The 59,010-nt window shown below is 47.7% G+C and overlaps 2 protein-coding genes across 16 annotated transcripts; both read left to right on the plus strand.

The window, feature by feature from the left end:
• The first annotated feature begins 7,768 nt into the window (after positions 1–7,768).
• DPY19L3 (dpy-19 like C-mannosyltransferase 3) lies at positions 7,769–48,095 on the plus strand. 7 transcript variants are annotated; one of them, XM_019740514.2, is made up of 19 exons: positions 7,769–8,212; positions 9,714–9,853; positions 11,559–11,692; positions 17,871–17,961; positions 20,278–20,399; positions 20,931–21,076; positions 22,482–22,605; positions 23,133–23,267; positions 25,986–26,117; positions 26,916–27,017; positions 28,612–28,685; positions 28,896–29,054; positions 31,701–31,823; positions 32,128–32,239; positions 32,755–32,811; positions 36,518–36,600; positions 44,306–44,438; positions 46,215–46,373; positions 47,519–48,095. In XM_019740514.2, exons 2-19 carry the CDS (start codon positions 9,751–9,753, stop codon positions 47,678–47,680), a joined length of 2,151 nt encoding a protein of 716 aa, XP_019596073.1. In that variant the 5' UTR covers positions 7,769–8,212; positions 9,714–9,750; the 3' UTR covers positions 47,681–48,095. The 7 variants fall into 7 exon arrangements, with proteins under 7 accessions (XP_019596073.1, XP_019596074.1, XP_074171092.1 ...); XM_019740515.2 differs by having other exon boundaries at positions 7,831–7,988; XM_019740513.2 differs by lacking the exon at positions 7,769–8,212 and adding an exon at positions 8,472–8,609.
• Positions 48,096–48,476: 381 nt separating this feature from the next.
• On the plus strand, positions 48,477–58,644 carry CPNE7 (copine 7). Of its 9 annotated transcripts, none has more exons than XR_012490260.1 (5): positions 48,477–52,343; positions 52,734–53,089; positions 53,444–55,057; positions 55,496–55,547; positions 55,651–58,644. XR_012490260.1 is itself a non-coding variant. In XM_074315005.1 (5 exons), exons 2-5 carry the CDS (start codon positions 53,045–53,047, stop codon positions 55,698–55,700), a joined length of 390 nt encoding a protein of 129 aa, XP_074171106.1. In that variant the 5' UTR covers positions 48,482–52,343; positions 52,734–53,044; the 3' UTR covers positions 55,701–58,644. The 9 variants fall into 9 exon arrangements, 2 of the variants coding, with proteins under 2 accessions (XP_074171106.1, XP_074171105.1); XM_074315005.1 differs by having other exon boundaries at positions 48,482–52,343; positions 53,489–53,731; XR_012490259.1 differs by having other exon boundaries at positions 48,483–52,343; positions 53,444–53,731; positions 54,971–55,057; positions 55,496–58,644.
• Positions 58,645–59,010: the final 366 nt, after the last annotated feature.

Raw genomic sequence — 59,010 nt, forward strand, 5'->3', positions numbered from 1 at the left:
ATCACATCCTTATGTTACATGCTTTAAATTCTGGTATAGTCGTGCTAAAGACTAGCTCTGTCAATGACAGCCACGCCAAAGGTGACATAATGTGGTCACGCCTTGGGCATTTTGTGGTCTATAGCAGGTGTTTCTCACATTAGATTTGTTGGTTGGCAGGTGAAGCTAACATCATCTAACTGTAACCTCCATCTGTTTGTCCGCTTGTACCCTTGCACCCTGGGCCACCTCATCTCAAAGCATCCAAGGCCACATGTTCCTTCCCAAACTGTAACCCTGTGTCCTGTTTCTCAAGGGGCAACACAATATGTCCCCTATCTTTTAAGAACCAAACCCCAACACGACACTGAACTTGAGGTCCGTTGTAGAAACCCCAGCATAGAAGGAATACCCAGGATGTGGCCAGAGGCACGTGTGGCTGTTGGGTGCAGAAATAAAACGCATATGCTGGAAGCGCACAGCTCACCGTTTCGAAGACTTGGTATAAAAATGTAAAGTCTCGCTAATAGTTTTTTATATTGATTACATGTTGAAATGATATTTTAGATATTTTGGGTTAAATAAAACATTAAAATTGACTTGTTTCCATTGTGTTAGTGTAGCTACCATAAGATGTTAAGTTCCGCCTGGCTCACGCTGTGTCTTGGACAGCGCTGGCATGGAAGGGGTTACGTGACAGCCCTTCAAGTCTAGCTGCCCTCTGCTTTTGTAATCATTCTGTTGGCACACAGCTATGCCCGTTCAACACGTATGGCCTGTGGCGATTTCTGCGGCACAACAGCAACACTGAGAAGTGGCAGGTCACACGGCCCACGAGGCCCATCTTGTCAGCTACATACTTGATGGGGAAAGTCTGCAGCCCTCTGGACTGCAGCAGGGCTGTGATGTGTCCCGGTTATAGCCCTGTTTTATGACTGAATTATACCATTTCTCCCTCTGTAATTTTATAAAGTCTTCCTGTTCTACAGGCCTCATCCGTAATCTATAACACTGTTTCATCATCTCTGCTACTTAAAGCCAAACACAATTGGTTTAAAATAACAATGCACAATTAAGTAATAAATAACACTGCTGTGAAATGTGTTGTTTTCCTCCTGACAGCCGTACACGCCAATGGCACCCTCGGTGCTCCCCCATTGCAGTGCTAAAGACCTAGTCACACCGCTGGCATGGCCGACTGGTGCGAGTGACCATCGTGGCCACTCCACTCATCTGGGGTGACAGTTGCTTTGAATAATCCAGGATATAAAGAAAAGGGTCCTAGAGGCACCTTTCTATGGTGAATGGCTTGTCGGCTAGAGCCACGTTCCTGGGTCGGGCCCAGGTGGCAGGTGGCTGTGGCAGAACCATTGGCCACACTGGCAGTGCTAGAAAAAGTCACAGCACTGCCTGTCCAGATTTCTTCCAAACCAATCAGCGCAGATAGAAAATGAATATTGTGGCCCCATCGATTCTTACAGAAGTTTCTGTGTTTAATCGTTGTCGTGCGATAGATTTACTTAGCGTGCACTGGTTTGTATGTCAGAACCCACACGGCTGAGATGCCTGACCTGTGAGTGTCCCCTGCTGTGTTTGGGCCTCGCGGTGCTGGGGGCGCCCTAAGGAGCACTGTCTAACCACGAAGCCTGGCGACAGCGACAAATTGGGTGATTTCCTTGCTGATTTTTGTTCAGTCTGGGTACTCACTGTTTAATTTGTTTGCTTACAAAAGTAGATTGCAGTAGGTCTTTCTTTGAATGAAGTTTCATTCTAGGCACCCCATATAAATTCTCACCATTACGGGAGAAAGACCAGCGGTGCTGTCTTCTGACTCCACATTCCTACCAGTGTGTCACTTAATCCAGACAGCAGTAAGGCCGTTAAGTCCCAGTTTGCAGAACGGAATGTCAGATAGGTACTTCATGGTCACGCTGAGGTCCAGGGGCCAGCAGAAAGGACATGTGAACACGGAGCTTTGTTCACACAAACCGAGAATGAGGAGTCCTTGACCGTGAGCTCAGAGCCAACTATTCCATCTCTCTGATTTCTCAGCTTTATCTTTTATTAAGGGAAAAATAATAATACAGCTGTCCATGTCATTGCCACTGGCATCAGTAATAATGGTTGTTTAAGCTGTTAGTACAGTATGTCATCTTAAACGTGTACACATGGAAAGTTGGGACTGGGAGAGACCCTCAGCCAAATGAACAGGTTACTCACCCCTCGGGTGTTCCACGAGGTTTGGGAACCTCCAGTGCACATCTGCACATTTTCCTTGATTCTATTTGTCATTTCACTAATTTCAGCGTCCATATTTCAGGAAGTGTGGCTGCATGTCCTGAAATAGGCACATCAATCCACGTCTTACTCTGTTTGTATCTGCAGTCCTATTTAAATTCAGTATTTGCAACCACAAAAGGTGTTAGAAAATACTATTTCAGGCTTCTGAGAGAATGTACGGCCGGACGTGCTTCAAATCATAAGCCGTGCTTATTTCTGGGCTTCTACAGCTAACGTTCTGCAAAAATAGTCCTGGCTGAATAATGCAGGAGTGGGAGCAATGGTTTCAAGGCCGTCCACACAAAGCCTGGGCACAGCTGGCCAGGCAGCACCTCCCGTGAAAATGGTATCGGGCCATGCGGAGCGTCACCGGCAGGGGACACAGGCTGAAGTCAGGCTCTCACGGTGTGCCCAGTGTTTAAAACGTACTGTGCAATAAGGAAACAGTGAGTTCCTCACGGGAGAGCTGTCACCTGTCCACTATCGGCTTCACCTGCTTTAACCTCTTAGGAGTCCAGATGTCTGTTTTCTGAACCACAGAGTTGGTGGCCTAATACCGACCCCGCAGAGTCCTGTGGATTAAATGAGCTTGTCGAGCTCTGACCAGCTCTGGACACAGCTTGGTTCCAAGCCAGCTGATCTTGGGTACGGCTTTCGGCCTTTTTTGAGCCTCAGCGGCTTCATCACAAAATCAGGTGGTCACACTCAAACGCTGAAAGGTTGTGTGAAGATTCCCAGCCATGTCTGTAAAGGGTCAGCCATCCAGGGGCTCAGACCGTGGCTGCTGTCACACTTGGGCATGAGCCTAGAGGAGGGGGATTAAACTGCCCTTAGAAAGCATGGCGTCAACGCTTCTTAATCACAACCTTAGTAAGGAACCTAAGAACCATGCTGGTTTGTGTTTTGAGGAAGGATACTCGAAACAAACATATAAAAGAAGACAACCCGGGATCAGGACTTACATACTGCATAGCATCCCCATCACATCTGGAAAGCTCAGTCCAGGAGGAAGTGTTGAAACGTTACCTGTTACCATCACGCAAGTGTACATAACCAATCCCTCACACCTGTAAGCGGTAATTCGGGACTGTGACAGTGATGAGCTGGCTGGAACGGGCCAAGGACAGAGGACCACACTGGGCTCGTGGACACAGCCGCCAGCCCCATGGGAGCGAGTGCTGGGCTCTGGGCGGTTAGGGAAAGGCGGGGTCCTTAGGGAGGAAGGGCCTGCGTGTCGCACAGTGTGCGGCGTCACACGCCAGTGCTCTGGCCGTCTCACCAGGACCGCTGCAGGCCAGCCCCTGTGCCAGCCTCCACGTGCGGGTGGTGTCTTGTGGGCTGGGGGTGGCTGCCCTCAGTCCACCAGGTGCACTTCTGAGCAGGCAGGAGGATGGCGGACGCAGTGTGAGTAACACCAAGTTGGCACTCAAGTTTCCCGTTGTCCTCAGGCCACTTCTTCACGAGGGTCCGTGGAACGAGGGAGCTCAGTGGCTGTAGGTCAGCTATATACCAGTCTATAAAGCCTATAAACCCAGAACTGTGTGCTTGGGAGTGAGCTCAAAGGACAAAAGCAAGCACTCGAACAAAACACACTGTGTACATGCACCCCGGAATGTCCCGGCTGCCTGCACCCATACCTCACAGTTGATACCCTCTGGGTTTGCTTTTTTTTTTTAATTCAGGTGTACAATACAATGTAATAGTTAGACATGTACATCCCTCACAAAGGGGTAACTCCTCCAATCTACTACCCCTCTGACATTGAATATAGCTGTTATAATTCCACTGACTGTATTCCCTATGCTGTACTCCACATCCCGTGACTGTGTGTGTGTGTGATTTAATTATAGTTGACATTCGATATTATTCAACTCCATGTGTACAGAGCAGTGGTCAGGCGTCTACACAGTCCATGAAGTGGTCCCCCTAATAAGACAAGTGCCCATCTGACACCCTACATGATCTTTACCACATTATTGATTAGATTCCCCAAACTTCCATATCCCCATGATAATCCTGTGGGTTTGCTCTTGAAATTGAAGAAGACACCAGACCTTACCTCCAGGGAAATTTGCATTTCCAAAGCACCTTTCAGCTGATTTACTCACACTTAAACATTTACTGAGTTTCCAAAGGCCCCCATAAAACCTATCCGTAAAGTTAAAACCTATCTGGTAAAACCTATCCAGTAAAGTTTCCAGATTTTAAAAAAGAAATGTATTTTTCCCATAAAGTAGGGGGAATCTTACAACAGGGAATCTGCACTTAGCAGCTGATCGCCTCTCGGGCTGGATTTGGACCCTTTGCTGCTAATAACCATTGTGACCCCACGAGTGCTGCTGTCACTTGTGACCACTCCCACACACTGGCTGCACAGAAGTTGCCCATGGCTTGTGCTTTCAGAGTCTGTGATCGTCTGAGAAACCAGACTAATGCATGTGAAACAATACACATTCAACCTTGACCCTCCAAAGAAACTGCTCTCACATGACTTGTGTGGCAGCCACGGCCATTTGTTCCCCAAGTCATTGTTCTCTCCCTGCGGCAGAATGTTTGCTGGCGTGCACAGCTACCATTTCCCAGTGTCCCTCACAGCTAGGTGAGGCAGTCCAGCCACGTTACGCTAATGGGATGGAGGGGAAGTGACGTGAAATTTCTGGGGTGCCCTTAACATTAAGGGTCCCCCTTCTGTCTGTGCTGCTGTCTGTCCTGTAAGTGTGGTGATGAGCTGTCACTCACCACAAGGAGTCCTCGGAGGGGCACTGTGCTCCCACATGTCAGAGCATTCAATAAAGAAACAGTAAGTTAAACAGTGGAACTGTTGCATACTCGTTCTTTGTAATATCATTTAACGTAATAGTTTGCAAACAGGTCATATACACACAGGTATCAGTATGTGATACAGGTAATTCAAATCACTAAGGTAAGAATGATGGTGGGACAACTGACTATGCAGTTACAAAGATCACGTCGGATCTCCACCTCAGCCCATTTTAAAAAGATGCAACATTTTTTTAAACTAGAAGAAAGTATTTTAAAATGTTTACAGTGTTGGGATGGCAAAGGTTTTCCTATGCATGGTGGGGAAACCCTGAAACTATAGCAGGAAGAGGACAGATCTAACAACATGAAGATGGGAAACTGCCAAGTGAAAGACACTGAGACACGCGACAAGGAAGAAGTGTCTGCAAGGTATGTGACCAAAGTGCTATCCACAGTCTGAATAAGTTCTTCAGATCACCTCAGGCTGGCCAAAGAGCACTGAAAACTCATAGCAAAAGACACATGAACAGCCAATACACCCCTGATGTCTGTCTGCACCCACTGATACGTTTAAAATCGTACATCATTTATCACCTAAGATTGGCAAAGACTAAAAATACCCACTGTTGGCAAGAATGTGGAGAAATAAGCCCTGTGATGCACACTGGAAGAGGTGTAAAGTCACAGAATTTTTAACCTTTTTGGAATGTAGTTTGCCAGTGTTTAGCATCTTAAAGTATGAGCTCTAGCAATTCTATTCCTAGAAATATATTCTAAAGAATTCCATAAATATCAGGATATTCTCTACATTGCTTCTAACAGGATAAAACTAGAAACGAGCTAAATGTCCCATTAGAGGAGACCAGTTAAATTATGATACACCCACACAGAGGGTTCTTATCACTGTATTGACTACCTATCATTGTACAACAACATTGCCCCCAAACTTAGTGGCTTCAAACAACAACGACATTTATTATCCTCACCGTTTCAGGCTCAAGATTTCTTGAGGCTGCCATCACTGACAGCTGCCCTGGAGCTGGCAGAGCGTCCTCCCAGGTGGGTCACTCCGGTGGTGAGGTGTCTCTGGCTGCTGCCCATATGGCCTCCCCCACAAGCAGTTAGTGTCCTCTGGAACACGGTGGCTGCCATCCCCCTAAGTGAGCAGTTCAAGAGCGGCCAAGGCTGAAGCTGGGACGACTTTTAGGACCTCGCCCCGTAAGTCCCACAATCTCACTTCCACATGTTCTATCAGTCACACAGAACAGCTGTAAACCAGGGAGAGGGGAGTGTATGGGTGTAAACCGGACAGCAGGGATCATTTAAGCTGAAATTCAAAGGCTGAATAGTAGTTACATCAGGTAAACAGCGCAGGGAGACCACGTCTAAAACCTTTGAAGGACATTTATGAACAGGAAGCAGAGATGAGGTTGGAGAGGTAATGGAGCCTGGCTCCTGGCAGCACTTGGCGAGCGGTGTTAAGGAGCTTGGTTTTTATATAAAGCTCGTAAGCCACCAAGAGTGTACTTAGATGTCTAGCTACTACATGGAAGGTGGGTTTAGTGGACAAGAACGCAGGCAGGAATGGAGTAAGGCAATCAGTCAGGAGGCTATTGAAAGGACCAGACAAGAAATGATAACTTGGATTAGGGTGGTGACAATAGAGGTGGGAGAAAGTTGGGCACGTTCTGAGATATCTAGGAATAAACCCAACAGGACTCAATCTTTGACTGGACATACGTGGATCACACAGTAGGAAGGACTCAAGTTTGGCTCCCGGGGCTGGGGGATTTGAAACAGTTCAATTTTTAACAAATTGCATTCAAGGTGCTTGCACACATGGAAATGTCCAATAGGCAGTGGACATCTGGGGATAGGCCTGGACATAAGAAAAACGGTGAGTCATCAGATTATCAGTGAAAATTGGAGCCATGAGCCAGAGAATCATTGATTTCTCAGAGGAAGAGGAACTTGCAAGAGACTGACAAGGAAGGTCAGGCGGACAGGAGGAACACGGCAGAGTCTGCGGTTGCAGAAGACAGGGTTTCAACTCGCACAACTATTTCATGTCCGTCATCTTCGTGTGAAAGGACTGTAACTACCAAGCCACGCACTTAGCACTGGGCATCGCACCTCAGACAGGAAACGCCTCGGGAGAGGAGCTGTGCCCCGCGGCCCCCGGGCAAGAAGCCCTAGGAAGGGCGCGTGCGCAGCGTCAACGGCCTCTCCAGGGGTGACAGGCGTACACATGCCCGGAGGATGCTGGAAAACGCACACTCTGGCTCAGTGGGTGTCGGGGCGAGCGTGACCCTGCGTCTCTTCTACACGGAGGCCCCGGGGACGGGGAACGCCTGGCGGCGGGTCCACTGACCCTGCTCCAGGAAAGCACGGCTTGCCTCGCGCTGGCGGCCACCTGGGCTTCACCACGTTGCACACACGTATTCCTGTGCCCCCCGCCGTCCCGTCCGGGCCCAGGGCTCACTGTGTCGCCCGGGCTGCGGGGTCCCCGCCAAGGCCTCCTCTTCATCGAGCTACTGGTGCCTGAGACTTACGGAGGCTGTTTGAGTCCCCGAGCGTCACCAAAGCCGCTTCCCAGCAGCACAGGCAGGGAGTCCTATTTACGAAGGGACACACGTGCCCCGCCCGCCCCGCAGCGACGCGATCTAAGCACCCTGCACGAGGAGGGCATGTGGGCCGACGGAGGAACCGGGTCGCGTACGTGCGTCGGCGGCACGCACGGTGTTTTACGGGAGGCACCTGCACGTGAAAGACGCAGGCTGTAAAAGTAGGGTCCCGGCTCGCAAACCTCGACACGCAAGACGACGCCGACGGCCAGGCCGAGGCGTGACAGCGCCACCTGGAGGCCCAGCTCCTGTTCAGGAAAGCCGCCCAGCAGACGCCTCCGCGCTTTCGCACAGAACGCGGGCCGCCTATTAACAGCGACAGCCACACAGGACACCCCCGAGGTGACCGGGAGGGGCGTCCTGGGGGAAGGACGTCCGTGCTGGGCGGCACGGAAGCGCAGCGTCCTCAGGGCGAGGACCCGAGCGCCACGCCCGCTCAGCTGGGACCTCGCAGACTTACGCCCTCAGCGTGGGGACGGGGACGGCGGAGACCGACGGAGAAGGAAACGGCCCCAATACTACGGGGTCTGAGGCAGCGAAGGCGGCCGCGGGCTCTGCCACCCGCGGTCAGTGACCTGCAGCACGCACGCGCGGAAACCCGGGCACGGGCCCGGGCGGAGCCGCAAGGGGAAGTCCGTGTGCTCCGACAGCGCGGGGACAGGAAGGCCCGGGGGCGCGGCCGAAGGAGCAGGCACCCTCGCTCCGCCCCGAGCCGCGCAACCTCCCCGAGCCGCGCTCCCGCCCCTGCTGGGGTAGTGAGCGGAAGTGCGCCGCTTCCTTCCGGCCGGGGCAGCACGAGACAGGGCGGGGAATCGGGAGGGGGCGGGGTCCGCGCTGACGGACGGCTCCCCGAACCTATGGGCGCGGCCGCAGCGGCCCGGCCTCCCCGACGCGCCCCTCTCCGGGCCGCTGACGCCCCCAGGCCGCATTTCCCGGACCCGCGCGAAGACGACCGAGGCGCAGGTCTGGGGCGGAGGGGCGGGCGCGGGCGGCTGGCGGGCCGTTGGCTGAGGGCGGGCCTGCTGGAGTTCGGGCGCCGCGGCCACGCGTGTCCGGGGCCGGCCGGACCAGGTCCTGAGCTCGGCGCCGGCCGGGGGCGGAGGGTGGGCTGCGGCCTAGTGCCGCGCCCGCTGCCCGGCCCCTTCGCACACCCTGAACATGCAGGTGGTTTTAATTTGACTGGAAGCTTGTTTCGTGGTTCGCGCGGTTGTCGCAGGGCCGGCACCGTAGGCGTTCAGTGTGTGTCCCCGCTCCCGTGGTGCCTGGGCGGCCGCTGGGGGGCGCCTCCCGCGCGAGGTGACTCGGCTGCTGGGAGACTCGGGTCTCGGCTCGCGCCTCCGCCTATTCGGCGGCTCACGTTTTTTGAGTGAATGAATGAATGACAATGTTGGTTGCTTGGTTCTTTTTCACGGAGCAAGTTGTTTACGTTTAGGAGTTAAGCTGCCCAAACCACCGTGGCCGGCGCCGGTCACATTTAATGAGTAACTGGTGACGCCGTGCCTTGTTCCCAGGAGTGAGGCCGGAGCGGGGGGGCCGTGGCTCGCTCTCTGCCGCCGCCCCGCCTCCCGCGGCTCCTGCTCCGTTACCACCGCTGCTCCGGGGCGCCAGCTGCCGTCACCTCAGGCGCCCCCAAAGCTTTAAACAGCGCTGGCATGAAAGTCCACATACCTGACTCAAAACCGTATTTCAGTGCTTCACAGTCAGGCTAGCAGCACATTTACTACTGAAGACCTTTCCCGTGGCTTGGACCTGTAGAAAATAATGCAAAACCACATAATTACAAATTGCACGGTGACTGATGGCTCAGGAAGGGAGAAGGTCAGCAGGGGCTGCCCGTCCCAAGGAAAGGCTTCGTGGGCCGGGGGCTGCGCTGGTCAGGGCTGCTCGGCCGTGTTGCTGACTCCTGAGCAGGCACTTCGTAAATACGCCGCGTGGTCCTGAGAGCAGCCTTGAAGGCCGGGCGTGCAGAGCGAGGGGCGCGGCCCAAGCAAAGTCACTTCAGCAGAGAGTGTGTGGGGGCGACAGGGGACGCGTACGGATGGTGGCTCACTTCCGTGTTGTCCGCAGGAGTGGTTGGAAGAACAATGCACGCGAGTCTGACATCATGAACACCATCAGGCAAAGAAAAGGAATAAAAAACACAGAAGTTTCTGAGGATTATGCAGCACGAGAAGAAAATGTGAAGTTGGAACATAAATTGCCGTCTGGTAGGTGATTTCACTGAAAGCAGCATTTGCGATTGCTTTTATTTCTGTGTATTAAAATATCACTCCCATAGGATAAAAATTCAGGGACATCTAAGGGTTGAGGAAATTGTTCTCATACCCCAGTGTTTTAGTTTCACATGATTTGATTGCAATTTGATAATATTGGTTTTACCGTTATGATTCGATAAGAGATGACAGCTCTGATTAGAAGCCCTTGCTTCTCAGCTGTTGTTCAGTGGCTGATGGTTGTAAATCTGATCCTTTCCCTTTCTAGAATAGTGCTCTCCCCATTTTCTTTGTGTATGCTGTTCAGACAGACAGCCTTACTTCAGGGAGTTCCTCATTTCATCGAAATATTGAAAGGTGAATCAAACATTTTTTTATTCTTTATTTTCAGTCAAATTCCTGAAATTTTATCCTTTACTTTTTCTTTTTTTTTTTTTTTGGTGGGAAAAGTGGTCAGAATTTGGTTAAGTTTTTAATGTAATGCTGAAGACGCCTGCTAAGCCATACATTCACATGTCATTAATTACCAACTTTTTGCCTCCAGAGGTCTTAACTAAACATGGTTAAGATTTTTAAAAGTGAGCATGAAAAACTACATTTATGTTAGTTGCAGCCATGTCGATTCTTACAGCCAGAGCTAGTAATTCGGGGGAGCAGTTTTATAAAATAAACGTAATCTGTGTTGAGAAGTCAGGCCATGCAACTCAGCCATTAACAATGTCAGACAAGACGGAGTACTTTCTGAAGACCTCATTCAATGCAAATTCAAGTTTGGTTTTTTTAAATTAAAACGTAACTTTGAGGGTTGTTCATTTCACCGAAGCAGGATTTATTTACATCAGGAAAAAAAAAACCCTGAAAACTAAAGAAAAGCAAAAAAGAAGGAAAACGTAGCCATTCTGAGACTGGTACCCAGAACACCTTATCTTGTCCTGTAAATGTTCTCTGCAGTGCGTCCCTTCCAGGCGTTCCTGTGTGGTGCTACAAAGCTGCTGCGCTACGTGCTGTTGGTAACATCTGTGTTCCTCTCGTTATGTGATGAATTTCAAAATATGGTCATTGTGTGGCTATTGCATGATTTATTTTACTAATTCCATGTTAAATAATTAGACATTTTCTTTTAACCTTTTATGTATACAAACAACTGTGGTAAATATTGTTGTGGCCAAATGTTTGTTTAAAACTTTAATTATTTGGGGGGGAGTGTATGCCTAGATTTCAAGTTACTAGTCAAAGGGTAACTGGATCACAAATTGTAAGTATACTGTTTATATCCTAGACACGCAGCCCATTTTTTCTCCATGTAACAAACCTCGTAGTTACACTACAGTTACTTAACTGCAGACACAGGCTTCAGGCATTAGATGAATGAGATGACGAACTTGTCAAGAAACTCACTTTCTATTAGTAATTGCGGTTTTGCCGTTATTTTTAACCTTTTAAACCACAATTACTTTTGCACCAACCTAATAGTTGGCAGGATGGACTTGTGAGAAGTAGGTCCAGTGGGAAAAGCTGTAATAAATGAAAGAAAACGGGTCTGTGTGATCACAGACAATGCCCCTGACTGTCTGCTGGGTCACAGACACTCCCCCAGTGACACGCAGCTGGGATTTAGCTTACCTGAGAGTCTGGAGGAAGACTGTTAAATTCTTTACCGGCTTAGTTATAATATTTATCTGTTTCATTTTCCTAAAAGGTGGTACCAGTAGAAGACTATGGGAGACTCTGTCGTTTACACTTGGTGGAACCATTGCCCTTTGTGTTGGAGTCCTTACGTCTGTTTACCTGGCCACCTTACATGAAAATGACTTATGGTTTTCTAACATTAAGGTATGGGGTTTCCGCGACCATTGATGGTTTACTCATTGGGGTGTCCAGTCGGTAGCCACATAGGTGAATGACCAGCAGGTTTGCTATAAAGCTTCCACTCTTAAAAGATTTGGCTATGAAGTAAAAAGATTTAGTGAGTTTAAAGTAACATCAGAGTTATTATAGTCAAGTGAGTTTCCTCATTTTTCATTACGTAGCCCATTTATGCAGCAGTTACTGTTCAAACTGGATTGTGAGATTGGTGCCAGAGGCCATGAGGAGTGTTTTTCTGAAAGAGTCAGATACAAGAGAGTCCTACCACGTATATTGGGTGGAGAATTACTTGTGAAACTTGATTATGTGTATTGATGTACAAATTTGGTCGCAGTATAAACATTTTTCTTCTGTTGGTCACAGTAAAAACACAAAAAGGAGAGAAACTCGAAAGCCACTGCTCTAAACCGTGGAGTCGTAACCTTGTTCCACAGGTGACTGTTGTGTGTTCGCACCTTTCTAGCTGTAGCTGCAGCGGGTGGGGCGAGCCATAATTTTTGTGGACAAAGGAGCCATAATTTTCATCACATTTTCAAGAGGGTTTGTGACATTTTAAACATCAGTTTCCTGTTGTCTTCTTTTTCTCTCTCTCTTTAAACATTTCTAGATGTCTTTTAATTTGGCATTGTTTTCAGAATGAGTACAGCACGCAAGGAAACTTACACATGGCCAGTGTTTTTCATCTAAATATACCTTGTTTTTGGTCTGAAATGCCATGGTCTTTGACCTTATCTACTACCATGGCTTATGACAGCAAAATTCACCTTGAAGGGTCAAAGATTTATCACCCATGAGAATATTCAAGAGGACCAGCGCAGCACCTAAGGACAATTCCCAGACGGGTTTCCAGAGTTCCTGGACCTTTGGCTCCCTTGTTGGGCGAAGTCTCCAAAGGAGACGACTTCAAATGCCAAACTTAATTTCTACAAATAACTTCTAGTTGCTTATTTTAAAAACCTACCATATTACTTCAGAGGCACAGTATATATCTCTGTATCTTTATACAAATCATCATGATACCAAAGAATAATAATTCTTGTCCGTCAGTGACAGTTGGTAGTTTTTCTTGTCAAGGAAAATTTTACTTACTTATATCTCTTTAAAATGAGTGCTTATAAATAGATTCCCTAGAATTAAGCAATTTAATGCTTACTTATTAACACAAGTATTTTCAACAAAGGCTCAAATATCCCTGTGTGGGCATGTAGCTGAAAATAAATGCTAGTGACTGTATAGCAGGAGACATGCTGAAAGAGATCACGCAATTTGATTTTAAACAATAAGTTTAGTTCTTTAACTTAAAGCTCACAAATGGCCTTGCTGGCATCCTCAGATGGGTAGGTACTCCCATCATCAGGAAACCTGGGCATCCTGGATCTTGACTCGCGCCAGGTGAAGGACGTCATCATGCTTTTGCCTGGTGTTTATCGAGCACCTGTTCTGTGGGTAGCACTGATTTAAACACTGTGGGGACATGGAAGAAATAACAGGCTCTGGCTGTGCCTGCAGACCGTCCAGTATGATAAATTCATACAGTAAATGTATGGAAAGCACCTGCAGTGTGCCCGCAGGACTGTTCTCAGTGGGAGCAGTGCGCCGAATAAGACAAGCCCCTGCTTCCGAGGAGCTCACCCTTGAGGACACAGGCCACTACAGCACTTTTAAAGTCAGCACTGCGATGGGGTGAGAGTATTGTGGGAGCGGGGCCTGACCTGGTGTTAGAGGACTAGGGAAAGTGTTATGGAGGACGTGATGGTCGATAAGACCTGGAGGATGAGAAGGGTGAACAGGGCAAATTGGGGAGGACAGGCGAGTGTCGTAGGGAGGGAACATGTACAGGAAATTCGGGAGGCGAGACAGCCTCCCTGACCTGACCTTACTAGCCACCCCTTCCTCCCTTCCTTCCTCCCCCCACTCACACCGCACTGCCTCCTCACTGCTCTTCAGGGGGTGTGGGCTCTTCTGTCTGCCCAGCGGACTCTTACCCGTGGCTCACTGCCTCCCTCTCAGGTCTCTGTTCACTTGTCAGTGAGGCCCTCCCTGCTCACCTTCCCTCTTCTCCACTTTACCTGTTGTATTTTGCTTCTGGACTTTAGATTATAAATTCCGTGAAGGCAGACACTTGTCTCTTCTTCCCTGCTGAACTTCCCAGCAGACGAGTGGTTGTCCCTTGTTAGTCAGTAGTATTTGTTGAATGAATGAATTTGTGAATGAATGAATGAAGTGGATAGATGGGAGGACAGAGAGACCAATTAGAAGCACAGAATCCAATGGGGAGGCTAGTTGAATAGTTCAGGCAAAAGTTAATCATTGTTTCTAATTGACACCTGTCTTCCCTTGAAGTCATTTTCCTTTTTAACAAACGCATTATTCTTTCTCAGTGAGACAAAAACCTGTTGGGATCTAGGTCTAAACCTTCACACCTTTTTGTCTGCCCAGCAAGTGAATGTTTGGTGATACGGAAAGCTGATTCTCATTTGGCTGAACGCACTCAAGCCGCTTGACTTTAGTGTTTTTTCCTTCTGCTGACATTGTCACTGCTACTCTCTTATTTATTTGACATTACAGAATTTGTACGTCTTTCCATCAAATAGCCTGGCAATGCTAGGAGCTTTTAGAGTAAGTGGGTTAGTCCACGAGTGGTAGCGACGGCAGTAACACGCCCAGTGGAAGACCTGTTACTCCAGCAGGGGTCTAAGCAGTCATCTCAAGCTTGGCCACTCAGCCATGCCGTGTCACGGCTCAGCCAAGTTGAGGACGTGACTCTAGCCGGCCAGGACACCACGTATGTGCCGCGGCCATGGTCCCCAACGCAGCATTATAGGACGGCGTCTCTTTGTGCGCTGCTGTGTCTTTGTGAGCTGATGTGTCGGCCTAGTTCTGAAACAGACATGTTTATAAAGTCAGCCTTTCTGTGACTCCCTCACTACCCACAGCCTAGTTATTTTCGGGGCAGTTTTTACAAACAAGTTACGTACATGAGATTGGAAAAAACTGATGGCGTGTTTCCATTGCGCATTTGGTGTCATTTGTCTGATGGGCTTGTTACCCTTTGCGTTGCCAAGGACGGCAGTCGCTCACATGAGCAGTCTTTTCTTGGTGCTTTTCCTTTTGGCGGCGTGGTTCAGTTACTACAAAACTACTGCTGATGTGGCTTAGCGGCGCAGTCCCTTAAAAGTGCAATTCTTTTGTCTTCCCACCTATTTCTGTCATTGTCTTTAGGGCTATTTTCACGGTTTGCATGGCCTTCGCTGGGGGACAACAGGAAGTGTCTGTTTTGCGTTATTCAGACAGTAACTTCTCCTGGTGTACATTTTCATTGGCACCATCCACCAGGCAAAGTATAAATTTCTGTAAAACTGGAATAGTGTTTGAATGAGTAAAGCAGATGTTTTCTTAGCAGGACGCAGATGTAAAACTCGCAAGTGTCTGTCTGATAAAGTACAGTGTTTGGTTCTGTCCAGCTGGTGCCAAGCTCAGCAGTTCATCGTGTCTGCGCGTATTTCTGCACATATTTTTACTAATTGGGACCCTCGGTCTGCACAGGCTGGGTATTAGGGGAGGGGGCACACAGCTCCTGCTGTGAGTCCTGGGGGCAGCACTCTTCTACTTGCCCATCTATGTGAAGTCGGCCTTTACTGATCAGAACTCCCTCCCTGTGAGTGACGGATGGCTTTCCAGTTTGGTTTGGGGGTGTGGGGTGGGAGTTAGAATGTCCCACTGAAGGCAGCCATGCTTTGAACACTTGCAGGCAGCTGGAGAGAAGAAAAGCAATGTAATTAAATGTAACATTTCTTCTTTATTTGCACCAAAGGAAGGAAGCTAATGTTTGCTTGATGAATGCCAATTCACAGCCTCTGTGCTTACTTGACCAAGTAGGAGTTTGAATATTCTAGAAAGGAGTGATACCAGTTTACTCTGATGTTATCAAAAGCAATAGAACCGTTTTTCTCAGAGGTTAAAGATGAATGGATTAACATGGCTGCTGAGAGTTGCCTTTACTGCTGTGAAAGATGCATCACAAGCCAGAAGGAAGGGTGAAAGCCAAAAGAGCAGCGTGGTTTTGTATTGCTCTTTGTATGAGGCAAATGTGCTGATGACATTAAACTTTAGAACCTGACTGGGCCTTCTTTTAATGTTCAGTTTTTCCAGGATAAAGTTGTTTTCTATGAAAGGAAGCTCATTGTATGTATGAGATTTGCTACCCTACCTTTCCCCCCGTTTGTTTGCTTTTTTTTTTTTAAGATTTTATTGGGGAAGGAGAACAGGACTTTATTGGGGGACAGTGTGTACTTCCAGGACTTTTTTTTTTTTTTTTTCCCCAAGTCAAGTTGTTGTCCTTTCAGTCTTAGTTGTGGAGGGCTCAGCTCAGCTCCAGGTCCAGTTGTCGTTGCTAGTTGCAGGGGGCGCTGCCCATCATCCCTTGCAGGACTCGAGGACTTGAACTGGCAACCTTGTGGTTGAGAGGACGCGCTCCAACCAACTGAGCCATCTGGGAGCTCAGTGGCAGCTCAGCTCAAGGTGCCATGTTCAATCTTTAGTTGCAGGGGGCGCTGCCCACCATCCCTTGCGGGACTCAAGGAATCGAACTGGCAACCTTGTGGTTGAGAGCCCACTGGCCCATGTGGGAATCAAAACGGCAGCCTTCGGAGTTAGGAGCACGGAGCCAACCGCCTGAGCCACCAGGCCGGCCCAACGCTGCTTTTTTTTTTTTTTTTTTTTTTTTTAAGTTAATGATAGAACATAATAGTTTGTTTTTCAAGGTCAAAATCGGATATTTATATTCTTAGATAATTGAATATTTCTTCAATGCCTTATTCATGTACTTATAATAACTTTTTTTTAAGGCTAGGAGAAATATTTAAAAAGTAAAACAAAGAAATAATTTCCAGGTCTGATGATAAATAGCATGAGTGGATCTTTTAAGGAAATATTTATTACTATTTGAAACATATTTGGAGGTGGGGGAAATAAAGGATGGGCTAAAAGAAGTTTATCCGCTGGAAAGTAAGACGGGTGGTTTTATCGTCCACCCCCAGCAGTGTTGTATTTGTGGAAGATGGATCTGCTGTCGTAGGAAAAAAATAGGTGGAAATACCTTTCCGACAGTGTGTTACAGACTCTAGGACCTGGTTTTTTGAACATGGGTGTCAAGGCACCTGTGAGGACATAGGCCATAATTCTTTGTTCACCTGGACTGTTTTATGTGTGTGAGATACTGGGTCTAAGGATATTCACAGCATGAGTCCAGAAGTCTGCCCCACCCCAATACCAGTTGCCTGCATATTTTACGTTAATGTTTTAAATTTTATAAAAGCAACTTACAACCAAATTGACCAATAGCTATTGCTTTAAATTTTCAATTCTTCTGGGGTGGCCTGTTAGCTCACTTGGTTAGAGTGTGGTGCTGATAACACCAAGGTTGCCGATCCCCACATGGGCCATTGTGAGCTGCGCCCTCCTTAAAAAATAATAATAATAGTAATGATAATAAAACTAAAAGGCATCTTTAAAAAATAATTTTTTTTCAGTTCTTCTAAAAGTCAGTATTTGTGTAAAAGCAGTTTAAATTTCTTGTATCCATTTTCCTACCTGAACATCTTTCCACTTATTGAAGTAAAAGCCACATGTAAAAGATGTACCGCACCTCACTAAGAATACCCTACACTCTTACAATAGAAAGAAAATTATTTGTCCCATATAATGTTGTTAGCTTTTAGGCAGGTGTCTGATGCAACTATAGTTCTTTTCATTTGGGAGATTTTTTTATACCATTCCTATTTTCTTTCTCACTAATGTGTAAAAATGGTGGTGTGTTTTTAAGTTTTAATTTATGGGAAATAAGAGAAAAACTTTAACTCTGAAACATCAACTTAAAGGAAATTGTCTCCATGTTTTTAAATGGTTTGTTATGCAAAATTTTACACATCCACAAAAGTGGAGAGAATAGTGTAATAAACCCCTGTAATATACCACCAACCTCTACAATTATCATCCTATTTGTTTTATTTGCCAAGGTTTCTTAGGACTATATTTTCAGAGCTTTTTTCCTCTTAAGTTGTAGTCTGTGCTGTGTTTCTATAGTGACAGCAGAAATGTAAACACAACTAGATCATGTATACCCATAGACCTAATTTCATTTCAGGAAGTGGAGCGAGAGATCTCCTTCCGAACAGAGTGTGGGCTGTATTACTCCTACTATAAGCAGATGCTACAAGCTCCAAGCCTCATGCAAGGTAATTAAACTCATTGTTGTTTTTGGGTCGGCTCGTTCTTTTCAACATTTCAGCCAAAAAATACTTTGCTTAATGCTTTGTAGAACTTGCATAGTTTCTTCTCTGAACTTGTATCATTTTTCCTTCTAACATAGTCAATCCACGAAAATGTTTTACTCTAGAAAAAGTTATATAATACTTTATGTAACTCTCCTTTCCTTGCCTCTCAGCCCTCCTCCATCCCAAAATTAATCTGTACAATTTCCTGGTTTTGCTGCCGATTTTTGTTGTGATCATTTGGAAGAGGTCTTTGCAAGTGAAAGGTATATTGTCCTAATGGAGGCATTTTGATAAGACAAGTGAAATGACAGTCATCCCCAGTGCCCCATCCGTTTCTTTAGTTTGCAGTTGCCGTTCCCCATATTTTCACTGTTCAGAAGTGGTTTAGAGCCATGGTCTTTACCTTCGCTCCAGCTAGTGTGGGCCCCAAAAAAGGATCTTCCCTGCATGATACATGCTGATGAGCTTCACATGACACGTGACCCAGAGTTGTCCTGTCCCAGACTTTGTTTGGATTCAGATCTACTTCTGGCAAGAATTCTTCATAGGTGATGTTTGGTACTTCTGATTTTATCATAGTAAGCAACATGAGATTTTGGTTATCTTTCTTTTTGTGCCATACAAATTAACCGGTTGGTTCCTATGTAGATAGCCAGATTTACCTATAATAAGGTTAAATATCCATCAGCCAAAACTTAAGGTTTTAGCAGCCATTTGATGATTACTGTCCATATGCATCATTTCAGTAGAGCTACAAAAGTGACATTCTGGCACTTTCCCTGTATTTTCTGCCTGGAACTCCGCTGTAGAAAACCTTTTTCTCATCAGCCGATTGCCACGAAGCACAGTTGATCCAAGAAGGCAGGATATGTGTTGATTTTTTTCTTCATGTAGTTGCTCCTTGTGGTCCATGGATCCATATTTGCAAATTCACCCGCTCATTGAAACTGATTTGTGACCCACAAAGCAGCATTTGTGGCCCTTTCACAGCTGTTCAGAGCTTTCTAGCGGTGACGGCACAGAGAAGACGTGTGTTAGACCAGCTTCCTCAGGCATGAGGTAGAGTGCTGTTGGCCAGAGGTCAAATGTGCATGAATCGACAGTATCTATTCAAGAAGGTGCCTTTAAAGCAGAGACACACATAACGCAAGGTCTTGTGTTGATCCGTCGATGAAGAGCGTGACCAGAGGCTCGTAGGAGCCTGTTTCCTACAGCTCAGTGTTACTAATTCCGTTTTCACAACTACCATGAATGATGAGAATCAGCTGTACTGACCAGTTCTCAAAAGTACCAGTTGCTTCTCCAGCATCCTCTAAGGCATTGGTTCTGACCGAAGGGCCCTTGTGTCTCTAGGGGATACCTGAAATGTCCAGAGACATTTTGAGTTGTCACGGCGTGAGGAGGGGGGGTCTGCTCCTGGAGTTGAGTGCTCAGAGGAAAGCCATGCTGCTGAACGTCCTACAGTACGCAGGGCCGTCCCCACAACAGCATTCCTGGGCCCAAAGTAGCAAAATACCAGTAGTGTTGAAGTAGAGAAACTGCTGCAGAGGTGAACAGGGTGCCTTCTTTTTCAGTGTCACTGTGAACTCAGTGCACTTAAGTCATTTGTTAAGATCATTCTTCTAGAAAGTTCACAGAAAGGTAGGGCGGCTCCCTAATGGACTTCCACGTGTCGCCAACTACAACACCTGCCGGCTCTGTCCTCCTGCCCTCACCCTGGGTGGCCTGGGAGCAGCCCTGGACAGCAGGGACAGCCTCTGCTTCGCCTGGGAATGTCAGTGTGTTTCTCTGAGGAACCAGCTGCCTTGCGTTACCGGAGCCCCAGCGTCACTGTCACACCTTCCTGTATCCAGTCAGCACTGGGCTGCCAGTTGTCTTACAGATTTTTAACGAAGCTTTTGAGATGCAAACAAGGCCCATACCTTGCAGTCACCTGCCACATCTCTCTTCTTTCATCTATAGATTTCTTTCCATTTTTTTCTGGTAATTTTTTGTTGAAAACACTGATTCACCTGTCTGATAGTTTCCACTTTCTGGATTTTGCTGCAGCCCAAGGGTGCCACTGAATGGTTCCCTGCTGCCTGTTTCCTGTTAATTGGTGGTTAGACCTAGAGGCTCGCTGGGGTTTAGTTTCCGTTTTTGGTAAGAACGCTTCCCAGATGGGCACTTCCATCGGGTACTTTATCTGGCACATACTAAAAAACCTGTGAATAGTTTTGAATGAATTCATAATTTTAACTGGGTTTTTTTTCCTGATTTTTCAAATATCAACCGTAGGTCTTCATGGCTTAATGTATGATAACAAAACTGAATCTATGAGGACAATTAACCTCCTTCAACGAATGAATATTTACCAAGAGGTTTTGCTCAGTATTTTGTACAGAGCTCTGCCCATACAGGTACGTTGTTTCTGTGACATGGACTTGTCATAGCAGATCAAAGTCAAAATCTGCCATTAGAAGTTCAACCTTTCACAGGTGGTGTGGTAGAAAAACAGCAGTATCCTAATTTTCTTCATAAATATTGTGAACTTTGCTTTTTATTTATGTTTTATAAGATATTTTGTACATATAGATACTTACTGGCTTATAACGTGTATGCAGTCTAGAAGTGGTATCACTCTTCACTTATCTTTGAAATAAAAAACAGTGGAAAATTAGCAAATCGCAGTGCCCACCTCTCGTGTGAATCAAGTAAAAGTGTACGAAGGTGGGTGTGAAGTGGCCTCAAGCCGGGAGCCGGGGCCGCCACAGCCCTGTCCTGCCCTTGAACGCAGGTGGGGAGCAGGGCTGCTGGCCCAGGTACAAGGGATGTGCTGCTGGGAACGGGTGTCAGCTCTGAAACGTTCAGTGTCTGTTGCTGTGTTTTAAACAGCAGCAGGAAGGACTGGGGCTTCCCTAACAAACATGTTTTATTGTTCCCGTTTACAGACATATTTAGAGCCAGTTTATTTTTATATTTACACCTTATTTGGACTCCAAGCCATCTATGTCACTGCCCTTTACACAACCAGCTGGCTCCTTAGTGGCACGTGGCTCTCAGGACTGCTAGCAGCCTTCTGGTATGTCACGAACAGGTGAGTGGGGATCGGTCGGCCCCTCTCCCCTTAGGAAGTGTGAGCAGAAGCAGAGGAGCTCCGTTCCAGCTCAGAGGGAGCTGTCCTGCTGCGTGTGTTTGGATAGCAGTTTCCTCTTGGTTTACCTGCTGGGGTTTGCTTAGTAAGGTAGGAAGTCCTGCTTGTGCATATTTCCAGCTGAGGGACAGAACAGGTGAAGAGAGCATTCTCAACAACCCAGTTCTGTTCGCAGTTTGCTGTGTGATCAGTGTTTCTCCAGCTACACATCTCGTGTCCGAGAAAGGTTCGGTGATGGTTTCACTGTCACCTTCACAGGGCTGTGTGCAACTAGCTCCTCCTCAGCCAAGTGCAAGGCAGCGTGCAGATGCAGGGAGCTCACATTAGAAGCGTCTGTGGTTAGACTCTAAGTGTGTGAAAGAGCACAGTTTGAAAAACACATTCAATAAAAACACGTTCAAGATACGTTGAATTATTGCCAGACCTACCGTAGCGACACTAGTGCTGAGAAGGAGATCTAAGAGTTGAGCACAAGTTCTGATACTGATTCGATTTTATAACCCGAAACAAATTACTTTTCATTAGAACCTTACTGAGTGCTTCCTGTATGCCAGGCACTTACAAGGTGCTTTACGTGTATTCTTCTAACAGCCCTGCAGAACAGAAGAGATGCTCTCATTATCACATTGCAGAGGTGAGGAAATTCAGCTTCCCAGGTTAACTTACAGCACTGAGGGTGTGTGTGTGCATGTATACACAGGCACATACATTTATATACAGTTCAAGGCATATATACGTATATAAATATACACACAGCTAAGTCTCGGTCAGAATTCCAGCGTAGGCTATGAGACCACAGTGTTGTACTACCTCTGACCATTGTCCCCTAACATAATATTCCTGCTAAGAGTAAATGAGACTCAAATTTACAGTTCACATTAAGGTTACACAGACGTTTGCTGACTGCCCGGTAGGTATGGTTCTTGGTCCTGGGTGTACAAAGATGAAAGCGTAACTATAGTTGTCCTCTAGGGATTCACATTGTAGGGCGGGAAGGAGCTGTCAGAATTTCTCACGAGTGACAAACTTCAGACTCAGTATAAAGCCCCGAATAATACAGAGGTCCCAGCTGGCACCAGTGACGTTAGAGCCAGAAGAGTGAGGCTGTCGGCACCAACGCTCGTGGGTTCGAGCGCCATTTCTGCCACGTCGTTGTCTGCACACGTGGGCAGCTTCCCTCCATCCCCTTATGCTTGTTCTGTGTCACGGGTAACGGTGAGGAGGACATGTCCCTGAGAGCCGCTAGTAGCCAGCATCTGAGTACACTTCATGTCACATGTCTTTTCATGTCAGGACATCTTGAGGTGAGTACAGTAGAGGTGACACCTGGCCATTGTGTCCTCTGCAGAATTGACACGACGAGAGTGGAGTTCACCGTCCCTCTGAGGGAAAACTGGGCATTGCCGTTCTTTGCGGTGCAGACAGCAGCGGTTACGTACTTCCTGCGGCCAAACTTGCAGCCTCTTTCTGAAGTAAGCTTAGTGCTTCACGTGATCCTCGTGCCCCAGTTTTCCCTGCGAAGCCTCAGAAAGTGGGACCTGCCTAGTATCCCCATGCGCGTGAACCGTCCTTATCCTGGGACCGGTTTTTAACTTGAGTGAAACAAAGTCTTCTCTTTCTGTGCCTTTTCCTACTTGGCAAAGAAAACACTTTCATTTTTGTTGTTAAAAATATACTCCACATAATCTGCCCTTCACTGGTTGCTGCAAACCACAGACGGTTCTGCAAACTGCCCACATTTCTAAGCCCTCGCTCCTAAGAAGTGATTTGGTGCCGTGTCGCCTGCACACGCGTGTAGAGGACACACCAATGGGAATATTTATGTCAGCATGGCACGGGAGGATGTTTAGGGCTTAAATGACAAGTGCAGGGTTTTCAGAGCAGTGGTTGATGGTTTCTCTGTTTGGTCACAGAGATACTGGCTGCCCTAGAGAACACTTGTCTGTAGGGCTCTGTGGCACTGACAGCAGGTGGATCACACGAGGTCTTCTCTCCACAGAGGCTGGCGCTTCTTGCCATCTTCGTGTCCACGTTTCTCTTTAGTCTGACGTGGCAGTTCAATCAGTTCGTGGTGCTCCTGCAGGCGCTGGTGCTGTTCACGCTGGACTCCCTGGACCTGCTGCCGGCCCTGAAGGTGAACCCGCTGGCCCTCATTTGACACGCCCACTGCACATGTTATGTCCCGGCATGAGCTCAGGACACGCACATGCTACTTCGCTTTGTGGCAGTGCGCTGGGAAGCTGAGGGAGTCCACGGTCACTTCCAGCTCCTTCACTTTTTTCCTGCTTACTGTGCATTAAAGGGTGGAATTATTAGGTGGGAAATAAAACTGGAGGCAACGAACAAAAACTCACAGACAGCAATATGGTGGTTACCAGAGGGAAGTGGGGAGGTAGAAGAGGGTAAAGGGGGCCAAGTACATGGTGATGGAAGGAGGACTAACTGGGTGGCCAGCACACAATGCAATATATAAATGATGTGTTACAGAGTGTTACACTGGAAACCCATACAATTTTACTAACCAATGTCACCCCAGTCAATTTAATTTAAAAAAATGGATTTATTTGGAGCACAAACATCATTTGTAAAGATGGAGATGACTTAAATTTTAAAATACAACTCTTAAAATGGGTTGCTATGTATTGCTCTTTTTTCCCCCAAGATATTTAGTAGGTGTGTACAAGTTTTCTGTGGCACTTCATAAAATTTTCATGGTGACATGGAACTGCTCCCTACTAATAAGAAGGAAGGTTCGGATAATTCTTCATGACATTGAAGTAGGCCAGGCCTTCTTAGATATAACACCAAAAGCACAAGTACCTAAAGAGAAAAATCGGTGAATTGGACTTTACTAAAATTAAAAACTTTTGTGCTTCGAAGTATACCATCAAGAAAGTAAAAAGACAACTCACAGAAGAGAGAATATTTGCAAGTCATGTATGAGGTCGGACATGTAAGTTCAAGAACTCATCCTAGACAAAGTGCTACATGCCTCACTGCTGAATATCACTACAGTCACCTTCGAAGGACTCCCCTTGGGAAGCTATACACCAATGCCAGCACCTAGTCCACCCTTCAAAACAATTTTGGAACTCTTTGTGGAAAGGCCATCAGAGCTGTGTTACCCTTGATGTCCTGAATGTCATCAAAATGTCTTTCCTTCAGTATTTCCTTTCTCTTCGGGTAAAGAAAGAAGTCACTGGGGGCCAGATCAGGTGAGTAGGGAGGGTGTTCCAATACAGTTATTTGTTTACTGGCTAAAAACTCTCATAGACAGAACCGTGTGAGCTGGTGCATTGTCGTGATGCAAGAGCATGAATTGCTGGCGAAAAGTTCAGGTCGTCTAGCTTTTTCACTCGGCTTTTTTAGCACTTACAACCAGTAAACTTGGTTAACTGTTTGTCCAGTTGGTACAAATTAATAATGAATAATCCCTCTGATATCAAAAAAGGTTAGCAACGTCGTTGCAACAAGTTCACGAACTTAATTGTCAGACCTCGTATCTGACAAGGGACTTCCAGAATACATAGAGAATGCTTACAACTCTTTCAACAATAAAATATGGACAAAGCATTGGGTAGACATTTCTTCAAAGAAGATACATTCATGTCCCATAAGCACGTGAAAAGATGCTTAATGTAATTGGTCATTAGGGAAACGCATATCAAAACCACAGTAAGACATCACTTTCCAGCAGTTGGATAGCTAACATTTAAAAAACAGAAAAAAGCAAGGTAAACAATGACAATTGCTGGGGAGGATGTGAAGAAATTGGAACTCTCATACATTGCCGGGAGCTTTAAAGTGGTTTGGCCACTTTAGAACAGTTAGCATTTCCTCCAGTGTTAAACGTGGAGTTGCCATGTGACCCAGCAATTTCACTGCTAGGCACAAACCCAAGAAAAACTAAAACAAATGCAAGGATTTTCATGAATTTGTACATGAAATATTTTTTCCCTTTTTTTCTAAAAATCTGTACATGAGTCTTCATAGCAGCATGATTTGTAATAGCCAAACATTGGAAGCCACCCAAACCCCCATCAGCGGATGAGCAGGTAAACAAGACGTCTGTTCATACAATGACGTGTCATTCAACAATAAAAAGAAAGAAGCACTGGCAATCGCTACCACATGGGTGAACATTGTGCTTATAAAAACCAGTCACAAGCATGTCTGAATCGTCTAGAATATGCAAATCTATGGAAACAGAGTAGACTCGTGTTGAACGGGACCTAGGGGAGGGTAGAGAATTAAGGGGTAATCGACATGGGATTTCTTTGAGGGTGAGGAGACTATCTTAGAATTAAATAGCGGTGATATTTGCACGACTCTTAAGTAAACTCGGCATCATGAATTGTGCACCTTAAATAGGTGAGTTTTACGCCAGAGCCAGCACTGTGTGCCTGCTGGGAACCTGGGGTGGAAAGGCCCCCAGCAGAGTTTTCCATCTGATGGGAAGTTAGGTGCACACGTAGATAAAACAAAGCAATATGTGAGACAGTCCTAAAGTGTGGAAAACTAGGAAATAATGGAACCCAATAAAATACTGAGGGTTGGCTGTCAGCAGTAACTAAGAGGATTTGGCAGACAATTGAAGGCTGCAACCTGCTTTTGCCTGTTTCCAGAATGTATTTATATCATTGTTCCCTTCTTCACATGATCTGTTCGTTTCCTATTTCATGTTACAAAATTTTAAATGTTCTGTAATCAGAAGTTAAGGAAACAGCGGTACATATGACTTAGTCTCCTTTTAGGTTGTGTTAGTGGGAGCTGGATGTGTTTTCCGCGTGTCTGTAACTTGAGGTGTGCTGGCCCTGACACCCCTGCTCAGCGTCTGCCCTTGGCGTTGCAGGCATCGTGGCTGTACGGCATCCAGATAGCAGGTCTGCTCCTGGTCTGCGCTCTTCAGTTTCTTAATTCCATGATTCTCGGGTCGCTGCTGATCAGTTTTAACCTTTCAGTGTTAACTGCAAGGAGACTTCAGGTAGGATGGTTTTTGTCCTTAAAGTGTACTTGTTTTTCAATTGTGTGGTTTGTTGGACCTTGTTTTCATGCCACATACAAAGGAAAATGTATGACCAAGTTCACACTAAAAAGCGCTAAGGGCAGTATTTACTTTTTTTGAAGTGCATGGCATAGCATTTGTTTTCAAGCTCTCGGACGTGCCATCCCTTTGTTCTGAAATTTATTATTTCTTGGAGAATTAGAATCTTAGTTCACAGCAGGGATTAGAAACAGGCTTTTAGTTGACTCTCAAAAACTTTAGTTCTCATTTGTCATTTTAACCTTAATTATAAATAAACACCACTCATGTTTGAACTCTTTAGATATTATCTGTAAAGTTATCTGAAGGTTAATAAAACTTGTATGTATCAAAGAGCACAATTAACTTTTTATACTGATAGGTCTTTTATTTCATCGAGTTACAGCTGCGCCTGTGATATGTGAATTAATGGACAAATGATCAAAATGACATCTGTTCATTATATTTGCTGAGGACATTCTAAATGGCAGACTCCACATTCAGGTTGCAAAAGTCTTAGAAAAATAGAGTAGGATACATTTTCCCATTTTATGGAGCTTCTTAATAAAGGATTTATTTACTTTTAGAAAATTAGACATATTAAAACAGTGTAACCTCATGAAAATTAGTAGGTTATATTTTCCATGTATTCTCCCTACATGTTGCATGATCCAATGTTTTAATCCTTAAGTAATTCTTACATGTTTATGAAGTTATATTACAATTTAAGAAGTAAAACTCAACTCTTTTAATTTCCAGAAAAATCTGAAAACTGGAAACTTCCTTAATAGGCTTGGGAAACTGTTGTTACATTTATTTGTGGTTTTATGTTTGACGCTCTTTCTCAACAACATTATTAAGGTAGGTTAATAAAATGACATTTAATTTAGCATTACTAAAAAGTTTCGAGTTTTACTTTAAAAAAGCTGTTTTAACTTTGTTTCAGTAACAGGATTGTCTTGATTTTAGTCATTGATTTATGTTCACTCTTTAACATGTCCTACCTTGAACTCACCTTTTGAGGTATGAAATTTTTTAGAAGCTCAACTCTTAAAGCATTAAACAAGTATTTCTCTAAATTTAAAAAATTCTACCCTTTAGAGACCCTTTTCTGCACTATGGTATTAACGAAAAGATATGACTTTTAGTGGGATAAGGTAATAAGTAAATAAACCGGCTTTCCTGTGAGAACCACAGGATTTGTTGCGATGGCTTTGCCCGTTCTGGAAGGCCGGCCTCAGGACCGCACAGATGTACATGTACGGAGCAGACTCCTTCTGCATAAGAGAGCGGCCGTCCCTCCCTTGGCAGTCAAAGATTCAACCAGCCGCATTAAACCCTCCACCCCAGGTCCTTATTACTAGGTTCTTAAGCCCCACACGGTTCGGTGCTTGTCACAACCTTCTATGGGCAGAACAGTCAGCGTTTCTGAAAGCCTGGCTAGAAACGAGTGCACCCGTCTCCCTACTCTGGGTGTGCGGGGTCTGCACCTGGCCCACGCACAAGAAGGGGCTGCATGCCTGGACCACTATCCTGACTCCCCAAAGAAGAGTATCCGTTGAATTGCTCTTATGTTTTGCCAGTGGTCCACAGTGGCAGGGATTAGGAAAAACTGTCGTGGGACTCCTTGCTCTTTGTCCGGTGCCCATGGGGAAAACCTCCCCTGACTCTCAGTTCTAGGACTGTCAGGCTCTCCCCTGAGCAACTGCTTTCTTTTTACCTGTGACCCCATAAGTACCGGGAATGCTTGTATGTCCTTCTTGCTTCTGTGCTGGAATGTGTGAACCCAGGTTTGTGGCTCTTCTCTAGCGAATGTATTTCCTGTCCTAACCTCGGTTCTGGATTCATCTTATTTTTGTTCATATCTTCATTTTTCTTCTGATACAATTTCTTCCCCATTTGTGTTAATGCAGGTTGTTGTGAGCCATGAATCAAAAATACAATTCTGTGAATTAAAACCTTAACCACTACTGGAAAACACTGGCATTTGTCCGTTCGCCCTTCAGGGTGACCCCTGGGTGCTGACGTGTGTGTCCAGCTCACAGCAGCCATATCTGCTGGCAGAACCCAGAGCCGAGCAGGCCTGAGCATAGTGCTCCTTCTCCAGGTTTCAGGTCCCCCAGTGTTGGTTTTCGGAGCTAAAAACTGGTGCTAAGCAGGCTCCAGCCATCTCCCTCTCCCTGAAGCCAAAGATGTATTGAACTTAGACACAAGATTCTGTTAGAAAAAAATAGTTCTGCTCAGAAAAAGGAATAGGGGCAACTGGAAAGTCCCGGCTTTCGAATTCCTGTACTGAGAACCATTGTGAACATGTACTGGTTTTGCACACTCACATGCACACTCACACACTCACAGTCCTGTGAAACTGGACACTGAGTCTGTGTGCTCAGGGGAAGTACCAGGAAAGTATGCACGGCGGCGCTAATGGCCCCTTTCCTCTGTTCCCTCTCCACAGAAAACCCTGAACCTGAAGTCAGACGAGCACATATTTAAATTCCTGAAAGCCAAGTTTGGGTTTGGAGCAACAAGGTATGACTGAATTTAAAATCTATGCTTTTATGTTTTCTTAAAAAAATAAAATCTGCGTTGCTTGTTCATATTAAATCAACAGGGACTTTAAAACTTAAGTTATCATTGTGCCTTCAGCTGTTAACCTCAGGCCCCTTTTGAGGGAATGACTCATTTACTTGTCTTGTATTGAATTTCATACTTGACTTTGGCTTTCCTTTTGTTCTCTAGAGATTTTGATGCTAATCTGTATCTGTGTGAAGAAGCGTTTGGCCTCCTGCCTCTGAACACGTTTGAGAGGCTTTCCGACACTCTGCTCTTCTCTGCTTACCTGTTTGTCCTGTGCGTCACGGGAACCGCAGCGCTGGCTGGTGCCATCCACAACCTCAGGTACAGTGTGTCTCAGAGATCGGTCTCTGCTGAGCTGAAATGCAAAATGCCAGGCGCAGAAAAGAGTAGTACTGCTCAGCTTCAGGGGACACGGCCAGTGCAAGGGGCCTGCACTCTCAGTAGCTGTGGAGTCGTCAGGAGGCCACAGAAGGGAGTGGGTGCCACGCCCATGGGTCTGGGCATCAGTCCTGGCCTGCACACTTGGGAACCACGTGTCCTCTAGCCCCATGCACAGCCTTTCCATTTCCGTGCCTGTACAGGGGATGTTGAGACTGCTTATCTGCAGGTTTGTGAAAAATAAGTGTATTAAAGAGACATGAAGGGCTCAAAACAGACTTTACAAGTATTCTGTAGATTTCAACTGTCAGTAGCTGGCACTGTTGTCATTATTGTTGTTGTTGACTCGGCCTCTATTTTGTTCCTGTTGGTAGGTGCGTGTGTTTTTTTCCTTTCTGCCTCTAGCTGCCGTTCTTATTTCTCATGAATTGTCAAGAGTTAGCTCTTGTTTGTTCTATTGCATCTTGTTTAAAGGCTTCTAAAGTCCGAGTGGACCATAATTATTAGCATCTCCTGAAATCCTTAAGAAAGAATTGACAGCTTTTTTAAACTTAGCGTGCCTACTGATCTACTGAGAGTAAAGGACGAGGTGTAAAGACTGAAAATTTGCAGAATGCCTGCCTGACACGCTGGTGGCATTTTTTGCATTTATTGTCCTTGTTAAGTGGAAAGGAAGTTAAGGGTAAGAAGTTAAAGCTATTGTCATTTGTGGAACCTTCCTGAAGCTCAGAAGGAAGCCCTTTCTCGATGTGGGTGCCTTGCCACTTGAGGTGCTGGTGAACTGAGATCCACACCACGAGGGGCCGGGGTGGGGAAAGCTGTCCAGAGAGGGCCTTGTGATTATTGAGAATGAAGTGACATGGAACCATGCAGATACTGCACTGACTAAACTATTTTAGCATCGATCAGAAGTGTTCTTTTTATATCTAGCCCAAGGTAAAACTTAGCCCTGTAAGGAAAGGTGGAGATGATTCTAGACAGTATCACTGAATAGTCCAGACACACTCAGTGTGCACAGGACCTGGCCTGGCACAGGGCTCTGTGGGGAGCGAGACCCGAGCTGCTCCCGCAAGCCGATCTGGTTACGCTTACAGACCAAGAGCTTAGAGCGCACGTCCTCACCTACCAGCTAGGGTGGTAGGACTTGTGCACTAGGAAAGTCATTTAGGAATTACCGTATGAATTAGCTTTGAAGCAACTGGAGGGTGTTTCACCAGTGCCCAGTACTTAAAAACGTTTTGCCCCGTTAGTGCTGGGAAGGATGGTCTTAGTGTGTTCACACCACACTCCTGCGTTAGTGTGCAGAGCAGGAGTGAAGGGCATGTCGCCCCACTCACGGGACCAGTTGGCAGGGCTGCAGCACGGGTTCCAGAACACACTCCCCTTGCCAGAGTCACCGCCTGGTGTGGACGCAGAAGCCAGAGTTAGGCTGTAATCGATTCCCTTTAAGTGGAGATTATTACTGGTGGTGAAAATCACCTCAGAGAACCATTTTAATTTCCTTAGGAATCTAGACTGGTAAAGAGGATTTCCAGGAGATCATACTTCCCCCATTCCACAGAAGCATCACGCACCAGGGCTAGGTGGGGCCTTGCCGAAAGCGTTATTTTCATCTTAAACTGGCAGCCCTCAATGTTGTTTGCTCTTCCACCTGACAACTCGCTGCAGCATCCAAACCCACTCATCCATCTCCACATCCCTGAAGTGGGGACAGCCAGACAGCATGCAGAGCACGTGATGTGACGCCTTCCTGCCAAATGATGAACTTGACGCTAATAATTAACCCCGGGTCTAACTACACATTTGTAATAAACGTGGAAATAGAGAAGTGTATTAACCACCACAGGGGCACAACCAGCCAACCCAGAAGATGGGAACGGATATAGGGCAAACGGACCATTTTCCTTAACCCATAAAGACCTGGGATAGGGGTGGTACTTTTGTTGATTGAGAGATAATCTATAGAGACATTGATGAAATGGGGTGTGAAAGATCTGGGTCCTGATCAAGGAGAGACCTGAGAAAAGCAACTGCAGAAAATGGAAAAGAGAATGTGAGCTGGGTGTTCGATGGCATTAAGGAATCACTATGTTATGGGTGTCATCATTTTAGGTAGCCACACTTGATAAAGAGGCATCTGTTAGACATACACATGAGTATTGGAAGGTTAAAATGTGATCATTCCTTCACAAAGGAACTTAATCCCAAGTTTATGGATACATTTTTACTTATTTGTAAAAACTTGAAAACTACTGGTAACTTGTAAAACATCTGTCAAGATTTCTTAAGTGATCTCACAAGGATTTTTTTTGCTATTCTCTTATCATTTAAAGGATTGAAGCACTTTAAATTTTTACTTAAATTGAAATGAAATTAGTTAAATTTTAGTTATTGTAATTATTAGTGCATTTATATTATGACACTTTTAGCCTCATAAATTAAAATGATCAGTGGTGGTTCATTTTATCGTAGGGAAATAACGTTTCTAAATATACAAAAGCATAAGTGTCTTGTATCATCTTCTTTAGAAAAGATTTAACTAAAATTATGTATCCAGCTTTCATTTTGTCTGTGTGTGATTTTGTCCAGTGATTCTACACGCCGGCAGTCCGTGGGCAGCGTGGGAAAGGGCGCGGCCAGCCTGAGACCAGCGACTGCCTACAACTTCATGCACAGCGTTTTGTTTGGGCTCTTGGCGTTGAGCACAATGAGGTATTTTTGTCTGTCTGACTGACAGTTTTATTCAGCCACTCACTGATGACATACTTTAGCAACAGAACTTGGAAACGGACAGTCACCCTCATTAATGAGTATGGGGCCCATGATGATGGTTCCCTTGTCTACTGCCCTCTTCCAGGACAAAATCTCATTTATAAGCAGTTTTTTCCTAATGACCACCAGTTCTCTGTTTTTATTTATGTGATAATTCTCAGGAGGCAATGAAGTTAAGAGCTAACCTTTGGCAGGTGTTTCCAAGACTCTCAGTAACATTTGACCTTCTCCTCTGTCCTTACAGAATGAAGTACCTCTGGACGTCACACATGTGTGTGTTTGCATCTTTCGGCTTATGCAGCCCTGAAACGTGGGAGTTACTTCTGAAGGCGATCCGTCTTTATAACCCAAATAGGGTCAGTGCTGTCCCTTTTTCCGTTTCATTTTTATGACTTAGTATTTCTCTCAGTTGCCCTTACATCAGTCTGATAAAATGGATACTGAAATTTGAAGCTAAAAATACATAATTGATACATTATGATTTTATAAGGAATTATTTTTTAATTTTAATTTTTAATTTTAGTTTTTAAATCATTTCTCTTTTTCTAGACCATAGTTAGACGTGCTCCTTATACAAAATTTAGAAATACTGAAAAGCACAAAAAGAAAAATTAGCAAACATCAGTGCCATCATCTGGAGTTGTCACTATTGTAATTGTAATGTGTCGTCCTACAGATAGTTGCTAGTAAGTGTATGGTAATGGTCCGTAGCCTGTCCGTGCAGCTCGGGGCGGGGCTGTGCTGCCCTGTAGGCGCCCGAGGTGGCAGCACGGTGACACTGCAAGCGTCTCGTGAGACGGCGCCCCGTACGTTGACTTGGTTGCTCTGCATGTCGGAGACTCATGACCCATTACATTTCCTCCTTGTGTAGATGTGTGCGATGCGGTACTCAGTGCCGATACTAACACTGCTCTACGTGTCTTACAAGGTAAGACAGTTTCCTTGTTCTCGTCTCGACTCTGTAGTGGAATGCTTGCCCTGATGATTGGCAAATAGAGTGGTCTGCGGAGGATGTAAATATCTCCTTAGCTGCTTATGGCAACTGGCTTTAATAGCAAGCCTGGTCTGTTTCCTAAATGGTATTTATGAAGTAAAAACATAGCAAAACGACTACAGTTTAATCGTTCTAATTAATTTTGGGTTTGGCTTACTAGGCAGCTGATGCAAATTCTGAAAATAAAGATGTTTTCAGACCTATTTTGAGGTGAATAAAGTAGAAAAGTGATTTCCCCCCTTTTCCTGCCTTATGTAGAGTAAGGTTGCTGTAGCCTACACGTTTATTAGATGATCACAGCCACCTGGGGACGAGGGCATGTAAAGAAATGCAGTCTGAGATGAGCCTTGTTATCTGTCACTCAGTTTCAATAGGAAACCGTGAAATTCTTCATATTCTCAGTCGACTAATTTCAGAAATAACATTAACTGTGCTTCAATTCTGAGAACCCCCATTAAGAGACTCAAGTCATTAGGTCAACTACTTTGTGACTCTTTTGTCATATCTTTGATATTTAGAGACTTGAACTGTCACTTGGGCAGGTAGCTCTCAGCCTCTCTATTTTAAAAAGCTGATGTATTTTGTAAGTTGAGATGCTTTTCTTCAAATTTTAAGTTAAAACAATGGATTTCAGACTCTACTATGCCCTGACTTAAGTCAGCTCCTGACTTAGGAGGGTGTCTAAGGCGGAGATGGGGACTCATCCACAGAGAGGATTGGCTATAGAAGCTCAACTTTTGGGTTCATTTGCTTATGTTTTCATGAAAGATCTTGTTTGAAGCAAAGAGTTCAAGCTAAAAAACAAAAAAAGTTAGATCATCACAAATGTTTCAAAGAGTTAGGTTCTGTCATGTTCCTGTCTGACAAAACATTTACCGTTATAGGCAGGGCACTCTTAACTCCAGAAACCAGAAAATACAGAAACAGATGGTTTCTACCACCCTGTCTCTGGAAATTTTATTACTCTAATATAAATAAACAAAGCTTCTTAAAAACATCTGAACAGCCACAACTGAGGATTAAACAGAGTGTAGTTTTAATCATGAGGTAACTTGCTTCGCTCCTTGTTACCCACTCCTGGAGGAAAAGCTCACCGTTCCTGTCGCACCTCTGACAGTGTCCACACACCACATCAGTCGCCCACCCACTGTCTGTGTGTAGAGGCTGAGTTCTTTGAAATTTTATTGATTTTTAATTTTTTTTTTTTAAGTTATGTGGGGACTTAAGTTGTTGATAAAACTGCGGAAGGACATAGGAGATGAAATAAACTGCACTCTGGAGCCGTTGCTCTCAGCGTGTGGTCCCCGCTAGCAGCCACAGTGTCACCTGGGAACTGCTGGAAACAGATGTCTGGGTCCCACCCAGACCTGAACCCAAAGCTCAGGACTGGGGTTCAGAAACTGCTCTGCCCAGCTGTCCTGGACAGCGCTGGTCATGGGGTGACCTGTGCACTAGGGGGTCTTAGCAGCATGCCCGCCTCTACCCACCTGATGCCAGGAGCACCTCCCTTCAGCCGTGACCATCAGAAATGTCTCTAGACATTGCCAAACATCCCCCAGGCTGGGGCAAATCCCTCCTCTTACCCCCCTTGAGAACCACTGCTATAGAAGAACCAGTGACAGCACTGAAAAGCCACCATGCCCAGGCAGTCTTTGCAGATATTCCCTGAGTGAGAGACAGGATTGGAAAGAACCTGCCAAAGACCTCTGGCCCGGCTTCTCTCAGTATTGGACTGAGGAGAAACCACTGCGTAAAGTAGTTTGGCTCTTTCAGCTTCTCAACACTTGCATGATATAAAATCATACAGAAAATAAAGGTGTTACATATATTGGTGGTTACCCCAAAACAGAATCCGGTTTCCCACTGTGGAGCAGATTCCCCTGTGAGTCATAGGGACTCGTATTTCAAAGCCTGGTTTGAGTTTTACATAGCAGCTGTAATGAGGACTTCTGAATTTCTTGTTCATAATTCCAAGTTCGCTGTATGACTCTCCAGGGTAACCCTGTGTAACAGGGAAAAACATTTACTAGTGTGCGCTCTAAAATCAGGAGTTGATGGTATTGGGACCCTCCTGTTGATTAAATTATGTGGGTTGCTGAAATCTCATGTACACTCTTGTTGATCATTTAGGAACAACATTTAGTTAATCCAACACTTACTTTCACATTGTTTTAGGAGTTCACCACAAGACTGTTACTAAATTGTAACATTTTCAGAATTAACAACAGCAGCTTTCAAACTAGAATATCTAATACCCATTGAATGCACAGATGTAAAACTATGTTTTATACCAAAAGAGCTAGAACATATCATTAAAGATGTTTCTATTGATTATCAAAATGAATAGAAATACATTTGAAACTAATAAAAATAATTGTTTCCAAAAAAATTAATAGAAATAATGGATAATTGAAACATACAAGCTATCATTTGATCAGTAGCTTTTATTACATCTCTTCTGGGACTTAGAACTAGTGATGCTGACACTTGACTTTCCATCTCCACCCCCAGACAAGATGTGAGTGAGCAGTAAAAATGGCCAAAGATGAGATGACAAGATAAGAAAGTGATGGGGCTAAAACAGCCACAGGCCAGTCCTGTGCCACCTTGGTTCTAGTTGACAGTTGTTAAACAAAACAACTGCCGTTCCAGGGCCAGTGAAGCATGGGTCCATTGTCCCTGGCCTTCCATTCCCACACTGGAAGTGACTCCTGGGGTTCACCTTAGATGTGTGGAAATGCTCAGGTCTTTTTAGTCAATTGTCATTCGATAAAACAATTATGTTTAATTAGTTGTTGAATTAGACAGACAGACACGTTCTATTAGGAAAGCGATGGACTCAGTAATTTTTACATTGCACACAAGAATCTTAAGGACTCAAGCTGAGTTGCAGGCCCCAGGGCCGTAAATACAATATTGACATGTACCAGATTTCCCTGGACAGTCCTACCTTCAAATATTCTTCTCTCCCGTCGTACCTGTAATTATGTTAGTATAGGTGAAACTATTTGTACAGATTTTTAGGACAAAAAACAAAAAGGGGCTGGATTTGGGGTCAGGTTTCAGGTTGTTGCTTTGCCATGTTGTGACCTGGTCATGTCTGGTTCTTGTGAGCTGAGGTCTGCAGACTAGCAGAAGGGAGATGCCTCATGATAGAGGTGATGCCGTCTCCCTGGGTCTGTGAGGGTGAGATGCTAAGTTCCAGAGCTCTCTGCGCTCAAGCATGGTGCTGCCTCCTAAGGGCGCACTGGGCAGGAAGGCACACCGGGCGCCTCAGTGACACTTCCCTAGTGTGCTGTCAAGTTGCTCATAGTCGCTATGGCTGTCATCTCCAAATGAATGTCTCATTAGACACTAACCATACATCCAAAGGTGTTTTTATTGAGTAAAACTAAAGTTCATCTTAAAAATTAGCTTCAGCTCAAAGTAACTTTGGTAACTTCCCTGAGACTTGAGCTCACTCATGTCCCAGGAGGCTGAGGGGCAAGGCCAGGTGGTTCTGACATTCCAGTTGCCGGGTGTGCCTAGTTCACAAGTTCTGGAGTTCTGCATGGTTTCTCCTTTTGCATTTTAATCTTAGTGATAGCTGTGGGTATGGGGGTGGATTTTGGTTTTGTTTTGTTTTTGTTTTTAATTTCAGTTCTGGCCAGAAGTGATGGCTGAGCTCTCCGAGTTGAGAGAATTCCATGACCCAGATACAGTGGAGCTGATGAACTGGATTAAGTAAGAGGATTTTGTTTTTCCCTTTAAAGCTTTGAAGTGTTACTGTAGACCTCCTTTGGTTTTTTTGTTTTTTTGCTTTTTGCTGAATCTAATTGTGAAGATATGTTTGTTTTCAAATTTTTCTTTAAGACTCTGTTTAGAAATAATTTCTTTCCATTCAAGAAACATTCTCTCAAACCACAATCCCATAAAGAAGGAGAAACACACACATGGAGAGGGAGACAGGGTGGGAGGAGGCATTTCAAACCACTGACACCGTGGAAATGAAGGTCTATATTCTGCCAATTATATCTTTATCACTGCTTTCATTTTAATACCATTCATATTTGTATTAATGCTGACACATGAAAGTATTCTTGTTAGTCATTTAAGTACACTGTAAGTACAGTTCATTGGAGTAATCCTAGCTCAGTGCAGATTTTCATTTTAACCAATCACGTTGTCCTCACCCAGGCCTAGAGAATGTTGAAAACACAAACTAGAACCTTTTCTCTTGAACATCTTAATGCTTTCAGCATTACGTTAGTTATTTCCACCTTCACTTTGTTGCTTTGCCTCAGCATTCAGCTGAGAATGAAACTCATGTTTCAAAGCTTCGTTAATGACACCTGCATCCCACCAGCAAAAATAAACTTCTGTCCACAGCAGCATTCTCACGCCCTGTGCTACTACTATTTCCCTACTTTATAACCCAAAACCAGCACTATGATTATTCACACATAAATCGATGTTGCAAACCTGGTATGACACATTCTGAAAGCACTGTGATATCATTGCTGTCGTTTAGAATTTTAGGGACATATTGGCACCTGCTCATGACCACTGTTTACCACGCAGGTCAGGTCAGCACCACCCGGGTCAGGTCAGCACTACCCGGGGTCAGGTCAGCACCACCCGGGTCAGGTCAGCACCACCCGGGGTCAGGTCAGCACCACCTGGTGTCAGGTCAGCACCACCGGGGTCAGGTCAGCACCACCGGGGTCAGGTCAGCACCACCCGGGTCAGGTCAGCACCACCGGGGTCAGGTCAGCACCACCCGGGTCACGTCAGCACCACCGGGGTCAGGTCAGCACCACCCGGGTCAGGTCAGCACCACCCGGGGTCAGGTCAGCACCACCCGGGGTCAGGTCAGCACCACCCGGGGTCAGGTCAGCACCACCCGGGGTCAGGTCAGCACCACCCGGGGTCAGGTCAGCACCACCCGGGTCAGGTCAGCACCACCGGGGTCAGGTCAGCACCACTGGGGTCAGGTCAGCACCACCCGGGGTCAGGTCAGCACCACCCAGGTCAGGTCAGCACCTCCGGGGTCAGGTCAGCACCTCTGGGGTCAGGTCAGCACCACTCGGGTCAGGTCAGCACCACCCGGGTCAGGTCAGCACCACCGGGGTCAGGTCAGCACCACTCGGGTCAGGTCAGCACCTCTGGGGTCAGGTCAGCACCACTCGGGTCAGGTCAGCACCACCCGGGTCAGGTCAGCACCACCCGGGGTCAGGTCAGCACCACCGGGGTCAGGTCAGCACCACCGGGGTCACGTCAGCACCACCCAGGTCAGGTCAGCACCACCCAGGTCAGGTCAGCACCTCCGGGGTCAGGTCAGCACCTCCGGGGTCAGGTCAGCACCACCCAGTGTTAAGAGATGATCACTGTAATAATGGGTTAGGTCTCTTGAGTGCAACCCATGAATGTTACAGAGATTCACATCTAAAGTATCTATGTGGCTTTGGTCCCACTGTTGGACTGGCTTTGACTACCTGCAGTGATACAATTTTTCATACATTTCCAGTACTGAGAATGCTAAGCACTCTTTATGTATTTCACTTTAAATCTTGGCAGACAGTTAAAGAGTAAGTACCTCTTATTATTTAGTAAGTATTTATCGTGTATGGGAAAAGAGGACCAACTAGAGATTTCTAACACATGCATCTGAGGTGAGGCTGGCATTCTCTGTGGTTAAAATCGCGCTGTGGATGTGAATGGAGCAAGGCACCAGCCCTGTTAGAATCCTGAAGGTGAAGAGTCTCCAGCACCTACCTGGATTAGCATTCTAAACATCCCGCCTCCACTCCCCAGTCTTTTAGGAATTAATTATACATCACTAAAAGTCTATTCCAGCAGAGCCTAGGTGGTTTAGGGCTTTGTCAGACTGAGTGTACTTCTTGTAGTGCCTTTACTGTCATGCTTTTCCTCACAGAAAAGTATGTAAAGTAATGTTTCTGGTTCTGAAAAATCGTGGACAAGAGATTATTCCCAGGGTGAGGAAGTCGGTCTGTTAGTCTGGCATTTCTTCATTTGGGGACGTGTCTGTTCCTTGCATTCTCTCACTAACAGCCCCTCTCCCTGTGTGTAGACGTCCTCTTTTTACTTCTTTTTTAATTCTCAGCAACTGAAGGATTTGTATTGTTCCCAAAAAATCTTTCCCTTGTGATCTAATCTTGCCTGTTTTCCTTTAAAGTTCTTCAAATCTAAATTACTGTTTTTGCAAAAATAGCTGCTAGGCATGTTTGTGAAATAAGCTCAAGTGAGGCTGACGCCGTGCACCCAGACAGGGTCTGTGTGAGCACGAAGCCGGTTTTTTGTTGCCATTTAAGTCAGTTCTGGTTTGTTGGCTTCAATCCCAAAACACAGTGAATGTGCTGAACATTCTCAGAACCCTCTGGTGTCTTCTGAAGCATGGAACATGGCGACCAACCTCAGTGTCTGCAGTCAGAAGGTCTGAGCTTCGTCGGAGGGAAGGTAGTGGGCTCAGCGCCCACAGATTGTATCTGAACATCTGCTTGAAACTGTGTGTGGGGACCAGCGCTGTCAGTGACGGGTGCCACCTTCCCCCATCCTGTCTGCTTGTTCCCAACAGCCAGTCCTTTGTCATGACAGTCACGGCAGCATCTACTGGGGTGGGGATGCAGCTCTCATTACAGGGTGAAGTGTGCTCCAGGATGAGTCAGGATGAGAAGCAGGACCAAAAGTGACACTCCGTACTGGCACAGGGCAGCTTCTATGTCAAGTGTGGAGAGGAAGCTTACCCTCACCCCCCAGTGTCTACTTCGTGTATGTGATGCTGAGGATGTAGGCGTCACCTTTTCTCCAGGGACACAGGGCTTCCATTTGGGGACCCGGTCTTTCCAGGTGTTCACTGAGGCTAGATTGAAAGGTTCATCGCCTCAGCGGGGGTTTAGTGATTTTCTTTCTGAAGGGCTCAGTGATGGCCTTTTATAGACTAAACAGATCAAGGGGAAATACAGGGCTTCACTGTAGGATAACACTTATTAATATGAGGGTGATACCAAAGGGATTGTCTTTCAGTGGAAACAAAGCCTTAGTACACAAAGCTTTGCATGCTTATCTCATTGTGAAGTTGTATGACACTAACACCGTTTAACAGACACTTACTGAGCACCAACTGTGTACGTATAAAGTGGCAATCCGTTGTAACTGCCAGTATCACTGGGGTTGGACCTCATCTCAGCACGACTGTCTTCATTCTTCCACAATCTTACTGGTGACTCCATTGTAAGATTTGTAGAGACTTAACAGGTTTTAGTGGAAAACATTTTTAGAGTCCTAATTTTTAGTAAGAGAAAATGTTTATGCTTTTCTGTCTTTAGTTCCTTAGAGGAGTAGAGGCTTAAATTTAAGTATAAGACCAAGACTACTTCAGGATTAAATTTCTCGTTAATCTGCAAGGACATTTTGTTGCAGTCAGGTCCCAGAGTCTTCCCTCCGAGACCCAGGCGATCAGCTTGCCCGTGCCCCCCACACCTGGCCCGTGCCCCCCACGCCTGGCCCGTGTGTCCACCTGGTGGCCTTGTCTTCCAGCGGATTGAAAGGCATGTGTTCCTGTTGACCCCTTTTTCCTGATAATGTATCCTGGATACAAAGATTAAAAACCTGTGCTGGTTTGGGTTTTTTTTTTTTGTACTTTCTGGTACCGCTTTCAGCAAAACCCAGGTGGTACATTTATAGGTTTTCTGTCTGACTAGAAAGCACATTACTTCAGTAAGGCTAGATGTCACAGCGTTTCATTTTTGGTTCCTGAAATTCTTTTCTGACACTGCAATTAAGGTCGACCTGTAGATTTGAATATTTTGAGGTGTGACATTCTAATTGGCCTTAGGAGATTTTCACCAGACACAGGGATGAAGCCTGCTGGTGCAGTCTTTCTCAGTGGGACAAAGTTGCCTTGCATTTCATCAAAGCAGAAAGAACTGCTCTATATTTTAAATATGGTGTAGCTGAAGTTCAGACCTTAAATGCCTATAGCCTCTTTTACATTTAATGAATCATTTTGTAGTGTTTGCATAATTCCGTAAGTCTGAAGTGTAGAGAAAGCAAATGTTCACGCCTCATAATGTTCAGTTTACCCATTAGTTCAACAGTCATTAGCTTGCTGAAACTTACAGCTTCAGAAATAAATGAGGACATTTGTTCCAAATGCCATCAGGTCTTCCTGGAATGACATTTAAATTATATAATGTAAATCCATTTGACCTGTGAGTCCTTGTCATTACTTAGTGACATTTCTTACAGAATAAATTATTTGCAGGTTGGGCAGCCTGCTATGGAGCTTGGCAGAGCTAGAGAAACAAATGATCCTTTTATTTTAGACATCATTTGTTCAAACATTGGTAAAACTTGCTTTGTTTTTCTATAATAGAGAAGTGTCGTTCAGTGGTTGAAAGCACGTTGGCTGTGTTGGGCAAGACCACAGACTGTCAGCAGGCATAACTGAAGGAAGAGTCACCAGTCTGGTGTCTGTTACGCTGCGTGTTTGGTGTGAAGGACACAGTCCCTTCTCCTGTGCCTGTGAAATCTACCACAGAAAATATGAAATACAGTGAATCTGGGCTTTTGAAGTTTAGGAGGGGTGTGTGTGTGTGTGTGTGTTTCATTTCGTTCCACTTTGCTTGTTTAATTTTGCATTTGCATTATAGGCAAAGTTAAATATTTAAAGCAGCAGTGAAATATCCCAGATTCATCGTGGGGCTGGTAGACAGAAACCAGTCAAACAAGCAGAGTGAATCATCTCTGCTGTGATTGGAGGTCAGTAGTGTTCAGAGCAGTTATTTCTAATCCATTGTCTAGGTTTAGGGGTACTTATGTTTTGCTATTTGCAACAAAACCAAGGACCTTATGAGGGCCGGTGAACACGCCAGAAGGCTGCTGCCCTGGCAGTTTAAACAGATTATGTTTCTTCTAAACTCCTGACTCTGCTAATGAGGCCAAACCTTAACACAGTCACAGCTGAAAGCACTTTGTCCCATATTGTGCTCAACTTCCCCCATCACCTGTCTGCCTGCGGCTGGGGCGCTCCGGTGCTGTCAGAGCACACTGGGGGAGGCAGTGCTTACCACATCGGCACCACGGCCAATGCGTTGGCTTCTCAGCACACCTACAGCCCCCAGCAAGCGTCAGTAAATATGTGATAGGCTGACTGCTGGCTTGTTTTCAGTGTTTGCCTGTAATGGGAGCTGAGTCTGGCTCTGCTAGCTGGTAAGCTTCTGGAAGACAGGTTATCATACCATGGTGGCCAGTCTAGCACATAGTAGGTCCTCAGGAATGCCGTGGGGAGATGACAAGGCCAGCCGTCTCCCTCTGCCAGCTGTAGCACGCACTGGGAACCGCTCCGTGCGCCTCCCTAGCTGACGCTAGTGCATATGCAGAACAGCGACACCAGGACAGCCTTGCAGTCTGAATGGACATCAGCAGCTCAGGTGCTGGGTCTGTCGTTTGTGTGGAAAGACCAGCCGGGCACTCCTTGGGCAGGAAGTGTACGGACCAGGCGCGTTCACCCCGCAGCTCTTGCCTGTCTCACACTCTGCTAGACATGTGCTCGTCCTGCGTCCTTACCTGTTCAGTTCAGAGGACCCAAAGACAGCACAGTATGTTGGGGTGTTAATAGGTGATGCTGTTGTGCCAGCGATTGCAGCGGATTGGTTGGTGCCAGTGGTGAGGATACAGAAGGAAGCAGGCTGGCATGGGAACCTGATGCCGTTTTCTTTAATCCACGTGTGTCTGTGTTTGCTCTCCTTGGCAGTGATGACATGCTGTGACTGAGCCGCCCAGGCCAGCACAGACTGTCTAGCAAGCATTCGTTGAATTAACTGAATTTCTGTAAACCTTTCCCTGAGGAACCCCGCACCTTCTCACATTGTCACTGAAACCCTCCTAATCCCCTGACCGCCTGGGGCTCATGGCAGGAACTCCCTGGAAACTGCTGGTTCTGGGGATGGAGCAAACACCTCCTTGTCTTGTGTTCCTGGGTCAGCTTGTCAGAATGATGACAACCTGTCAGCACAGCCAAGCTTACATCACTTTCTCCTGTTGGAATCCACATTCTGGGCTCCCAACACCAGTAGGTCAGTCCCTGGATGCTCACAGTAACTCTGTGCACGTTTTCATCACTTCAGAAAGCTTATTGCAATTTAAGTGACGGAGAATGCCATTGTTGGGAAGAAAATCTTGGGCTTTTCAAAAGTAAATTATTTGCAAGTGTTGCAGCTCAACTGTGGGGTGTGCTGCTCGTCTACGGACACCCACGTGCCTTTGTGGGGTGGCTCATGCTGTGGCCTCGGCAGTAACTGGAATAAACAGGACGTCCTCCTGGGACAGATGAATGAACGGGGCTTCTCTTGCGAATGTCAGCCCCAGGGCGCCCTTCAGGCCTGGCCTCCAGCTTGAGCACAGTCCACAGCTTCCTCTGTGGGGTGTGCTGTTGTAATGATTTCAGGTAGACTGCTCCCCAAAAGTCCGCATCACATGCGTCGCCCGAGCAGGCACACTCCTCTTAGTTAACATGACATGGACATGTGTCTCAGTGCCCTAGGGGCCTATGTAGGCAGCTCTGCGCTGGGGACAGTGCATGGGGGGAAACGGGGTCGTGGTTGGGTCCTTCACAGTCAGTGACATGCGGGTTCCACGGAATGGAAGGGAGTTAAATCGGCTGCTGAGATTCTTCAGCGAGGGAAGGAAAATTGCTCCACCGGCACCAGGTAGCCCTTGGCCTCTGCCGTGCCCCTCCCGCCATGGGGACTCAGAGCCACATAGCCTGGTGGCATTTGGAAAGTGAGGTCGTGCTTTATCACTGGAGCGCCCTGTATTCCTTAAGGTACATACGTGGAGTTTTCCTGACCAGGACTAAAGGAAGGGAATGGGGCAACCCTGCTTCCACATCAGAAATGTGGAACCACCCCACATTGAGTACTGTTGGCTGTTATGGAATCTTTCCGTGTTCTTTTGTTTTTACTAATTCTTTTCTTCTGAAAAGTAACCTGTAGTAATTTCTGTGGTCTCTTGCTTGTTTGAAACAAAAACCTTTGGAATTGACTCACAGTCAGCTGCAGTCCTGGCTGTTAGCTAAGTTTATACAGTGAGCGTGGCAGTACGGTGCGTCCTCTGTGTGAGTCTGCCCCTCTGGAACCAGGCGGGCGGGTGTGGGCTCCGGGAGGGAAGACTGAGCCCAGGTGACACCGCCTCCCAAGACAGCTCGTTACGCAGCAGACCCAGCGAAACAGTCTGTCGGGAGCCTCCCAGCCTTGTCAGAACACAGGCTCATCAGGTGGGCACTGCCAGTCAGGATCTTGAGCAACCTCATGTTTCCCGCCCTTATGCATTCCCTGCCCTCGCAGGGTGGTCCCGAGACCCGTGGGTGTGGTGCTACTTGTGCCAGGAAACCTGAGCGGCTCACCACACCCCTCCATGAATCTTTTAGCTCTAACACCCCGAGGACGGCTGTGTTTGCGGGGAGCATGCAGCTGCTGGCCGGAGTCAAGCTATGCACAGGAAGGACGCTGACCAACCACCCGCACTTCGAGGACAGCAGCCTGAGGGAGCGAACCAAAGCGGTGAGGCCCTCCTGCCTGGCCCGTGCCAGGTGGGGCAGCAGAGTGGACGTGCGCAGGGCTTGTGTCCCCTGACGGCTGCTGAGCCGTCCAGTCCTCGGTTAGAGGAACTAAGAGGAAAAATACCTTGAGATGCACAGAACGCAGCATTTGAGAACATCTCAGAGACCGGGAGGGAAAGAAGCTCACTGGTCACATGTCTGTGGACCTTCCTGCATGGTTGCGAGTGTGCGTGTGCATGCATAGATGATACAGCCATACTGTTCCCAGTTCAGAACATACAGGAGGGGATGTAGTGAAGGGGTCCCTCCCCCTCCTCCTCCACCCCCCCCCACCACCACCATGTGCCTTTCCAGGCCCCTGCGCCCTCCCACAGCGCTTTCCACACACACCAGCGCATTGCACACACGTGGACTCGTCTCTCCCCCTGGGTTTCCTGAAGCAGTAACTGACGCATTGGGGAGATGATCACACATCGGCACCCTAACATGCTCCTCGTTTTCCAAGATGCATAGTGTTTGGTTAGGTGGGTGTAGCATGTTTCCCTTGACCATTTAGGTTGTCCCCCTGGTTTTCAGGATTGTAGAAACAGTTCCAAACAGGAACCGTGTGCACACCAGTCTGCACAGCAGATATTGGGAGGCGGGGTTCTGGGGGGCGGGGCCACCGCACCGTCAGGCACCTGCACACAGACCACAGCAGGCCGCACCCCAGTCGTCCCCCTTGGTCCTCACCAGCCATTCAGTGTGCTAAGACTGTATGATGATTTACGTCAGTCACTTTGTAATCTTGGCAGCTGCAAATTAGTTGAAAAGCCTTGTTTGCAGTGTTTTAACTAGCCTAAAAGCAACGGATTTTTACTAAATCCCATGTTTCTTATGAGAATTGTCTGAACCTAGATTCTGCTAAAATGGGAAGTTTTCAGGTGGCCCCAAGTGTTCCTGATCGCCCGCGTTAGCCAGAGGAAGCAGGAGGGACCTGGGTCCCAGCTGGGGTGCAGCGGGAGGTGGCTGGGTGCGGAAGACATGCGTCACGTTCGGCGAATCCTGTGCCTTGTGCTCTGACTGATGCCCCGAGGGCCCTGGTGCCGCGGTGCGGGCTGTGGGCAGGGCAGCGTCAGGCCTGGCAGCAGGAGCAGATACGCTCCTCAGGCAGACACAGGCTCTCAGGACCCAGCCCCTAAGCCAGAGACATAGCATTAGACACGAGCGGGCAGCAAAGCAAGCCGATCCTCTTCACAGCACACGCATGACTGTCCAGGGCCAAGTCCCAGCATAGGCCATACTGTTCACTCAGGGCAGGTGCCACCAGGTGAGTGGGAACCCAGTACCTCCTGACCCGCCTGGGGACCGGGCCCTGCGGGGTCATTTTCCCTAACTGCCCTTACCAGAAGCTGAGTCTCCTTAGATGTGTACGTGCCCCCAGCTGCCATCAGCCCGGTGTGCCCTCTTAGTCTAAAGGTGCCCTTTTGAAAGGTAGCGACTGTGTCTTACTTGCTGAGCCCTGGTGCTAGGGCACTGGAAGCATCGGGTTGGCGTCTGCTGGTGAACATGCTGACAACTCAAAGTAATCGGGTCTGGCTCCAGATGGATTCAGCATGGCTCGCTCGCCATCCCCGAGACTGTCCTGACAGACAGTGTTCCTTTGGCATTTCCCCCACACGCTCGCGGACTGCAGGGGGTGACCTGCATGGGACGGGGCGGGGCTGAGGTTCGAGCCCCGTGGGAGCCGCCTCACTAGCTGGCCGCTGAGTGCTGTCCCCCCTGCCCCGTTCTGAAGGTTTACCAGATCTATGCGAAGAGGCCTGCCGAGCACGTGCACGGCCTGCTGCGCTCCTTCGGCACTGACTACGTCATCCTGGAGGACAGCATCTGCTATGAGCGGAGGCACCGCCCCGGCTGCCGGCTTCGCGACCTGTTGGACCTGGCCAACGGCCATGTAAGCGTCCCCCGCCATACAGACTGTCACAACCAAGCACACCTGCACTGCGTTCCCTGGAACTCCCAACCTTTAGTGTCACTTTAGTGACAGCCCAGGGCTGGGCGGGGCAGGGGAGCTCCAGGTCCCGGAGCTCAGGTCAGCAGCCTCCATCCAGTGGCTGCGTCAGGCCCTGCACCAGGCATATGCTAATGTTCTGCTGCTGCTATGAAAGCAAACCGTGGACCATCCAAGCAGGCCTCGCTCTAAAGCATCAATCACCCTGCTCATGCAGGAGTGACAGCAGCCCCATCTCTGCTCTGCCAGCTCCCATTGGTGTCCCCTTCTGTCCACGGCCATACTTCCACAAAGGTGGCTTTCTCTGGTCAAGCTTATACTCCAGAGCAGATAAACCTAGCCTAAATTGGAGGAAAATGACTGTACAGAATTTGAGGTTCAGGACACGTAAAATCTAATCTCTTAGCAAAGTTCAAGGGTACAGCACGTTGTTGTTCACTCTCGTCACCGTGCTGTGCGCTAGACCCCCAGAACTTATTCTCCTTAGAACCGAAGGTGTGTCCCTTTCACCCACACAATGCTCTAACTAACTGATTGTGGTCACTGCACCCGTGTATGGCAGACCAGCTGGTGTGACTCTTTAGTACGTACAGCTTTGTCAGTCAGGCCTCCATAAAGCTGGGGAGGAAGCATCTGAGATGCACGTTTGTGCCCAGAGCACAGAACTGCCCATAACTGTCTTGAATTCAGAGGAGGTACAGTCCCAAGACTTGCGTTTAAATTGTGCTTCGTGTTTAACTTTTAACCGGGCAGCTCATGGACTGTCATGATTGTTTGAATTTCGTTTTTGTCAAGGAACAGTGCCGGACATTGCTAACAACAAGGACACTGAGTCCAGTCCCAGTTTTGACAGAGGTCAGAGTGACCACTGACCACTCTCCTCCTCAGCCTGGGCTGACACAGGGGGGCGTGGACCAGCTGATATCCACGTAGCCACTGACCTTGAAATCATATCATTTACGTTCACTAACATCGTTCTTAAACCCAACCCCTATTTCTACTTCTGTTGTCTCATAAATGTGTTTGGTTTTTTCGTTTTCTTGTGTTTCTTTTTAACCAAATTACACTCTGTTTCGTTTTGGCTCTAGACGATGGACGGGCCAGTACAAAATGATCCAGATTTGAAGCCTGCAGACCACCCCCGCTTCTGTGAGGAGATAAAGAGAGACCTGCCTCCCTACACAGCGTTCTTCACAAGAGTATTTCAGAACAAAACGTTCCATGTTTACAAGCTCGCCAGAAACAAGTAACAAAGCTCTGTTTGTTTCTATTTTTGATATGTGAAACTCCATCATGATGAAACTGAATAGACAACGTTTCATGTGTAATTAGGTAGCTGTACCTTAAAGCTGTGAGATGAGTAAGTTCTATAGATGTTTACACGAGTGTTACCATCTTTGAAAGCATCTTGTACCAGCTGGTGTCTTCCATCTTGTCTCTGCCTTTCCCGCTGATGTTCTCTGGCCTGAGAGTAACCCAGACGGGTTCCCCATGAGGCCTGAACCACACATGTCATGTGGACCCAGAGCACGGTCAGGATTTCAAATACTGTTAATTTTCAGTTGATTTAAGACAGGATGGTTGAGTTGAATTGAGGGGATGCATAATTAAATTATTCCATGTGATTTCACTAGTCAAGACCAACTAGTGGCTTTTTAAAAGCTAATTCTTTTATAAAAGATAAATGACAAACACCTGATAAACCTGACCAAGAAAAATATACAAGATTTAGGAACGTGAAGGAAGACAATCCCAGAATCAAGATTGGTAAAAAGAATTATGTGAAATAATATATGTAATTCTGTGGCGAAAACCAAGACAAATTGAAACCCTATAGAAAAGAAACCCTATAGGAAATGGATGATTTCCTAACAAAATAGAAATTGTCAAAATGGCCCCAAAAAGAAATAGAAAACTTAAATAGACAAGAACCATAGAAGATCTGGAAAGCTACCCAAAGATGCAAAGGACACTTGGACAGGAAGGGTCCACAGCCAAATTCTAACTTTTAAAGAAGCAATAACTCCATGTTTATCTAACCTGGGCCATAAAAAAATAAGGAAGGCCCTCCCAATTTGTTTCAGGAAACTAGTCCAGTTTCTTTTTAACTTTTTTTAAACTTTTAAAAATTTATTTTAAGTGTGTTTTCTAGGACCCATTAGTTCCAAGTCAAGTAGTTGTTTCAATCTAGTTGTGGGGGGGGGGCGCAGCTCACAGTGGCCCATGTGGGGATCGAAACTTGTTAAGAGCATCGCACTCTAACCAACTGAGCTGACTGGCTGCCCCGAAACTAGTCCAATTTTAACACCAGAACGCAACACAGTGTATTAGTTTTCTATTGCTACATAATAAATTACCACAAACTTTTAAGCTTAAAACAGCATACCTTTATTATCTCAAAGTCTCCATGGGTCAGGAGTCAGCACAATTTGGCCGGGTCTCACAAGGCTTCAGTCAAGGTGTCAGCCAGTCTTCTTGTTTATCTGGAGTTAGGGGTCCTCTTCCAAGGTCGGTGGCAGAACTCAGTTACTTGTGCTTGTAGGGCTGAGGCCGGCCAGCGCTCTCCACAGGTACTTCACAGCATGGGGTTTGCCTCAAGGCCAGCAGGAGGGCATCTCCCTCTTCAAGAAAGTTCCAGGTCCTCTTTGAAGTGCTTTCACCTGAGTAAGTCAGACCCACCTGATCTAATCTGCATTTTTATTAACTCAGAATCTACTAACTCAGGACCTTAATTGCCTCAGCAAAACCCCTTCACCTTTGCCATATAATCATGGGAGTAAATCCCATCATACTTACAGGGCCCGCCCGTACTCAAGGGAATGGGATTCGGGGGCCATCTCAGAACTCTGCCTACCACAGACTGGTTAAAAAGAAATGAGGGGGCCGGCCCGGTGGCTCAGGCGGTTAGAGCTCCATGCTCCTAACTCCGAAGGCTGCCGGTTCGATTCCCACATGGGCCAGTAGGCTCTCAACCACAAGGTTGCTGGTTCAACTCCTCGAGTCCCGCAAGGGATGGTGGGCTCCGCCCCCTGCAACTAGCAACGGCAACTGGACCTGGAGCTGAGCTGCGCCCTCCACAACTAAGACTGAAAGGACAACAACTTGAAGCTGAACAGCACCCTCCACACTGAGATTGAAAGGACAACAACTTGACTTGGAAAAAAAGGCCTGGAAGTACACACACACTGTTCCCCAATAAAAGTCCTGTTCCCCTTCCCCAATAAAATCTTTAAAAAAAAAAAAAAGAAAAGAAAAGAAATGAGGGTCTGGCCAAAATGAAGTATCTGGTAGCAACTAACACAGGGCTGGATGACAGTGTTGACATGAGGATGACAGCCTCATCTGTGGCCTCAAATTATCTCTACAGTTGTATATACAATGTCTAACACTCAATGAAAAATAGCTAGGAACAATAAACAGCAAGACTAAAACAATTGAAATAGAAGCAGGCACAGTCTCATCAGATATTAGAGGGTAAAGATAGACTTTAAAATAACTGCTTATATTTAAGAAATTACAAGATGGAGAATTTAGGTGAACTGAAAACTATAAAGAAAGAACAAATAGAAATACTAGAACTTAAAAATACAATAAATACTGATGTTAAATAGCAAATTAGTTACAGCCAAAGAGAGAATTGGTCAACTGGACAATAGGTTAGAAGAAAATATCCAGACTAAAACATAGAGTGGGGAAAAGATGAAAAAGGAAAGAGCAGGAGACATATTTATTACAACATTTAGCTTTATCTTATAAATGTAACTGAAGTCCCATAGGAAAGGAAAGAGAATGGGCCTATATGACTTTGGACAAGCAACTTATACTCTAACCTTCAGTTTCTTTTTTATAAATGGAGGTGTAGTAATAATCTGCCTATAGAGCACTGAGGGGATTAACTGAGAATATTTAAAGCACCAGGTCCAATGCCTGACATGTGGTAAGTACAATAAGTGGAAGCTACAGGGTTATCATCGTCGTCGTCATAAAAAATTAGAATGTCAAGGAGAAGAGTATGAAGAACAGTTATGTGACACACACATTAAAGAGCTGTTAATAATTTTATGTGAACTAGTCTTGCGGTAGGAAATACCTTAGAAAATAAAAAATAAATTAACTCTAGGGACTTAGAAGGAGATTGACAAGAACAGTTTGTAGGGAAACGGACTTGTTAGTGATCTCTGAGGTGTGTATTTGTACCCCAAGGAGAGGGTGTGTGTGGGTCTGTGTAGAGCCACGGACAGACTAAGGGTCTGATTGATGGCATGTTTTTGGAAGAGAGAATTGTTGAAGATAAATGTTGGAGCCCTGCCAAGATGCACGTACAACAGGAAGAGTCTGACTGTAAATGAAAGCCAGAGGAGTGCAGGAGTGGGGTTTCGGGACGAGCACAGTGATTAGGACAGCGGCGTGCTGAGTAAGGCTCATAAATTTAATGAAACTATGAACGTTTTTCTTGTAAGAAAAGGTGGATTTCCCCCCCAGGAAATGCCACTTGTGAACAATTGTATCTCTTGTCATTGCTACTAGATTATTTGCATAAGTTGTGCTCATTTAGCTTTCCCCGCCATAATACTTTGACTACCTCACCTGATCTCACCCAGGATTCACTGTCTAGGAACATACTTTGGGCTTATTGATAATGGTTTAGTACAAATAGGCCATTGTTTGGGAGCCTCCTGTACTGTGGTTTTTCTCTGCATGTGTGGGCAGCATCTGCGTGTGTAGAAAATGGTTCCGAACTGAGTATCGGTAAGAGCCAGAGGGGCATGAGCGTGGTGAAGACAGCCTGCCTGTGCCCTGCGTCGTCGGCTCCACGCCCCGTCCATGAGGACTTACTGCTCACAGGGAAGGCCCTCTTACCTAAAGATCCTGTAATTGCTGAATAAAAGTGGTTTTGACAACACACTTTAGACAGAGCTGAAAAACTCTTAAGAGAAAAAGAAGGATGTGCCAGTTAGAAAGTTTCATGTTGGGAGCTACAGAAAAATCTAGCTCAGATTGCCTCAAACTATAAGAGGAATGTATTAGCACATTTAACTGCTTTTTAGGCCTTTTACATAAGGCTTCATCTACTATCCCAGTGATTAGATTTATCCAGGTAACAGTTGCTGAGACCTGCAGGCCCCGGGAGCACACGAGTATACTCCAGAGACAAGGCCCGTACTCTCAGTGCACTGACATTTTAGTGGAAGATCCAAAAGATAACAAAAATGCCAAATGTTTAAAGAGAATTAAAATAAGGTGCTTACTTGGTTTTAAGAGCTCAGGAAGGCTTCTCTGATGAGATGGCAGTGAGGCCAGGATGTGACTACCAAGGAGGAGGCCACCACACTGGGACTGGGGGAGACGTCGGATGCAGGGGTGGGCACAGTCTCAGGAGAAAAAGCACATGCCACTGTGCAGGGGTTGAATTTTACTCGGAATGTGACAGAAAAGCTGGAAGACTTGGAGAAGGTCAGTGACATTATCTCATTGTTTCAGAAAAGACATGTATGGATCCTGTATTTGTTCCTGTTGCTGCCGTATCAAATCACCAAGAACTTATGTGCGTAAAACATCACAGACACCTCATCTCCATTGTAGTCAGAAGCCAGCAGAGGGCGGCTCATGGCGTCACAGGATGTAACCTAGGCCCCCCCCCGGCCCCCCCCTCCCCGAGTGCTCCAGGGTGCGGCCATTTCCAGGCTCCATCAGGTTGGCACAGAATTCAGGTCTCTGCGTTCTCTCAGCCCTGGGCTTCCAGACGCCTCTGTCAGGACCAGCAGCAAGACGTCGGGTCGCCACCTGCCGTACCCCTTCTGCCTCTTCTCTGTGGCATCTTGTGACCTCGTCCGGGAAAAGTTCTCCACTTGTAGGGCTCGTGGCATTAGATTGGACCCACCAGAAAATACAGGATACCCTCTCCATCTCAAGGTGTGTAACTCGCCAAGCGGTAAGACATTCCTGGGTCTGGGGATTAGGACGTGAACATCTGTGTGGAAATGAGACTTGAGTGGGCAGGAGGTAGGACTGGAAGGAGGGAGCAGCACTGAGGGCTTGTCAGCTCCGAGTAAGAGGTATTTGGAGACAGAATAGTGCTGGAGAAGGAAGAGACAGGGTGTCCAGGACAGGCCGGGGGGTTAGAGAGGCCTGCAAGGGGTGACGGGCATATGATGCAGCCTTTTCCCAGAAGACTGTTGTGGTAGGGGCAACCTTCTGACCAGTCCTCACATGCTGGGCGGCCAGGGGTCAAGTGAATGTGCTAAGGGGAGGCCTGGCGTGGGACCCTGGTAGATTCAGCCCTTTGTCCACATTTCTGTGCAGCAGCCCGCACCTAGCAGGCCCAGTGGTGGTGGCAGAATCACTGTGTCATCTGAGGAAGCTGCTTCTCCCGGCCATTGTCCGCCCTCTCCATGCTTCCACTCTTGGCTCAGGGCTGCAGGTGCCCCAGTGGGTAAGCTGCACGTGCCACCTGGTGAGGCTAGGCATGAAATGGGCCTGATCTGCGACCCAGGACTTGGAGAGCCCAAGGCACCGTTTAGAGGAGCTCCGAGGGGCGCTGGGGCGTGAGCAGCTCCTGTCGCCTGTGGCCTGCAGTACTCTTGGCAGTGGGTCCTGGAGCTGTTCAGGAGGCGATGTGGGCTGGCCAGCTTTGCCCTGTCCTGCATGGAAGCAGTGAGGTGAGCACGCTCCTGAAGATGGGGGTCCTGCAAGAGGGCTGCCTGTGTCTGTGGCCACTGCCCTGGCCGTGGGGTCCTTTGTCCGCCGGCCATCCCTGACACTGGGGTGGCAGGATCCAGATGACCCCCGGATTCTGCATGGAGGACATGCGGGATGTCCCCTGAGTGTGGGCAGGACTGGAGCAAGAGAGACCCCTGGGAACTCTGTGACCCCAGTGCAGGGCAGAGGCCTCTCCCGGCCTCGCGGGGGCACGAAGCCAGAAGCCGTGTGTCCATCTCCTCCAACGGCCCAGCTGCTGTGCAGGTGCCTGCGTGTTGCTTTAGCAGCTCTGTTTGTGGTCATTTGTCACACAGAAAACCAACGCGAGGATGCGCACTGACATGTGACCCTTTCTGCAGCCCGGCGGCAGTCCATCCGGGGGCGCGCTTCCTCTCGCCGTCTCCAGGCGCATTTGGCGGCCTGATGGGCGCGCGCCTCTCTGGAACCACGACTGTGGCAGGTGCGTCTCGGGAAAGACTCCCGAAGTGTCGCCAGCAATGCCCGCGGCGGCCACCAGGGGGTGCGCGGGCTCGTGCAGATCTGCGAGATCGCCCGCCCGCGTGGACCCGCTCTTGGTCCGTTTTCAGATGAGCGTTTCTCTGGTACGAGTTTCAAATCTCTCTCAATTTATTATGTGTTTACTGCTCTTTTTTGGGTAGACATTAGGAATTTTGTTTAATTTCCCCAGGCTCTATTTTTCCTCTTTTGATTATTTTTCATTATCACACTACTTCTGACTTCGGAGGGAAGGGGTACGTACACCTGTGACTTTTAACATATGGGAGTGTCACCTCTCTAGGATGACTTTATTTGAATCTATCGTGTAGTAGCTTTGTTACAATATATATGATTGTGATATTTTTAAAAGGAAGTATCAAACTTAGCACTAATTTCCAATTACTTTGAATTGTAACTCTACTAGGGAAACTACTAGTCATTTTAGGTTGTTCAGGCTTTTCTCCACTTTATTCAACTTAGTTCAAGACAAAGAGGCGGCCACTGTACGTGCAAAGGGCTAACGTTCTCTCCTTCACTTGTGGGGTCTCCACACTTCCGTTTATTTATAGGTGGTTTCACTTACCATTTTTTTCTTCGGTGATTTCTGAGTGTTGCCAGTTTTTTTTGTTTGTTTGTTTTTAAGATTTTATTGGGGAAGGGGAACAGGACTTTATTGGGGAACAGTGTGTACTTCCAGGCCTTTTTTCCAAGTCAAGTTGCTGTCCTTTCAATCTTAGTTGTGGAGGGCGCAGCTCAGCTCCAGGTCCAGTTGCCCTTTCTAGTTGCAGGGGGCACAGCCACCATCCCTTGCGGGAGTTGAACCGGCAACCTTGTGATTGAGAGGACGTTCTCCAACCAACTGAGCCATCCGGGAGGCAGCTCAGCTCAAGGTGCCATGTTCAATCTTAGTTGCAGGGGGCGCTGCCCACCATCCCTTGCGGGACTCGAGGAATCGAACCAGCAACCTTGTGGTTGAGAGCCCACTGGCCCATGTGGGAATCGAACCGGCAGCCTTCAGAGTTAGGAGCATGGAGCTCTAACCGCCTGAGCCACGGGCCCGCCCGTTTGTGGATTTTGTAATATGAAAATTTAAGCTGACCATTCCGAGGTCAGGCTGCCACCAGCAGGTGCCCGCTGGGCCTGGAGCAGAGGCAGGAGGAGGTGGGCTGGGGAGCAGCTCAGAGCCATTGGTGGGCTCGGCCTCACCTCCCTGCTCGTGCTGTGCCTCAGGCTCCTCCTGTGGCTTGGAGCAGGGCATGGGCTGGGCCACACGGGGTGGCACAGAGCGCTGTCAGTGTCCCCTGAAGTGGCCCCGCCCCTCCTTATGCCCACCCGGGAACCAGGGACCCTGCGTGACAGGCAGCCTCTCCTCCAGTGACAAGAGGTTCTCTGCTTTGGGGTTTCGAGCCTGAGTCCCTCTCAACTTTGAGGTAGGAGAGCCGGGAGCCACCCCTCTGTGCCCCTCCCCAGCAGAGGTCACCCTGGGTCCCTGTGTGCTGGGAACCGCTATTATGTGACCCTGTCTTTCCAGCCAGAGGGGCTAACCTCTGTCCCTAGATCTCTGGAGACAAGGAGAAGCAGGAACATTAGTCCAGAATCTCCCAGTTACAAATAACAGTTCAACTGGCTTAAGCAGAAAACATGGTGGTGGGGGGGTATTTATTGATAATGCAGCTCAGAAGCTTCAGGTCCCGCTGGATCCAGGGGCTGGAGTGGTGCTCAGGACGTCTGTGTCCCTGTGACTCCCTCCCACAGAGTCCCTTTCCACACGGTGGTCCCAGGGACTCCAAACTGACCTCTCCCAGTAAGTGGGGCCCTGGGGTCCTGGGAGGCTGAGCAGCTGACAGGTCCCTTTTGTGCCCACGCAGGTGTCCCATGACTTTGCCATCAATTTCAACCCTGAGGATGATGAGTGTGAAGGTAGGAACACAAGGGGAGCTGGGGCAGGGCTGAAGCAGCCACACTCCCTCCTCCCCCACAGGAATCCAGGGTGTGTGGACGCCTAACAGAACTGTCTGCCCAGGGTCCAGCTCTACGGCCCCACCAACATGGCACCCATCACCTCCAAGGTGATGGCCGCATGGCAGCGGCGGAGGAACGCAGCGGGGAGGCTTCTGTACGTGCCTGGCATGGGCAGCATGGTGGGACTGGGCGCACCGAAGGTGTGGGTGCTCTGGAGAGAAGAGGGCAGGAGGCAGGATCAGCTGTGTGTGGGGTGGGGTCGTGGGGGGCTCAGAGGCCAGGGCACAGCCCGTGCAAAGGCCCTGAGGCAGGAAGGAGGAGACCATAGTGGTTGGAAGGGAGTGGAGACACGGGCCCAAAGCTGCCAGGCTCACTTCTGATCTGGAAAATTGTGCCCTGGTGGGGTAATGATTCTCTCCACCTGTCCACACCAGCCACAGCGTCTATGTATTGTTTTGTTGCACATATATTGTCATTTTGTTTGCATGCGTTTCATTTGCACAAATAATACTGTGCTGAGGGATGCGTGCTGCTTCGCTTGTCTCTGTGTTTTGTAGACCTGATTAAGCTGCTGCTTTAACCTTTTATTTGGGGGAAAAAAACATCAAATTTAGAGGAGAATGCAAAGAATAGCACCATGGTTTCAGTACGTCATTCCCCTGGATGTACCAATTGCTGATGTCTTCTCCTGGTCCCCCACCCCTCGTATCACTATTGTTTTCTTTCTGAACCAATTGAGAGCTGGCTGCCTACCCCCGATACCCCCCAATTCTCCCTGTAGATCTGCTAACAGCAAAGGCATACTGTATGTGACAATGGCCACACTGTGCATGACCAGGGACACACTGCGCGTGACCAGGGACACACACTGAGTGACTACAGCTCAACCCTCAAGACCCAGCCATTGAAAGCAGCTTTCTCCTATTCTCAGCCTGCTCCCCATGTGTACACATCCGCCATTCCTCCCAGGACCTGTCCTCTCTAAATTCTGTCCCTCAGGTCTCAGTGTCCCTTCAGGGTGTCGGGAGCCCCTCCCCACCTGGGACCCACAGATTTCTCCTTCTCTGGCCTCAGACCTGAGTTCAGATGCTGGCTCCTCCAGCCTCAGCCTGCCCACCTGTGAGCTGCGGGCGGCGGCGTGTGCCTTGCAGTCAGGGAAGCCAGAGCCTCAGGCTCAGGCGTTGGGCTGCATGAGCCACGGGGCATGGGCTCAGGGATGCTTGCAGTCACTCCCAGGCCCTGGGGAGACCGTGGGGGAGATGCAGCTGCCCGGCAGGGTCTCCCAGGCCCCTCCTCCCCTGTGCCCAGCAATACTACATTCTGCTAATCGTGGTGAGCGATATGGCCAACACGCGGGAGGCCATTGTGCACACCTCCCACCTGCCCACGTCTGTTATCGCGCGTGTGGGCAACGCTGGCTTCACGGATACGCAGGCCCTGGATGGGGCGGGGCCGCTGGTGTCCTGCACTGCCCGAGGGGCGAGCCTGCAGCCCGAGACATCATGCAGCTTGTGCCCATCGTGCAGCTTGTGCCCTTTCGGGAGCTCAAGAAGGTGAGTGCTCAGGCGTCCGGCCCCGGGAAGTTGCTGTCCCAGCAACTGTGTGCCAGGCTCTGGGTCCAACGGCAGGTCCCACCTCGGCCCCATAGTAGGAGACTAGGAAGTCGTCAGGGATAAGCACCTTGTCACCACCCCGCAAGTGTGTGCTGGCCAAGGTGCCCAAGCAGCTGGTGGAATATTACAGCCCCAAGGAGCTGCCTCCACGAGGCCTCACTGCCCATGCCTGAGCAGGCGCTGAGCAGACGGTGCCCGAGCCACCCCCTTCCCTCCCTTTTGTGACTGGGACCCCAACAGCGTTCAAGCACCCAAAACCCTTTCTATTATGAAAAACGCTGTGGCCAGGACCCAGGAGAGAGCAGGAGGGGATTTGGAGGGCAGGGGAGAGCTTCCTGCTTTGCAGCTGGTGTTCATGGGGAGGGACCAGCAGGCTGCATCCCAGTCCCTGAGCAAACCCTGGCGCCCCAGGCCTGTCCCCACAGTCAGGTTGTCCATTGTCCCAGCTTGCACCCACTTCTCTCCCCTCGCTGCCCCTCAGTGGGGGCTCAGGACTAATAACGTGTCACCTTTCCCTGCAGCAGTTTGTGCCTTCACTGCCGTCACCCTCCCTCCCCACCACTGCAGCAGAGGAGGGGTGGGGCTGGAAGAATCTGCCCTCCCAGCCTCCACCCTGAAACTGGGAATCTTCGACTCAGACTCACTGGCACCTTCCTGAACTGAATGCAGGGCCCTCCCAGGAACGCAGCGCTGGACCCGGGGAGGGCCAGAGGGCACAATGGTGCCCCACTACCAGGTGGCCTCCCCTCAGCCTCCCATGACCCTGGGCCAGGATCAGGTGGGGCCAGGCACCCAGGCAGGGCCTCCATGTGACTCCAGCCTGCTTTACTTGGCTTTACATCCTATGTGCTCAGTCACAGGTGGTGAGGGGGCACCAGCTCCCAGAGCCCCCAGCCTGTGTGTGGGCTTCCAGTTGAGATTTCCCCTGATTTCCTTGTGTGGGAAAAACAAATTAATCCTGACCCTGAATCCAGGTCCACCCCCCCATCCAATCCATCCACGATCCATCTACCCATCATCCAACCACCATCCATCCATCCGTCCATCCATCCGTCCATCCATCCGTCCATCCAGCTATCCATCTGTCCACCTCTCTACCTTTCCCCCCTTTCCTCCATCCATCATCTATCATCACTCTATCACCCTGGGGCTCTATTTTTAGCTCCTGATTCATCTCCTGTTAAGCAGGGACCATGGGCGTTGCCATGGTAACCTGGCTACTGCTGGATTCCAGAAGGGCCAATGTTAGTCTTTTGGGGAGTGGAGAGGACATCAGAGAAGCAGCCCCTCCATGCACATCTGGGAGGCAGCAGAGCGTGCGGGGGAGGGGCTACGGGGGGGGGGAGTGAGGTTGGGGTCTCAAGGTGACAAGGCAAGTGCCAACTATGTCCTGACCCAGGCACTGAGTCCTGGGACCAGAACGTGGTCTCAGCAGCAGGATTCAGGGTGCATGTCCCCACCCCCAGGGCCCGTGCTACCATCCTGAGTCAGCCGTGTGGGGGGACAGGGGGAGCGGGACGGGCAGATCTGCTCAGAGGCTGTTCTTTCTTCTGCTGCCCAGAGGAAGCAACTGTGACTAAGCACTTACAATTGGTGCAGGGGCCGAGGGCTGCTGACTGACGCACAGCCCTTGGCTCAGGGGCTGGGGGTGGAAGCTGTGTTCCTTGCCCCCACCCCCTCCCCACCCCTGCACCCAGGGCCCTTGCCCAGGGAGAGAGACAGCAGCTTCCGAGCCCCCACCTGTGAGGACTTCCTGTGCTGGGGGGCCTGCCAAGCTCAGCGCAAACATGGCTCACTGCCTTGAGTCC

The sequence above is a fragment of the Rhinolophus sinicus genome, linkage group LG11, assembly GCF_036562045.2.
Source record: "Rhinolophus sinicus isolate RSC01 linkage group LG11, ASM3656204v1, whole genome shotgun sequence".
In the NCBI taxonomy this organism is placed as follows: domain Eukaryota; kingdom Metazoa; phylum Chordata; class Mammalia; order Chiroptera; family Rhinolophidae; genus Rhinolophus; species Rhinolophus sinicus.

Excerpts from the sequence above, each read along its gene's own strand:
- CPNE7 (XM_074315004.1), top strand. The coding sequence starts at position 53,045 with ATGTGGGCTGGCCAGCTTTGCCCTGTCCTGCATGGAAGCAGTGAG. Across the intron at positions 53,090-53,488 it reads TCCTGCATGGAAGCAGTGAG|CCCGGCGGCAGTCCATCCGG; the intron begins GTGAGCACGCTC and ends CCCTTTCTGCAG. Across the intron at positions 53,732-55,495 it reads TTCAGATGAGCGTTTCTCTG|GTGTCCCATGACTTTGCCAT; the intron begins GTACGAGTTTCA and ends GTGCCCACGCAG.
- DPY19L3 (XM_019740514.2), top strand. The coding sequence starts at position 9,751 with ATGAACACCATCAGGCAAAGAAAAGGAATAAAAAACACAGAAGTTTCT. Across the intron at positions 27,018-28,611 it reads TTCTCAACAACATTATTAAG|AAAACCCTGAACCTGAAGTC; the intron begins GTAGGTTAATAA and ends CCCTCTCCACAG. Across the intron at positions 28,686-28,895 it reads TTTGGGTTTGGAGCAACAAG|AGATTTTGATGCTAATCTGT; the intron begins GTATGACTGAAT and ends TTTGTTCTCTAG.